This window comes from Pelobates fuscus, chromosome 5 (assembly GCF_036172605.1).
Source record: "Pelobates fuscus isolate aPelFus1 chromosome 5, aPelFus1.pri, whole genome shotgun sequence".
Lineage (NCBI taxonomy): Eukaryota > Metazoa > Chordata > Amphibia > Anura > Pelobatidae > Pelobates > Pelobates fuscus.
In genome coordinates this window covers 334,088,679-334,160,767 of record NC_086321.1, presented here as the reverse complement: position 1 = coordinate 334,160,767, position 72,089 = coordinate 334,088,679, and positions in this window count along the sequence as shown.

Genomic DNA, 72,089 nt, shown 5'->3' with positions numbered 1-72,089 from the left:
TGAGGACAGTTGTCAATCCATATCTGCCAAGTGACCCTATGTAGGGGGAACAGTCCCTATTCTGCTCTGTGCCAGTGTGTATCAGGGATCCTTAGGATAGGTGTCAATCCATATCTGCCAAGTGACCCTATGTAGGGGGAACAGTCCCTATTCTGCTCTGTGTCAGTGTGTATCAGGGATCCTTAGGATAGGTGTCAATCCATATCTGCCAAGTGACCCTATGTAGGGGGAACAGTCCCTATTCTGCTCTGTGTCAGTGTGTATCAGGGTCCCTGAGGACAGGTGTCAATCCATATCTGCCAAGTGACCCTATGTAGAGGGAACAGTCCCTATTCTGCTCTGTGTCAGTGTGTATCAGGGTCCCTGAGGACAGGTGTCAATCCATATCTGCCAAGTGACCCTATGTAGGGGGAACAGTCCCTATTCTGCTCTGTGTCAGTGTGTATCAGGGTCCCTGAGGACAGGTGTCAATCCATATCTGCCAAGTGACCCTATGTAGGAGGAACAGTTCCTATTCTGCTCTGTGTCAATGTGTATCAGGGTCCCTGAGGACAGTTGTCAATCCATATCTGCCAAGTGACCATATGTAGGGGGAACAGTCCCTATTCTGCTCTGTGTCAGTGTGTATCAGGGTCTCTGAAGACAGGTGTCAATCCATATCTGCCAAGTGACCCTATGTAGGAGGAACAGTTTCTATTCTGCTCTGTGTCAGTGTGTATCAGGGTCTAAACGTTTAGATTGAGCTTTAGCTTAGAACACCCTTGAAGGTGTTTAAGGAGATTAGGGCTAGTTTAGAGGATTCTTCTTAGACCTCTCTGAGTCTTTATAGCCCTTCTACCTATTCAGCATTTCTGGAAACTAGCTAAGAGAAAGGGTGGTTGTGTGTCTGTGATACATTTAACTTTATATCACCTTATTGACACTTTTTATGACAGCATCACTCCGGTCTCCATACTCTCTGCCTATACCCATCTATTTTAGAGGGAATTTCCTTGCCCCTGGCAATATTATAAAATAGGTAATAGTATTACCATTATTACACAATTAGCCACTATAGGGGAATGAGTATAGTATCCCTTTGTTATTTATAAATGATACAATAAAGACTTTTGTCCATTACTCAATTTACTTTAACAAAGGGTACTAACCACGGTATTAGGAAGCATTACTCTGCTTTCCCTTTCTCCCTCAATTATACACCTATGCTCACTAGGATTTGTAGGTATCACTTTATTATAGTTGTCTAACCTTTTCCTATGCTAGTTTTAGATCTCCTTCTTGGGAGATTTTTTTCTTTTTTCAGTTTATTAGCATACCTGGGTACAAGCCCTTGGTGGGGCTGGCACCACTACCTGACCACATTTCCTCGTGTCTTCCACTCATACCGCTTTTTCCATCTTTGAAGGGGTTTGGCGAAACAAGGAAATAGTCCTCTACTCGTAACAGGGATTAAACTGATAAGAATAGTACTACTTAACACACCTTATAATAACGCAGAGAGAGGCAACGCAGAGAGAGGAGTCTGAAGAAGAGGAGTCAGAGGAGGAAGGTTGCTTTGAGGAGGTGGAAGACCAAGCACAGCAGGCGTCCCAGGGGGCTTGTTGTCACCTTTCGGGGACCCTTGGTGTTGTACGTGGCTGGGTGGAGGAAGAGACCTTCAATGACATCAGTGAGATCAAGGAACGGACATGGCTAGCTTGATATCCAACCTTGTGCAAATGGGGAGTTTGCGGTTGTGCAAATGGACTGTTTGCGGTTGTTTGCGGTGCATTAAACGGGGAGTTTGGTCTGTCACTGTGAAGCGGGCGTAACCCTTACACTACCTGATTGACACAACATCATACAGTAGGTCCTCCCCTCATTATTTTTATGGCCCCCACCCACCGCTCACGGGTGGGGGCAGGCGGTTGGTCAGTAGGTCCCCCCACATTGTGATTTATGGCCCCCACCCACCGCGCAGGGGTGGGGGCCGGGGGGGGGAGGACAGTAGGTCCACCCCCCCTTATCCTTATTTACTCTGTATTCCCCTGTATTTTTGGCATTTAGTTAATATTCCCTATTCTGCTCTGTGTCAGTGTGTATCAGGTTCTTTGAGGACAGGTGTCAATCCATATCTGCCAAGTGACCCTATGTAGGGGGAACAGTCCCTATTCTGCTCTGTGTCAGTGTGTATCAGGGTCTCTGAGGACAGGTGTCAATCCATATTTGCCATGTGACCCTATGTAGGAGGAACAGTCCCTATTCTGCTCTGTGTCAGTGTGTATCAGGGTCGCTGAGGACAGGTGTCAATCCATATCTGCCAAGTGACCCTATGTAGGAGGAACAGTCCCTATTCTGCTCTGTGCCAGTGTGTATCAGGGATCCTTAGGATAGGTGTTAATCTATATCTGCCAAGTGACCCTATGTAGGGGGAACAGTCCCTATTCTGCTCTGTGTCAGTGTGTATCAGGGTCCCTGAGGACAGGTGTCAATCCATATCTGCCAAGTGACCCTTTGCAGGGGGAACAGTCCCTATTCTGCTCTGTGTCAGTGTGTATCAGGGTCTCTGAGGACAAGTGTCAATCTATATCTGCCAAGTGACCCTATGTAGGGGGAACAGTCCATATTATGCTCTGTGCCAGTGTGTATCAGGGATCCTTAGGATAGGTGTCAATCTATATCTGCCAAGTGACCCTATGTAGGGGGAATAGTCCCTATTCTGCTCTGTGTCAGTGTGTATCAGGGTCCCTGAGGACAGTTGTCAATCCATATCTGCCAAGTGACCCTATGTAGGGGGAACAGTCCCTATTCTGCTCTGTGTCAGTGTGTATCAGGGTCTCAATCCATATCTCAATCCATATCTGCCAAGTGACCCTATGTAGGAGGAACAGTCCCTATTCTGCTCTGTGTCAGTGTGTATCAGGGTCGCTGAGGACAGGTGTCAATCCATATCTGCCAAGTGACCCTATGTAGGAGGAACAGTCCCTATTCTGCTCTGTGTCAGTGTGTATCAGGGTCCCTGAGGACAGGTGTCAATCCATATCTGCCAAGTGACCCTATGTAGGGGGAACAGTCTCTTTTCTGCTCTGTGTCAGTGTGTATCAGGGATCCTTAGGATAGGTGTCAATCCATATCTGCCAAGTGACCCTATGTAGGGGGAACAGTCCCTATTCTGCTCTGTGTCAGTGTGTATCAGGGTCCCTGAGGACAGGTGTCAATCCATATCTGCCAAGTGACCCTATGTAGGGGGAACAGTCCCTATTCTGCTCTGTGTCAGTGTGTATCAGGGTCCCTGAGGACAGGTGTCAATCCATATCTGCCAAGTGACCCTATGTAGAGGGAACAGTCCCTATTCTGCTCTGTGCCAGTGTGTATCAGGGATCCTTAGGATAGGTGTCAATCCATATCTGCCAAGTGACCCTATGTAGGGGGGACAGTCCCTATTCTGCTCTGTGTCAGTGTGTGTCAGGGATCCTTAGGATAGGTGTCAATCCATATCTGCCAAGTGACCCTATATAGGGGGGACAGTCCCTATTCTGCTCTGTGTCAGTGTGTATCAGGGTCCCTGAGGACAGGTGTCAATCCATATCTGCCAAGTGACCCTATGTAGGGGGAACAGTCCATATTCTGCTCTCTGTCAGTGTGTATCAGGGTCTCTGAGGACAGGTGTCAATCCATATCTGCCAAGTGACCCTTTGTAGGGGGAACAGTCCCTATTCTGCTCTGTGTCAGTGTGTATCAGGGTCTCTGAGGACAAGTGTCAATCCATATCTGCCAAGTGACCCTATGTAGGGGAAACAGTCCCTATTCTGCTCTGTGCCAGTGTGTATCAGGGTCCCTGAGGACAGTTGTCAATCCATATCTGCCAAGTGACCCTATGTAGGGGGAACAGTCCCTATTCTGCTCTGTGTCAGTGTGTATCAGGGTCTCAATCCATATCTCAATCCATATCTGCCAAGTGACCCTATGTAGGGGGAACAGTCCCTATTCTGCTCTGTGTCAGTGTGTATCAGGGTCCCTGAGGACAGGTGTCAATCCATATCTGCCAAGTGACCCTGTGTAGGGGGAACAGTCCCTATTCTGCTCTGTGTCAGTGTGTATCAGGGTCCCTGATGACAGGTGTCAATCCATATCTGCCAAGTGACCCTATGTAGGGGGAACAGTCCCTATTCTGCTCTGTGTCAGTGTGTATCAGGGTCCCTGAGGACAGGTGTCAATCCATATCTGCCAAGTGACCCTTTGTAGGGGGAACAGTCCCTATTCTGCTCTGTGCCAGTGTGTATCAGGGATCCTTAGGATAGGTGTCAATCTATATCTGCCAAGTGACCCTATGTAGGGGGAACAGTCCCTATTCTGCTTTGTGTCAGTGTGTATCAGGGTCCCTGAGGACAGGTGTCAATCCATATCTGCCAAGTGACCCTATGTAGGGGGAACAGTCCCTATTCTGCTCTGTGTCAGTGTGTATCAGGGTCTCAATCCATATCTCAATCCATATCTGCCAAGTGACCCTATGTAGGGGGAACAGTTCCTATTCTGCTCTGTGTCAGTGTATATCAGGGTCCCTGAGGACAGTTGTCAATCCATATCTGCCAAGTGACCCTATGTAGGGGGAACAGTCCCTATTCTGCTCTGTGCCAGTGTGTATCAGGGATCCTTAGGATAGGTGTCAATCCATATCTGCCAAGTGACCCTATGTAGGGGGAACAGTCCCTATTCTGCTCTGTGTCAGTGTGTATCAGGGTCCCTGAGGACAGGTGTCAATCCATATCTGCCAAGTGACCCTATGTAGGGGGAACAGTCCCTATTCTGCTTTGTGTCAGTGTGTATCAGGGTCCCTGAGGACAGGTGTCAATCCATATCTGCCAAGTGACCCTATGTAGGGGGAACAGTCCCTATTCTGCTCTGTGTCAGTGTGTATCAGGGTCCCTGAGGACAGGTGTCAATCCATATCTGCCAAGTGACCCTATGTAGGAGGAACAGTTCCTATTCTGCTCTGTGTCAATGTGTATCAGGGTCCCTGAGGACAGGTGTCAATCCATATCTGCCAAGTGACCATTTGTAGGGGGAACAGTCCCTATTCTGCTCTGTGCCAGTGTGTATCAGGGATCCTTAGGATAGGTGTCAATCCATATCTGCCAAGTGACCCTATGTAGGGGGAACAGTCCCTATTCTGCTCTGTGTCAGTGTGTATCAGGGTCCCTGAGGACAGGTGTCAATCCATATCTGCCAAGTGACCCTATGTAGGAGGAACAGTTCCTATTCTGCTCTGTGTCAATGTGTATCAGGGTCCCTGAGGACAGGTGTCAATCCATATCTGCCAAGTGACCCTATGTAGGAGGAACAGTTCCTATTCTGCTCTGTGTCAATGTGTATCAGGGTCCCTGAGGACAGTTGTCAATCCATATCTGCCAAGTGACCCTATGTAGGGGGAACAGTCCCTATTCTGCTCTGTGTCAGTGTGTATCAGGGTCTCTGAAGACAGGTGTCAATCCATATCTGCCAAGTGACCCTATGTAGGAGGAACAGTTTCTATTCTGCTCTGTGTCAGTGTGTATCAGGGTCTAAACGTTTAGATTGAGCTTTAGCTTAGAACACCCTTGAAGGTGTTTAAGGAGATTAGGGCTAGTTTAGAGGATTCTTCTTAGACCTCTCTGAGTCTTTATAGCCCTTCTACCTATTCAGCATTTCTGGAAACTAGCTAAGAGAAAGGGTGGTTGTGTGTCTGTGATACATTTAACTTTATATCACCTTATTGACACTTTTTATGACAGCATCACTCCGGTCTCCATACTCTCTGCCTATACCCATCTATTTTAGAGGGAATTTCCTTGCCCCTGGCAATATTATAAAATAGGTAATAGTATTACCATTATTACACAATTAGCCACCATAGGGGAATGAGTATAGTATCCCTTTGTTATTTATAAATGATACAATAAAGACTTTTGTCCATTACTCAATTTACTTTAACAAAGGGTACTAACCACGGTATTAGGAAGCATTACTCTGCTTTCCCTTTCTCCCTCAATTATACACCTATGCTCACTAGGATTTGTAGGTATCACTTTATTATAGTTGTCTAACCTTTTCCTATGCTAGTTTTAGATCTCCTTCTTGGGAGATTTTTTTCTTTTTTCAGTTTATTAGCATACCTGGGTACAAGCCCTTGGTGGGGCTGGCACCACTACCTGACCACATTTCCTCGTTTCTTCCACTCATACCGCTTTTTCCATCTTTGAAGGGGTTTGGCGAAACAAGGAAATAGTCCTCTACTCGTAACAGGGATTAAACTGATAAGAATAGTACTACTTAACACACCTTATAATAACGCAGAGAGAGGCAACGCAGAGAGAGGAGTCTGAAGAAGAGGAGTCAGAGGAGGAAGGTTGCTTTGAGGAGGTGGAAGACCAAACACAGCAGGCGTCCCAGGGGGCTTGTTGTCACCTTTCGGGGACCCTTGGTGTTGTACGTGGCTGGGTGGAGGAAGAGACCTTCAATGACATCAGTGAAATCAAGGAACGGACATGGCTAGCTTGATATCCAACCTTGTGCAAATGGGGAGTTTGCGGTTGTGCAAATGGACTGTTTGCGGTTGTTTGCGGTGCGTTAAACGGGGAGTTTGGTCTGTCACTGTGAAGCGGGCGTAACCCTTACACTACCTGATTGACACAACATCATACAGTAGGTCCTCCCCTCATTATTTTTATGGCCCCCACCCACCGCTCACGGGTAGGGTCAGGCGGGAGGTCAGTAGGTCCCCCCACATTGTGATTTATGGCCCCCACCCACCGCGCAGGGGTGGGGGCCGGGGGGGGGGGAGGACAGTAGGTCCACCGCCCCTTATCCTTATTTACTCTGTATTCCCCTGTATGTTTGGCATTTAGTTAATATTCCCTATTCTGCTCTGTGTCAGTGTGTATCAGGTTCTTTGAGGACAGGTGTCAATCCATATCTGCCAAGTGACCCTATGTAGGGGGAACAGTCCCTATTCTGCTCTGTGTCAGTGTGTATCAGGGTCTCTGAGAACAGGTGTCAATACATATCTGCCAAGTGACCCTATGTAGGGGGAACAGTCCCTATTCTGCTCTGTGTCAGTGTGTATCAGGGTCTCTGAGGACAGGTGTCAATCCATATTTGCCATGTGACCCTATGTAGGAGGAACAGTCCCTATTCTGCTCTGTGTCAGTGTGTATCAGGTTCTTTGAGGACAGGTGTCAATCCATATCTGCCAAGTGACCCTTTGTAGGGGGAACAGTCCATATTCTGCTCTGTGCCAGTGTGTATCAGGGATCCTTAGGATAGGTGTTAATCTATATCTGCCAAGTGACCCTATGTAGGGGGAACAGTCCCTATTCTGCTCTGTGTCAGTGTGTATCAGGGTCCCTGAGGACAGGTGTCAATCCATATCTGCCAAGTGACCCTTTGCAGGGGGGACAGTCCCTATTCTGCTCTGTGTCAGTGTGTATCAGGGTCTCTGAGGACAAGTGTCAATCCATATCTGCCTAGTGACCCTATGTAGGGGGAACAGTCCATATTCTGCTCTGTGCCAGTGTGTATCAGGGATCCTTAGGATAGGTGTCAATCTATATCTGCCAAGTGACCCTATGTAGGGGGAACAGTCCCTATTCTGCTCTGTGTCAGTGTGTATCAGGGTCCCTGAGGACAGTTGTCAATCCATATCTGCCAAGTGACCCTATGTAGGGGGAACAGTCCCTATTCTGCTCTGTGTCAGTGTGTATCAGGGTCTCAATCCATATCTCAATCCATATCTGCCAAGTGACCCTATGTAGGAGGAACAGTCCCTATTCTGCTCTGTTTCAGTGTGTATCAGGGTCGCTGAGGACAGGTGTCAATCCATATCTGCCAAGTGACCCTATGTAGGAGGAACAGTCCCTATTCTGCTCTGTGTCAGTGTGTATCAGGGTCCCTGAGGACAGGTGTCAATCCATATCTGCCAAGTGACCCTATGTAGGGGGCAGGGCCGGCGCGTCCATAAGGCGGCACAGGCGGCCGCCTTAGGGCGCACGGGCTCTGGGGGCGCAAAATTTCAGTGACCGGCAGGAGGGAAGCTCTCCCTCCTGCCAGCCACCATCTCGGCCCCCGGCGCGGCTGTGCTGTGCGGAGATCAGACGCGGCGAGGGAGCTCTAATCTCACCGCTCTGCTCCCTCGCGCGCTGTCTGCTGATACCGCGGGAGCCGGAATATGACGTCATATTCCGGCTCCCGCGGTATCAGCAGACAGCGTGCAAGGGAGCAGAGCGGTGAGATTAGAGCTCCCTCGCCGCGTCTGATCTCCGCACAGCACAGCCGCACGCCGCTCAGCAGGACCCCAGGGAAGGATGCATCATCCACACCAGCTCTCCAGGTAAGGAGGCTGGGTGGGAAATGTATATTTATTAAAATAATTAGTGAATGTATGTGATGTGTGTCTGTGAGTGTCTGTGTGTGTGTCTGTGATTGACAGTGTGTGTGTCTGTGAGTGTCTGTGTGTGTCTGTGAGTGTCTGTGTGTGTGTCTGTGAGTGACAGTGTGTGTGTCTGTGAGTGTCTGTGTGTCTGTGAGTGTATGTGTGTGTGTCTGTGAGTGACAGTGTGTGTGTCTGTGAGTGACAGTGTGTGTGTCTGTGAGTGTATTTGTGTGTGTCTGTGTGTGTGTCTGTGAGTGTCTGTGTCTGTGAGTGACAGTGTGTGTGTGTCTGTGAGTGTCTGTGTGTGTGTATGTGAGTGACCGTGTGTGTGTCTGTGAGTGTCTGTGTGTGTGTGTGTGTGTGTGTGTCTGTGAGTGACAGTGTGTGTGTCTGTGAGTGACAGTGTGTGTGTCTGTGAGTGTCTGTGTGTGTGTCTGTGAGTGACAGCGTGTGTGTCTGTGAGTGTCTGTGTGTGTGTCTGTGAGTGACAGCGTGTGCGTCTGTGAGTGACAGCGTGTGCGTCTGTGAGTGACAGCGTGTACGTCTGTGAGTGACAGCGTGTGCGTCTGTGAGTGACAGCGTGTGCGTCTGTGAGTGACAGCGTGTGCGTCTGTGAGTGACAGCGTGTGCGTCTGTGAGTGACAGTGTGTGCGTCTGTGAGTGACAGAGTGTGCGTCTGTGAGTGACAGCGTGCGTCTATGAGTGACAGCGTGTGTGAGTGAGTGCGTCTGTGTGTGTGCATGTGAGTTTAGGAGTGTGTCTGTCAGTGTATGATGAGTGTGTTTGTCAGTGTATGAGTGTGTGTCTGTCAAGTCAGTGAGAGTATGTTTGTCATTGAGTATGTGTGTGACTATCCGTGTGTCTGTCAATGAGTGTCAATGAGTCTGTGTCTGTCAGTGACGTCTGTGTGTTTGTCATTGAGCGTGTGACTGTCAGTGTGTACAGAGTGTAGCGGAGCAGAGCGCAGTACAGGAGCTTCTGTTTCCTGTACCTGGCCAGACTGACAGGAGGTGCTCACAGAGAGAGCACTCCCTGTCAGTTCGGCCGGGTACAGAAAACTGAAGCTCCTTTAGGGGATCTGCTCCGCTAGGCAATGCAACAATAGAGGTAGAAGGCACACCAGGAAGGGGAGTGTAACCACTAATGGGGTGTGGGGTGCACCAAGGGACAGGGAGGGAATGGGAGAGAAACACCAAGAGACAGGGAAAAGAGGGGGGAGGGGAGAAGAACACTAAGGGGCAGGAAGGGACCACTATTGGTCGGGGAGGGGAGCGGGGCTGGTTAAGATGCACATAGGTGAAGATGTTTTTTTTGGGGGGGCGGAAAAATGCATCTTCGCCTATGTACCTAAAAATCCAAGCACCGGCCCTGGTAGGGGGAACAGTCTCTTTTCTGCTCTGTGTCAGTGTGTATCAGGGATCCTTAGGATAGGTGTCAATCCATATCTGCCAAGTGACCCTATGTAGGGGGAACAGTCCCTATTCTGCTCTGTGTCAGTGTGTATCAGGGTCCCTGAGGACAGGTGTCAATCCATATCTGCCAAGTGACCCTATGTAGGGGGAACAGTCCCTATTCTGCTCTGTGTCAGTGTGTATCAGGGTCCCTGAGGACAGGTGTCAATCCATATCTGCCAAGTGACCCTATGTAGAGGGAACAGTCCCTATTCTGCTCTGTGCCAGTGTGTATCAGGGATCCTTAGGATAGGTGTCAATCCATATCTGCCAAGTGACCCTATGTAGGGGGGACAGTCCCTATTCTGCTCTGTGTCAGTGTGTATCAGGGTCCCTGAGGACAGGTGTCAATCCATATCTGCCAAGTGACCCTATGTAGGGGGAACAGTCCATATTCTGCTCTCTGTCAGTGTGTATCAGGGTCTCTGAGGACAGGTGTCAATCCATATCTGCCAAGTGACCCTTTGTAGGGAGAACAGTCCCTATTCTGCTCTGTGTCAGTGTGTATCAGGGTCTCTGAGGACAAGTGTCAATCCATATCTGCCAAGTGACCCTATGTAGGGGAAACAGTCCCTATTCTGCTCTGTGCCAGTGTGTATCAGGGTCCCTGAGGACAGTTGTCAATCCATATCTGCCAAGTGACCCTATGTAGGGGGAACAGTCCCTATTCTGCTCTGTGTCAGTGTGTATCAGGGTCTCAATCCATATCTCAATCCATATCTGCCAAGTGACCCTATGTAGGGGGAACAGTTCCTATTCTGCTCTGTGTCAGTGTGTATCAGGGTCCCTGAGGACAGTTGTCAATCCATATCTGCCAAGTGACCCTATGTAGGGGGAACAGTCCATATTCTGCTCTGTGCCAGTGTGTATCAGGGATCCCTAGGATAGGTGTCAATCCATATCTGCCAAGTGACCCTATGTAGGGGGAACAGTCCCTATTCTGCTCTGTGTCAGTGTGTATCAGGGTCCCTGAGGACAGGTGTCAATCCATATCTGCCAAGTGACCCTGTGTAGGGGGAACAGTCCCTATTCTGCTCTGTGTCAGTGTGTATCAGGGTCCCTGAGGACAGGTGTCAATCCATATCTGCCATGTGACCCTATGTAGGGGGAACAGTCCCTATTCTGCTCTGTGTCAGTGTGTATCAGGGTCCCTGAGGACCGGTGTCAATCCATATCTGCCAAGTGACCCTTTGTAGGGGGAACAGTCCCTATTCTGCTCTGTGCCAGTGTGTATCAGGGATCCTTAGGATAGGTGTCAATCCATATCTGCCAAGTAACCCTATGTAGGGGGAACAGTCCCTATTCTGCTCTGTGTCAGTGTGTATCAGGGTCCCTGAGGACAGGTGTCAATCCATATCTGCCAAGTGACCCTATGTAGGAGGAACAGTTTGTATTCTGCTCTGTGTCAATGTGTATCAGTGTCCCTGAGGACAGTTGTCAATCCATATCTGCCAAGTGACCCTATGTAGGGGGAACAGTCCCTATTCTGCTCTGTGTCAGTGTGTATCAGGGTCCATGAGGACAGGTGTCAATCCATATCTGCCAAGTGACCCTTTGTAGGGGGAACAGTCCCTATTCTGCTCTGTGCCAGTGTGTATCAGGGATCCTTAGGATAGGTGTCAATCCATATCTGCCAAGTGACCCTATGTAGGGGGAACAGTCCCTATTCTGCTCTGTGTCAGTGTGTATCAGGGTCCCTGAGGACAGGTGTCAATCCATATCTGCCAAGTGACCCTATGTAGGGGGAACAGTCCATATTCTGCTCTGTGCCAGTGTGTATCAGGGATCCTTAGGATAGGTGTCAATCTATGTGGTGGAACCAACCTCGCCACTGAGAACTGGAGAAGCCTGGTTGCTAGCCTCCTGCCCAGTGATTATGGTCCCTGGGAGATATTGCCCTTTAAGGGACTGAATTGGGGCTTATGGACTGCTACCATAATGTACTGACCCTTTAAGAACTACTTTTGGGCAGGTGGATTGTATTATACTGTCCCTAGCTCTTTAAATACTTTGGGGACAGATTGGTACTTTTGTATATGACACTTTGGACACATTCGAAGCTGTCGAAGCTGTCGAAGCTGTCGAAGCTGTCGAAGCGGTCGAAGCTGTCGAAGTTACCGAAGTTGTCGAAGTCGTCGAAGTGGCCGGTATCGGACAAAGGACCACGTGGCGACGGCCATTTTAACTTCGAACACTGCCGACCCTTAACATCAACTCCACTTTGACACTTCGACTAAAGTCGAAGTACAGGCACACTTCGAATGGGACTTAGCCGTTTTTATGCCAGGAATTGACCGACCGCACAGCCCAAATCTATGGAACTGTTTTGGGCAAGAAAATGTGCTTGCGGTCGGTCATAAAAGGACTTCCGTGTAACTTTTGATCCACTGGAGGGATTTGCCTGAATTTTGGAAGTGTTTATGTTTAAAGTATGCTGAGTCTGAATATGTGATTTGTATGTGAATGTGATGTTTTTGAAGTTATAGATATTGTGTAAAAGTTATGTTTTAAACTGTATAATAAGTGGATTATCTCTCAGGCTAAGGGGAGGGGATGTGTGGGTTGTACCATATCTCGGATTGGTTAGTTTATGCCTCCCCTGGGTGTGGCCTGTATGTGTGAGATGGAAATAAAAGCCAGGCTGGATGAGCCAGTCCAGAGTTCCTGTTTTACCCTCAAAGTGATGTGTCGTCTCATTATTGGGGGAAGGATTTATTGCATGCTGTTCCAGTTGACTGCTAGGAGTACAAGCCTATTCGTATGGTTCCTATTCAATGGTCTACAGCATTCATATGCTTGGGAGAATTTAAAGGTTTCTCGGATTCGGTGATTGTGGTGCCTGCCAGAGTGCTTGGAGTCCTCAGGAAGCACTAGGAGCATCCATTAACGGAGGTACTCAGTCGGGGTGCCAGGTGATCCGTTACATTGGTGGCAAGCGGTGGGATGGCGTCCTAGTGCGAGGTAAAGCAGCTCAGAGACACTGTTTGGATTTACAATTGAGGGCAACGCTAGCACTCGTGCAGCGCCCCTGGGAGCAGACCAGTATGGAAGGTTTTGGCTCTGGAGATGATTGGCTGGCCGAGGTGAGGCAGCGAGTGGCCGAGTATGGGGATGATATACCCATGGAGACACGCCGGGTGATCTGGAACCAGGTCATGGCCGAGCGAAACACAAGGTTGGACCGAGAATTCCGGTTGGCGAAAGAGAGGAAGTATGCTCAGCAGCAGGAGCGTTACAGCAGCCGAGTAGAGGCTGCATCCGAGGAGGTTAGCCGTCTTTCCCTGAGGCGGCGGGAGGAACCCGAAGTGGGGGTCCTCATAGACTGGTCCTGTGAGGAACCACAACAGGCAGGTAGAGATGGGACCAAGGTCTCTCCACCGGGCCCACTGGGATGCTGGGCAGCCGGCCCAGATCCCCAGCAGCAGCCAGAGTTGCCAGGTGGGGAAGCAGGTGGCCCTTACTCACAAATGTTGAGGGGCCTCACAGATTGGTCCTGGGAAGACCCACAGATGGCAGGTGGAGATGGGACTGCGGTCTCTCTACCGGCCCTACAGGGATGCTGGGCAGTCGGCCCAGATCCCCAGCGGCAGTGTGCGTTACAGGGAGCTGAAGGTGCCGTTCTTGCTCCCCAGCGGCTGAAAGTGTGTAAGGGAGAGGAGTTTGTTATCCCCTCTCCCCAGCGGCAGCTTAGCACACCAAGGGGAGACAGTAAGCCCCACACCAGCGCAGATGGGACCGTGGTCTCTGCGCCCAAGTTACAGGGAGCTGAAGGGGCCGTCCTCCCTCCCCAGCGGCAGTGTGATTTGTTGGGAATTGGGAGCCCAGTCTCCATTCCCCAGCGGCAGAGTATCCAGCAGGGAATGGAGAGCCCAGCCCCCTTTTCCCGACAGCAGGACTCTGTGCTGGGAGGAGAGACAGTCGGTCTCCCTCCGCAGATATGGGAAGTATGTATGGGAGAGGAGATTGTTACCACCTCTCCCCAGCGGCGGATCATTAATGTACAGGGAATAGAGAGCCCAGTCTCCATTCCCCAGCGGCAGAGTGTTCTAATGGGAGAGGAGCTGGTTACCACCTCTCCCCAGCGGCAGCTTAATGTACCAGGGGGAGACTGTAAGCCCCACAACAGGGCTAAACAGCCCCCCCACAACAGGGCTGTTTAGCCAAAGGGGAGACAGTCGGTCTCCAGCAGCAGAGCGGTGTATCTAAAGGGGAGAAAGTTGGTCTCCAGCAACCAGGCTTCAACCCGACTACTCCCGTGGTAGTGCTGGCATCCGGGCAGAGTACCGCTGGTCTCTGCCCACTTAGCAACCCACCAAGGCAGCCTACCAGTCCCCCACACAGCCATGGTGAGGCACCTGGACATGGACCAATTTCTACTCTACCCAGGTGTAGTAACCAGTTATTGTGGGTGGGCTGTACTGCTGTTTCTGTTTTGTGGGTGGGTTGCTGGACTAACCAGGGCACTGACCGGCAGGAGGTCAGATACCCTGTTAGTCTATTTGGTAAAGGGGAGAAATGTGGCGGAACCAACCTCGCCACTGAGAACTGGAGAAGCCTGGTTGCTAGCCTCCTGCCCAGTGATTATGGTCCCTGGGAGATATTGCCCTTTAAGGGACTGAATTGGGGCTTATGGACTGCTACCATAATGTACTGACCCTTTAAGAACTACTTTTGGGCAGGTGGATTGTATTATACTGTCCCTAGCTCTTTAAATACTTTGGGGACAGATTGATACTTTTGTATATGACACTTTGGACACATTCGAAGCTGTCGAAGCTGTCGAAGCTGTCGAAGCTGTCGAAGCTGTCGAAGCGGTCGAAGCGGTCGAAGCTGTCGAAGTTACCGAAGTTGTCGAAGTCGTCGAAGTGGCCGGTATCGGACAAAGGACCACGTGGCGGCGGCCATTTTAACTTCGAACACTGCCGACCCTTAACATCAACTCCACTTCGACACTTCGACTAAAGTCGAAGTACAGGCACACTTCGAATGGGACTTAGCCGTTTTTATGCCAGGAATTGACCGACCGCACAGCCCAAATCTATGGAACTGTTTTGGGCAAGAAAATGTGCTTGCGGTCGGTCATAAAAGGACTTCCGTGTAACTTTTGATCCACTGGAGGGATTTGCCTGAATTTTGGAAGTGTTTATGTTTAAAGTATGCTGAGTCTGAATATGTGATTTGTATGTGAATGTGATGTATGGTTTTGAAGTTATAGATATTGTGTAAAAGTTATGTTTTAAACTGTATAATAAGTGGATTATCTCTCAGGCTAAGGGGAGGGGATGTGTGGGTTGTACCATATCTCGGATTGGTTAGTTTATGCCTCCCCTGGGTGTGGCCTGTATGTGTGAGATGGAAATAAAAGCCAGGCTGGATGAGCCAGTCCAGAGTTCCTGTTTTACCCTCAAAGTGATGTGTCGTCTCATTATTGGGGGAAGGATTTATTGCATGCTGTTCCAGTTGACTGCTAGGAGTACAAGCCTATTCGTATGGTTCCTATTCAATGGTCTACAGCATTCATATGCTTGGGAGAATTTAAAGGTTTCTCGGATTCGGTGATTGTGGTGCCAGAGTGCTTGGAGTCCTCAGGAAGCACTAGGAGCATCCATTAACGGAGGTACTCAGTCGGGGTGCCAGGTGATCCGTTACAATCTATATCTGCCAAGTGACCCTATGTAGGGGGAACAGTCCCTATTCTGCTCTGTTTCAGTGTGTATCAGGGTCCCTGAGGACAGTTGTCAATCCATATCTGCCAAGTGACCCTATGTAGGGGGAACAGTCCCTATTCTGCTCTGTGTCAGTGTGTATCAGGGTCCCTGAGGACAGGTGTCAATCCATATCTGCCAAGTGATCCTATGTAGGGGGAACAGTCCTTATTATGCTCTGTGTCAGTGTGTGTCAGGGTCTCTGAGGACAGGTGTCAATCCATATGTCAAGGTGTCAATATGTCATATGTCAGGTGTCAATCCATATCCATTGTGATTTAGGAATGTTAGGTGATTTATGCCCTTTATGGATTAAAACCAGACTCTGCATCAACTGTGTAATTTTCCATGGGAGTTTTGCCATGGATCCCCCTCTGGCATGTCACAGTCCAGGTGTTAGTCCCCTTGAAACAACTTTTCCATCACTATTGTGGCCAGAAAGAGTCCCTATGGGTTTTAAAATTCGCCTGCCCATTGAAGTCTATGGCGGTTCGCCCGGTTTGCCGGTTCGCGAACATTTGCGGAAGTTCGCGTTCGCTGTCCGCGAACCGAACATTTTATGTTCGCGATATCACTAGTTAAAACGGTATAAAAACACCGTAATAAATTCTACATCCTACGAAAAAACAACAAAAAACTGTTTGCAGATATTGACATCTTTTTCTCTATAAAGAACATCTATTTCTCTCGTAGAGGAGGTGGAATGTCCATGTTTTTTTTTTCAGTGCGTTTCAGTTCTTTAGGTATATATTTATGAAAGGTGACATACAAAAAAAAAAAAAAAAACACTGGCTGAGAGCTTCTACAGGACATTTTTTATACTTTCATATGAATATATAAATATACGATAGCTAGTCACTGCTGAGCACCAATCACTTGTGATGGTGCTTCAACTGTGGCCAGCTACCCAAAGTACCAAGAAGAGACTCCAGGGATCTCAAGGGGCCTAACCCCAGAGCTTATATAGAGAAGAACCAAATGTGCTTGTCACAAAGTCTAAAACATTTGTGACTCGCTGTGTTTCCTGGAAATATAAAGTGGTCTAGTAAGATGAATATTAACTATATACCCATAAATTCTGAAATATCCCTAATATCCCATAAGTGAGGGTTTAAAAATAAAGTCAATACCAACTTGCTCCAATATGAATAGATATTATATAAATATTATGGAAATATTGTTAGATATCCACTCTGAGCTTTATTGTATCTGGCTCATTAGATATCCACAACACTAACCAAATTAATTCTAATATACTAGCAAAAAACGAAAATAAAATACTCTTAATTACTATCCCTGATATTACAAAAGACACTCCATATTGAAAATGCCTATCCCAACTTATCAAATTGTTAAAAAGATCCTCAATTTAAGAGGATATTTAGCTAACCCAAGGTTTTAAATTGGAAGAGTTATCATCCACTTCCTCTTAAAAGAGGAATACCGGTAGGCCAGTATTTACGTTTACATCGTAACTGCTCTAAAAAGTAAGGGATACCCAAATAGATGTTTAAAAAATGCATATAAACGAGCATTAATGACGGACAGGAAAGACCTCCTGACAGACGATCAGATGAAGGATACCACACAGATGATAAGATGCATTGGAAACTTTGATGCCTGCTGGCATCCAATACTAAAAAATATTGGTAGATTTTGGCCACTTTTACTCCAGGATCCACATGTACAGAAAGTTATAACACCATATGCTTCTGTAACAGCAAGGAGAGGAAGAAATATTAAAGACATGTTGGTACCAAGTCATCTGAAAACCCCCTACAATAAATCTACATGGCTTAAATCTCCGGTATCTGGCACATATCAATGTGGCAGATGCAAGGCTTGTAAATGTATTCTCCGTCCCTCAAAAAAACTTTCTGACTCTACGAACACATATGACTTTAATGTCAAAACTTTTTTTAATTGTCAATCTAAAGGTCTTATCTACTTACTAACATGCTCGTGCAAAAAAACTATATGTGGGCAAAACCATTCGAACCTTCAAATGTAGGATTCGTGAGCATGTGACCTCAGTCAACCCGAGGAGATTAGTAGACAGGGGGCTCCGCAGAAGGTATACGCTTCTGCGGCATAGAAAGAGTCACACTTGGACCCAGAGGAGGCGACCTTGATAAAAAACTGCTATAAAGAGAGAGTTTTTGGATATACAAATTAAAAACTCTCTCACTTCTGGGTCTCAACGAGGGCTTTTCATATACACCATTTATCTCTGAGTTTATTTGATATTATTTTCTCTCTTTCACCATTTATGTATATACCTTTTTGATATTTTGACCAGATACACCTGTATATAATGCAAATTAGTAGTTCTAGTTGTCTATTTTTACTGTTCTGTAAGATATTGATTTTTTTGAGATTTCCCTTTAAGTTGTGTTTTATACTATATACCTTATATAGATTCATACACAATATTTAATGTCACTATAGACAATATCCATATATATTTCTGATTCATCCCTCCATTCTTCTTTTCCTATCCCCTATGTGTCATTTGTTTAGATAGTGAAATATTATAGCTACAATTAGCGTTGAGGTAAAAGTAAATGAGGATTCTGATGATCCCTCCTCTCCTACCTTTCTGCATTGCTTAAAAAAATTATTTTTTTCACCAATATGTGTACACTAAACTAAATATGAATATTATAAATTCTGAGTTCCTTTTCCTCTGATTTAGTATCAGTATAATTTTTATGATCCTATCATAATCAATATATGAAGGGACCATTTATTTACACATATTTTTAACTTATGGCACGATAATGTATCAAATCCTTTTACAAGAGAGATACACTTTATATCAAACTGCTAAGTGTATCCATTTGTTTTATTTGTATGTACATGATACGATCAGGGTACATACTGACACCCTTATGTTTGCCACTATACAAGGAGGTGGAGCTAGCTCCCACGTGTCAGGATCGGGACAGGGATCCAACACGCAGAGTACAAACAGTAGCCAGATACGTATACCGGACCTTAGAATGGCCGGACTAACGTAAGTAGTACCGTATAGAATGGTCAAAGACAAGCCGAGGTCGAGGGTAACAGAAGACAGGTAAGCGAGAGACAAGCCGAATCAAGGGTAACAGAGATAAGCAGAGTAAGGTAAACAAGCCGGGTCAAAACCAAAAGGGATAATAGAATACACAAGCACTGAGTGACTAGAACAAGCTAGAACCACGACAGGGCAATGAGCTAATGAAGGAAGCTCTGTTAAATACCCTGTTCAGAGCAGTAACCACACCTCCGAGACGTCCTGATTGGTCCTGCAGCAATTGACTGACAGGTCGATCCGGAGGAGTGTCCTGATGATCCTTCCTGCCTAGATGGTGTAAAAGGCAGTCACTCCCTCGCGGCCAGCCTTGCATGACCGGATAGACCGCGGGGAAGGGAGTCATCAGACCGTCTGGATGGTGGAACAGCTAAGTCTCTACCTCTTTTGGAGGTAGAGACCACAGGTACCCTGACAGTACCCCCCCTCTCAGATACGCCCACCGGGCGGAATGAACCGGGACGAGATGGGAAGCGAGAGTGATACGCCCTGCGGAGACGGGGAGCATGAACATCCTCCTGAGGTACCCAACTCCTCTCCTCAGGACCATATCCCTTCCAATCAACCAGATATTGTACTCTCCCCCGGGAGATTCGAGAATCAATAATAGAGTTGACCTCATACTCCTCCTGACCCTCCACCTGAACGGAGCGAGGAGGGGCTATTGTGGAGGAAAATCTGTTACATATGAGTGGTTTCAGCAATGAAACGTGAAACGAGTTCGGAATGCGTAAGGTATTAGGAAGAGCTAAACGATACGCAACCGGATTGATACGGGTCAGCACCCTGTAGGGTCCAATATACCGAGGAGCGAACTTCATGGAGGGCACTTTTAAACGGATGTTCCTCGTGCTCAGCCATACCCTATCACCTGGAACAAAGACCGGAACCGCCCTTCTACGTTTATCAGCGTGTTTCTTGACCAACATAGAGTTGTGCACAAGGATTTGTCGAGTTTGATCCCACAACTTCCTCAAATTGGCAACATGAACATCAACCGACGGCACCCCCTGGGAAGGAGAATCCGAAGGAAGAATAGACGGATGAAAACCATAATTCATGAAGAAGGGGCTTGAATGAGTAGAATCGCAAACGAGATTGTTGTGTGCAAACTCCGCCCAAGGAATCAAACCGACCCAATCATCCTGGTGTTCAGAAACAAAGCATCGTAAATATTGTTCAATTTTCTGGTTGGTACGTTCAGCAGCTCCGTTAGACTGAGGATGATAGGCAGAAGAAAAGTTTAATTTAATACCAAGTTGAGAGCAGAAGGACCTCCAAAAGCGGGAAACAAATTGGGAGCCTCTGTCCGATACAATTTGAGAGGGTATCCCATGTAGGCGAAAAATCTCCTTGGCGAATATCTCTGCCAATTCGGGAGAAGACGGAAGTTTAGGCAGGGGAATGAAGTGTGCCATCCTAGTAAACCTGTCAACCACGGTGAGGATAACAGTCTGTCTTTTAGAGATAGGTAGATCGACAATAAAGTCCATGGCCAAACAGGACCATGGTTTCTCTGGAACCTCCAAGGGTTGCAGGAGTCCACATGGAAGCGTATGGGGTTGTTTGGTTTTAGTACAAACTTCACATGCAGCGATGAACTCCTCAACATCCCTCCGTAAAGTAGACCACCAGAAGTCCTTAGAGATCAAGGCGTAAGTTTTGCGAATACCAGGATGTCCCGCCATCTTGCTATTATGTAAACACTGTAAAAGTTCCAGTTGAAAAGCAGGAGGAACGAAATGACGACCCGCAGGGGTCTGTTTAGGTGCGAGATGTTGCAACTTAATGATCTCGGCCAGTAATGGAGAATGAATCCTGAGATTCGTATTAGCAATGATATTGCACTTCGGAACTATAGAAGAAAGAACTGGTTCAGGTACAGTAGAAGGTTCATATTGGCGAGATAATGCATCGGCTTTAGAGTTTTTAGAACCAGGTCTGTAAGTCAGTACATAATTGAAGTGAGTCAGGAATAAGGACCAACGAGCTTGTCTAGAGGATAAGCGCTTAGCCTCCCCAATATATGACAAGTTTTTGTGGTCTGTCAAAATCGTAATAGGGTGTAGGGTCCCCTCCAACAAATGTCTCCACTCCTTTAAGGCTTTAATGACTGCTAACAGTTCCCTGTCTCCGATGTCATATCTGCTCTCAGCCCCAGAAAGTTTCCTGGAAAAAAAACCACACGGGTGTAATGGTTTATCTACCGCTAATCTTTGTGACAGAACCGCACCTACTCCTGTCTCAGAGGCATCGACCTCGAGTAGAAACGGCAAAGTCGTATCAGGATGGACTAATATTGGAGCAGAAGCAAAAAGTTCTTTGAGCCTCTTGAAAGCAGCGAGAGCTTCAGGAGACCACGTCTTAGTTTCTGCCCCCTGTTTGGTCATATTGGTAATGGGCGCAATAATAGACGAGTAACCCTTAATGAAGCGCCTATAATAATTGGAGAAACCAATAAACCTCTGAATAGCCTTGAGTCCCTTAGGTAATGGCCAATCTAAAATAGACTGGAGTTTGTCAGGGTCCATCTTAAAACCTTCCCCAGAAATCACGTAACCAAGAAAATCTATCTGAGACTGATCAAAGCTGCATTTTTCCAATTTACAGTATAGACCATGTTGCAGAAGTTTCTGTAATACCGCTCTGACCTGTCTATGGTGAGTTTCAATCTCCCTAGAGTGTATCAGTATGTCGTCTAGGTAGACAATGACACAATCATGTTGAAACTCCCTAAGTACCTCATTAATCAGATCCTGAAATACTGCAGGAGCATTGCAAAGTCCAAACGGCATAACTGTGTATTCATAGTGACCGTACCGAGTATTGAACACCGTCATCCACTCGTGTCCCTGCTGGACTCTCACCAAATTATATGCCCCTCTGAGATCTAACTTGGTGAAGATTTTGGAGCCCTTAAGACGATCAAATAACTCGGTAATAAGTGGAATAGGATAGGCATTTCTGACAGTTATTTTATTCAAGCCTCGGTAATCGATACAAGGTCTCAGCGTGCCATCCTTTTTCTTAACGAAAAAGAACCCAGCCCCGGCCGGGGAAGAAGACCTCCTAATGAATCCCTTTTCTAAGTTCTCCCGAATATACTCCTCTAGAACCAAGTTTTCCTGAACAGACAAAGGATATACATGGCCCCTCGGAGGCATAGTCCCAGGTAGGAGCTTTATTTTACAATCAAATGGCCTGTGTGGCAGCAAAGAACCGGCATTCTTCTTGTCAAATACTGCCTTTAAGTCTAGGTAAAGGTCTGGTTCTCCTGTCTCAGGCGCAACAGTAATCTGGCTGCATTAACCTTTCTACCTGGAGGATCAAATGTTCTTCTAAAAGCAGCTACAAATGCGTTATAGTTATACACTAATGGGTTATCGTTCTCCCATAGTGGGTTGGCCCATCTCAGAGCTTTCTCAATAAGTAGGGTGATAATAAATCCTACCTTTGCCCTATCTGTAGGATAAGAGCGGGGTTGCAATTCAAAGTGGATACTAATTTGGTTTAAAAAACCACGACACTTCTCAGGAGCCCCACCATAGCGTACTGGGGGGGTAATGCGAGAAGAAGCACCCACTGTGGCTACCTCTAGACCTAAACTGACAGGAGAAACAGGGGTATTACGTATCTCCTCTGGTGGTTTATTGGCATGAGATAATAGAGCCTGTAGCGCAAGCGCCATCTGATCCATTCTGTGATCCATGGCTTCAAACCTAGGATCAGGAGAAGCCAGCTGACTGTTTGTACTTGCAGGATCCATTGGCCCTGTCGTAATGTCAGGATCGGGACAGGGATCCAACACGCAGAGTACAAACAGTAGCCAGATACGTATACCGGACCTTAGAATGGCCGGACTAACGTAAGTAGTACCGTATAGAATGGTCAAAGACAAGCCGAGGTCGAGGGTAACAGAAGACAGGTAAGCGAGAGACAAGCCGAATCAAGGGTAACAGAGATAAGCAGAGTAAGGTAAACAAGCCGGGTCAAAACCAAAAGGGATAATAGAATACACAAGCACTGAGTGACTAGAACAAGCTAGAACCACAACAGGGCAATGAGCTAATGAAGGAAGCTCTGTTAAATACCCTGTTCAGAGCAGTAACCACACCTCTGAGACGTCCTGATTGGTCCTGCAGCAATTGACTGACAGGTCGATCCGGAGGAGTGTCCTGATGATGACTTCCTGCCTAGATGGTGTAAAAGGCAGTCACTCCCTCGCGGCCGGCCTTGCATGACCGGATAGACCGCGGGGAAGGGAGTCATCAGACCGTCTGGATGGTGGAACAGCTAAGTCTCTACCTCTTTTGGAGGTAGAGACCACAGGTACCCTGACACCACGTCACCTAGTGTCTATTCCATCGTGTGGGAGGATTTGGATATTTTGATTGACATTTACCCTATTACCGCCCATCTACAACACGTAAGCATGCTAGCCCCGCTCATCGGAGGATTTGGCGCAAGATTTAATAACAAAGTGACCGAGGAGAAACTAATACCGGACACACCTCTGTGAATACACAAGTTGATTGGAGGGTTGATGACTCCGATACTGGGGATTAAGGTATATAAGACCTCTCCTTTTAGCAGTTTGTTTGCCTCTGACGAAGCACCGAAACGCGCGTCAGGAGTTCTTTTTTTCCCACTTTCATTCCCACTTAACACTTGGCATGGCATGGTATTAGACCTGCCTTACATGTTTTTTTTTTTTTCGTTATTTATTATAATTTATTTAGTTTGCTCCATTACTGTCTAGATGGACATAGGAAGTGAGGTATTGATAACTATTTTCACTGCAAGATTTATATGCAGTATATTTCTCTAACTATACCCTTTATCTTCCTTCATCTCTACTCTCTGACAACTCTATACTCTAATAATCTGTCCATAGATATACCATTGAGTGCTCTAAGCATCATGGTTTCTGTGAGGAATATTTATTAATTTACTTCCAGTTGCACCTCTAGATCTACTATACTATATATAGACTGTATTTTTATTGTCTATTATTATATTTTTTCATTTTTTTCTGAGGTGACTTACTGGATGAAAGATAATTAACCTATCCACAACTAATTGGGATTATATGTAGCAAATTAATAGACCTCTTAAATTGAGGATCTTTTTGACAATTTGATAAGTTGGGATAGGCATTTTCAATATGGAGTGTCTTTTGTAATATCAGGGATAGTAATTAAGAGTATTTTATTTTAATTTTTTGCTAGTATATTAGAATTAATTTGGTTAGTGTTGTGGATATCTAATGAGCCAGATACAATAAAGCTCAGAGTGAATATTTAACAATATTTCCATAATATTTATATAATATCTATGCATATTGGATTAATTTGGTATTGACTTTATTTTTAAACCCTCACTTATAGGGATATTTCAGAATTTATGGGTATATAGTTTATATTCATCTTACTAGACCACTTTATATTTCCAGGAAACATAGCGAGTCACAAATGTTTTAGACTTTGTGACAAGCACATTTTGTTCTTCTCTATACTTTCATATGCTCTGGTCTTCTATAAAGACTGTTCTCTCAAGAGTTCAATATAAAAGTCCACTGGGTCATCATTACTTTCCCATATTATGTCACTGGTTGGTTTATATTTGCTGCATTGCACACTTGTGGTGGTAGTCACCATCACCAGGAGCTTCAGACAGATTATTTATGTAGGTCCCTGGACTATTATCATGTTTTAGTCACCCTGTGCCCATTATAAGTGCAGGGTGTGTGTAAAAGAGTATTAAAGGCTTTGTCTGCTCTCCTGTCCTGCTGAGGAATGCAACCAAATAGGTGGATATGGCTAGGGAGCCTGCATAGCACCCTTTGTTGGTAGCAACAACAATATGCACTACCTGTATAGCAAGGCTTGTTAATTTGCATATTCAGGTAGATTTATATATTGTTAATTCTGCAGGCAGGAGATATATTTTGTGTTAAATATTGTCCTACCCACCCCTTTATAAACATGTTATCCGGTTACTATAATTCCCTGCATGTTTTCTGACATGTTTTGGTTATTTGCATTTTATTAAGTTTCACAGGAAGTTTGATGTAAGGAACATATGGGCTAGTCCCGAGTAAAAAAAAAAAAAGTTTTGTATGTGTGTTCCTTTTGGAGCTTGATTCCTGTGTATCCCAGTAACAGAGTCGGACCTGTTGGCTGGCTGCATGATCCCTCTAGCCCTGGGATAAATCAAAAGAGCTAGGCTTGAGAGCCGCAAGTGCCTTTGTACAGGCAATAGTAATAACATTGCAGGCAGAGGTGTATACCTGCCTGGAAGAAGGGGTGCAGCAGAATAGGCAGAGTGGATGATATCTACCTGGAAGAAGGGCTACAGCGGAATAGGCAGAGGGGACGTTACCTGCTTGGAGGAAGGGTTTGAACAGAATAGGCATAGGTGACGATACTTGCCTGGAAGGAGAGTTGCAGCCTGGTCAGGGGGAAGAGCTTTGATGACTAGGGCTGAAGCATTCCAGGGTCCCTGCAAGCGGCTAGGTAGCGGACTGGGCGGAGGTACTCGGTTGCAGTACAGGAGCTCAGTCACAACTTATTTAAACCCAGTCATGGCCAATAAAAAAAGGCTCTGAGTATTATGATTTGTCCTCAAAGAACAGTTTGACCTGCTATTGAACTGTATATAATTTCATATACAGTAATGTCACACACACATAAAGTCCTACCTGGACACTAAGGTCAAGGATTTCAAACTGTTGCCATATTTTAGCCACAGATTTAGATATCTTTAAGAAGACATAAAATAGCACAAAATCCATAAAATTCAGGTTAGCTAAATATATTGCTATTTTGACTTAAGTAATTATTTACATGTCAACTGCATTTTTCTGCTGGATTTTAATTAAGAAAGGCAAAAGAAGGTGACGCATGCTTTAAGATGTAAAAAGCATTTTCATGTCTGAATCTCGATGACACGACAAAACACTTTGATCTAAACCACAGATTCCCCTCTGGGGATGTGCACTTCTCTTTCTCACATCAAATAGGGAAGCATCAGGAGGGCATGGTAATTGGATAGACCATCCACAAGTGATCTATTTTACATGAGGGGCAGCCAAAACTCATTGTTTACGAAATCAAGGTCATCGGCAGTGGAAGGGTTGAAATTACAGCTCTGGATACAGTTTTTGCCACTAGCTATATTATTTTACCTTTTTTTGCATGCTATAAACTTCTTTTAAAAGCAAAGGAATGGATGAGGATCAAATGGAAAAGGGCCTGTTAATGTACCATTTGTATTACATGCATCATAAATAGCCAAGGAATGTAAATGCTTCTTCACTTTCTGTAACATAATATAAGATACATAAGATTGCGGTTCAGATATAAATGATTCATTTTAATGGCTAGATGTCTAGGATTATTCCATAGTTGATGATCAAGGTCTACGTTTTTATTATGCTACTATGACTATGCTAGCATAGGCTGTGTGTATATAAAGAGTTTTTAATGTTCTTTAGTTCTTGGATTACCATCCTCCTTTTGTAGAACTTCCTTACCTTCTGCTGAGGATAGGAAACCAGTTGGGGAGGTCAGTGTTCAAACAGAGGACCAAAGATTCAAGGCGATGGACGGGCAAAAGAAGACTGAGAAACTTGTCTTAATTAACAGGCAGGTTCTATGTAAAAATTAAATATCAACAGCTTAAAAGAAGTCTCATTGATCATTACACTTTCTATTATTCTGCCTGGATACAGGAATTTACCAGTGTCCAGAACATGGGATTAGATAATAAAAGAGAACCAGGTTCTGTCTTATAAACAGTTAGCTTTGAAAAGGAGATTAATGGCCTTTGAGTCCCTGGACATCGGAGAGCCATAAATAAAAAATGTGAGAGAAGTAGTGCAGTAAATAATTTTAAAAAGATTTTCTTTAAACATGACAAACAGGGCTGCTGCCTATATATACATAAGAAAAAAAATACATCGATATCAGATCTTGGCCTGATTCTGCCTGGTTAACGCTGACCCAGACCAAAGACTACAAGATAGCTTAACTATCTCCACTTCTTCTGTGTCAGTGTCTGTATGTCTGGTTTCTGGCCAGGACATGGGACACTCGTGAGATTAAAAAGTCATTTCTTTTACACAATTACATGAATATTAGATGCAAAATAAACAAACAAAATAAAAACAGCAAATATAGAACTAGACGAACAGAAACATATAAAAGATCATCTTTAAGAACTGTTTCACTGAAGAGTCTATAAATGAAGTTTAAAAGTGGCAAAACTTTTTAGCAGCTTATTTACGAAGAACTGAAGGGGTTACATGACAAACGACAAATACGAATGAGGACGATATTCATGCCTAAAGCCACCACACTAAAAGGTCACATCCCAGTCATAGATTCCCTTGAAGGGACGAACGTGCACTTAGAAGCAGCTGATTTTCTGTCCTGCAGATTGGACATACACAGCCGGCTCTGTCTGAGACTAGTGTCCTCGCTGTTCCAGTAAACATAACCATTTATATCCTTCCTAAGCCAAACAGGCAGCAAACGCTTTAGGACACTCTCAGGAATCAGCTGGTGAGGTGCGAGCAAGCGTCTGTCACTTGTATTTTTGGTTGTTTACTTGTTCTGTTTAGTTGCAAACAGCAGCAGAAGACATATACAGAGCATCTACTATGGATTTTAAAGGTTCTGTTTTCAGAAAGCAATTGGCACACACACACGCACAAACACACATTTTTTATTTTTTTTAAATTTATTTTAAATTGTAGCAAGGCTCGGAATTCATTGAGTCAAATATGAGTTAATCTAGAAGTAATATAATTTATTAGCTGGGAGCCTATTTACAAAATGACAACACTATATCATAGATACTTATTAAATCTGTTGACCTATAACATGAAAACAACTCCAATCAACCTTAGCCAGTATACATTTTTCAGTAACCCAAGGGTGCAGGTTTCGGTACAGAAAGAAATTAATTATCAAGAGCCTTTTAATTTATTTGTAATCTCAATCCAATAGCCGTGAATGCTACTATGCATGTGATAACATACATTATATATAGAGACAGAGGGAGCTTTATAAAAGTGTTGGTGCTGTAAAAGTAGGATGTGCTGGCAGGGCCATCTTTAATATTGATTGGACCCTGGGCAAGCATTTGCTTGGGGCCTCTGGTCTCTGCTCCCCTCACCATTCCCTGGCATGCAATCACGCCCTCTACCCCAACGCAGTGGCGGAACTAAAGTGATGCAAGAAATATTTGAGCCCACCAATCTCAAGCTTGGCCAAAAGGTAGATCCCTATCTGTCGTGCAACTTTTGCATGGATTATGTTTGTGTGAATGGGGTGTGTTTGTATGTGGTGTTGTACAAGTAATTTGGTTTTGATTTTAGTGTGTCCAATAAATCTTTGTATTCAATTTCCTGCATCCTGGAATATTTGAATTCAACAAGGGACCACGGAGAGTAAGCAGCTTGTATCTTGGAAGCCACAAGCAGATACCTTTCTACACCTGTAGTCTGAGCCAGCTTAAGGAAAGTGGCTCAAGATCATGTGAGTGAGACCTTTTATATTTCCAGTGAAATTAAGGCTCAACTTTATTACCCTGTTTGCGTTTTTCTTTTATGTCAATTGCAGGAGAAATTTAAGCATTGACCAATTAATTGAACAAAGAGTGCAAATAAGGGTAATGTGTGATTTAATGTAGTGTGCTCTCACCTTTTCTATTGTTTTTATGTATTCACTTGTATGTGTTTGAGTGGCTCACATAGGTGATCGCAGAACCTTTTTCACTTTGTCTATTTTTTTTAACCTTTTATCTTTTTCTTTGTTAATTTATGTGTAGTGTTGATTTTTGAATGTAGTGGTGAGTTTATATATACTTTTGGTGTTTAACACAGAGGTGTGTTTGTATGTATTTGTGACGTTTCGCTGCAGGAGTGTGTTTGTATGTAGTGTTGAAGTTTGTATGCAGTGTTGGTGTTGAATGCTGAGATATATGCACATATAAAAATGCACTGATACACACACACTGTGAAGCACAAGCACACAGATACACAAACACACATTGAAACACATGCAGATATACAGACACATATACACTGCTGAGACTTCCAGGACCACTTAGCTTCCCGCACATTCATATGAACGAGGCGGCATTCGGTAAAAGTATTACATGAACGAGGCGGCACACGACATTAAAGGCACGAACACTAATGATTGTTCTGTATTTTATAAGAAATGGGACTTCCATCTGATGTAGAATTATTAAAAAATCTTTATTGTACTTGTATTGAATTATTGCACTAACTCCATTTTAACCTGATGCTGTGACAAATCCTCCATTTTGTCCTCATAACCTGACTTCTCCATAGGAAAACTACATTACATGACAGAATTGCTCAGCACATCTAACACAATAGACAAAGACTGTATTTTTCCATAAAGATATGACTAACCCAGGAACTGCTGAATTTCCCCTAACTCGCAACATAGTATAAATTGAAGGCCATGAGAACACTGTAGTAATGAAATGTTCTATTCATAAGAGACCTTGCACCTGACCACGAGATCTGACATCACCGACCGTGTAAAATGACGCTCAAGACCCCCTTGTCCCCACCCGTGTCCAAAATAATACCACCTCTTGGTGGGTGGACACGAAGCTAACCACTTAGTTTTTGATCCAATTAATAATATTGATGGGTGGACACTGATATAGTCACATAACATTTAATCCAATTAATGATGTTTATTTGTTATTATCTGATATTCAATGATGATGTCATTTTGCCTTTAAAAAGGTCTGCATAACTGTTTTCCAGCTAGATGGCATTACATTTTCTGAAGTGCTTTTAACCTGAACTCCATGTGTCAGTGTGAGCTTACTTCTGCGTATACGCAATTTAATCATCTCAGATTTGGACAGGAACAGATAGACATTTAAACATATTTGTTTATTTCTAAATTAATCTACATCAATTTGGCGCTTTCCAACGTGGGGCATCGGGCTATGTCTGGCCGGTGAGCCATCCTAAGGAAGATGCTGTTGGACGGGGGAATCCTGGGGGTAGGAAAGGAGACTGATCACCTCCAAGAACACGGTAGAGACTTCTGCAGAGCCACCGGTATGTTCCGGCCCCTTTGATTGACCCGTCCACGTGTCTGTGACTGCTTCCCGGGAGGACATCAAAGACAGGTAATATCTTGCCCGGTGTCTCGTTACTCACTTGTTTACCTGCATTTAGTCTATCTGTTGCCTGGGTGTGTTTGTATTGGCCTATTTTAGCTTAAGTGCCTGGGTCTTCTGTTTGTCTGTTTGTCTTTTTACCCCTTTTGGGATAAAGGGGGGTGGACCTGAGGGGACTTGCCTGGGTCTTCTGTTTGTCTGTTTGTCTTTTTACCCCTTTTGGGATAAAGGGGGGTGGACCTGAGGGGACTTGCCTGGGTCTTCTGTTTGTCTGTTTGTCTTTTTACCCCTTTTGGGATAAAGGGGGGTGGACCTGAGGGGATTTGCCTGGGTCTTCTGTTGCCTGTTTACTCCTTTTAGGAGCCACGTGGCTGTGGCTGTAGGGAAAGGGGGGGGTTGACCTGTGGAAGTGTTCCTGGGGGTCTTCTTTGCCTGTTTAACTCTTTTAGGAGCCTCGTGGCTGTGGCTGTATGGAAAAAGAGGTGTGTTGGATCTGTGGAGATTGTGTAGACTCATAGTTTCCTGGGGATCCTTCTGGTGTTACTTTGATAGCCTAGCTAGCTTCATTGTGCACATAACTCTGCTTGCAGAGAGGTGGTACCCTCCAGCTTTGAGCGCTAGGCTGGAGTCATTCCAATTGTTATTTGTGGTGCGTGAATTCGGGCAGGCATTGCTGTCTTCATCACCACGGAGTAGTGAGACTTATGAGTGGGTCTCATAGGGGCACTACAAGGGTGAGGGTAGCGCAGACACTATTAGTGGACTGCTGTGACGAGGGAGGCATATGGATTTCGGACCGGTGTTAGCTGTTATCCTTGGCCGCTGGTAGTGAGACACTACGAGATTGAGGGAGGTGACTTTGGAGTAAGCACACGAGTAAAGGAAAGGGATTACTGTTGATTTTATTTGAACTGTGATGCATGCACTGTATTTCAATTGTATTGTTGTCTTGTTTGTTTAATTAGGAGTCATCCAAACTCCTGTGTCTGTCTCTAAGGATTTTCCTTACCTTTTTTTACCTTTTCTACACTTCCTGTACTATTATACTATCCACTCCCATTCCTCTTAACAGAGAAGTGATTGGTCACACACTTCTCACCTCGCTCCAATCCGTGTCTACCACCCCGGGTAGGCGGATTCAGTGACTAGTCTACGTTTTGGGAAGACGCACTTGAGTAGGACCCACCTACATTTAAAGTGGCAGTCGAGCATTGTAGACATTCCTGTTCAATTTTCCTTATCTTTCCCTATATCTAGGACGCTGGTGTAGGGGAAAGGGGATTATGGGGCAGGATTTGAGTAAGCCCAGTAAGGGCTGGTTAGCATGTGATTTAGTTGATGACAGAGAGGGTGAGGAGATGGTTAAAGGTGTTGAAAAGATTGCAAAAGTATGTAAAATTGCTGTGCCTACATATGTAAGATTGCAACCAGAAAGCTGGCGTAGGTTACTGACAGAGAAGAAAGGCAAGCTTGCAAATAATGATTTATTAAAGACAGCTGAAGCATGGTACAGAGTAGCGAAGGCTATTCAGCAAGAAGGTTGGGTTGAGGAAGAACTAAATCACAAAGGGTTAGGAATATATGTATATTATAATAATTGTTTTTGTGTTTTGTGTTAGCCATTACCCTGGTAGAGGGTGGGGATTTTGTATTGAGTTTCACTGAGTCTCTTTGCTTTTGCAATAATTGTGACGTAACTGTCTTTCCAGCACTGACATGGTTAAAATGTCATGCTTGCAGTCCCCCCTCTCCTACCCCTCCCTTTTTGCCTTCTGTGAGACAGGGGAGGGAGGAGGAGGGGGGGCGTGTTTGGGACTCAGTGCGATTCAGATTTGTGTTCCGTAGAGTTATTACTGATAAGACTTAGCAATGGAATTTTTGCTAGAAAATATTCTAATTGTGTATTTTGCTACTTACATAGGAGTGATGTGTCGTATAGGAGGTTTCTAGGGTTTGTGTGTTGTTGCTGCTGCCATTCGTGCGACGCCAGCAGGTTCCGTGGCGGTGTATATGTATTTGGACGTGTTGAGTGATTAATAGCTGGTGAATGATGGGGGAGGTTGGTTGCATCCCGTGAGTTTATTTTTTGCACCATGTTATTCCAAAGCTTCACGGGCTGTTAAATGTATAATGCTTTCATTTGTCAGCTGAAATGCCCTAAAAGAAAATGGCCCCTAGAACAAAAGAAGGTTGTCCTTAAAGAGACACGTCAGCCCAGGCTCCTGCCCTCACTCTGCCCTTAGTGAGGTCATATATACGCCCATATATAGTGTCACTTCGAGATCTACTTCTACCACGCTCATCCTATCCTAAGACATGCTGTCTTCCTTAATTCCCACATATTATGAACAAAAAGTTACAATTACTAAAATTATCCTACTATTAGTTTCCCTATATCAGGAAAGTGTCTGTGAACAAGTGTGTTTGAACTTTGTATAAAAAAAAAAAAATTGATAACATGCTGGAAGAGGGGTTATCTTAAAGAACATTTACTAAAAGAAGTTTATAATAAACAAAGATTTCTTGAACAAATGGTAATACAATTAAGGACTGGTTTTAAAATGTTTTGATCTAATTGAAAAGGAACCAGTTAACATTATAAGCATAACTATTAACAAATGAATAAGCCAAGTTTAAAGACTGACTAACATAATTTTTGTTGTAAGCCCAGATATTTTATTATTACATGTGCATAGGAATTGAGACTTTGGGCATTATAGTGTATTAATTCTAGATCTGTTACTAGCAGCAAGTGCTTAGCCTTATGCCTATCCCACGCATGCTTAAACTCTTCTACTGAGTTAACCTCTACCACTACAGTTGGAAGACCATTCCATGCATCCACTACCCTCTCAGTAATGTAATGCTTCCTGATATTATTTTTAAACCTTGGTCCCTCTATTTTTGAGACTATGTCCTCTTGTTATGGTAGTTTTCCTTCTTTTAAATATAGTCTCCACTTTTACTGTGTTGTTTCCCTTTATGTATTTAAAATGCTTTTATCATATTTCCCCTGTCTCGTCTTTTCACCAAGCTATACCTGTCAAGATCCTTTAACCTTTCCTGGTGAATTTTATCCGGCAATCCATGAACCAGTTTAGTAGCCCTTCTTTGAACTCTCTCTAAGGTATCCATATCCTTCTGAAGATATGGTCTCCAGTACTGTATCCAGTACTCTAAGTGAGGTCTCACCAGTGTTCTGTACAATGGCACGAGCATTTCCCTCTTCCTACTGCTAATACCTCTCCCTATGCAACCAAGCATTCTGCTAGCATTTTCCGCTGCTCTATTACATTGTACATTGTCATTAACAGCCAGAAACTGGAGAACAAGAAATGTGAATTAATGTATAGCTGTTTAACAATGCTTAACAAAATCTCCATTATCTTTTTCATTTATTTTGCAGAAGACATTGTTATTTGTCTATTTTGTATGTTTCAAAAATACATTATCAGTGAAGAGTAGAATAAATTTTATCCCATTTACGAGACATAAAATTGTGATAATGTATATTTGTGATATAAGTAGGAATTACATTTTGAGATGTTAGATATAAATTATTAAATAAAGAACGAGAGTCAGGGATAGCGTCTGTCTCCACGGGCACAAGTCTGGTGTGGGAGATGTGGTGGGCTAGCCGCTGCGGGACACCCACGGAGTGAAACGTTCGAGGCTTGTGGAGACAAGATGAGCATGTTAGCCTTTTATTATTTTTCTCTAGGGAAAGCATAGGGCCAGTTAATAGTTGTTGTACATGGGCTATTTGCAGCCTCCATTGCATTTCTACCTAGTCTTGATTTCTGATGTATCCTCCATTGCTATATCACCTGTCTGCTCCCTTACCTGCCCACCCCCGCTTACTCCTCCCACCGATCCCTCCCCTTCATCTACAGTCCCCCACTTTCTCCTACTACCCCTCCCTCTACTCCACCTTCTCCTCTTCCTACTCCTCCCTCTACTCCACCTTCTCCTCTCTCCTCCTACTTCTCCTCTACTCCTCCTCCTATTCCTCCCTCTACTCCACCTTCTCCTCTTTCCTCCTACTTCTCCTCTACTCCTCCTACTCCTTCCTCCTGCTCTTACTCCTCCCTCCTCTTCCTACTCCTCCCTCTATTTCTCCTTCTCCTCCTCCTACTCCTCCCTCTACTCCACTTTCTCCTTCTACTCCACCTTCTCCTCTCTCCTCCTACTTCTCCTCTATTCCTCCTTCTCCTCCTCCTACTCCTCCCTCTACTCCACCTTCTCCTCCTCCTACTCCACCTTCTTCCCTCTCACTCTATCCACTACTCATTCTTCCATCTCCCCACCACCATATCTATATCCTTTATATGCTTCCTCCCTTCTTATTCCTTACCAATTTCCTCCACCCATAGACAACTCTGCCTCTACCTGACAACATTATATTTTGAAGGAAAGTTGCTCTGGCCACTCTTCCGCCACTTCCCAGGGGGGAATACCACACTAACGAAAAATTATTCAGACATGAAAGAACTGTTTTGGGCACTCTCAAGGAAATAGTGCGGTCCTGACCCAGATTCCCATGGAAGTAAGACACCTGTAAGGGAGGTGGCTGTCCCTCATGTTTTTTCTTCACTAAGTCCCCAGAAATCTCATGAAAGGAACCTGACTCATTAGAACAAAACATGAACAATCAATTCACAACTCTCTACAGAGGGGGGTCAGCAAGAGAACTGTAAATAGAAAGACAAATACCCCCCAATCTCACACAGAAATAGGTGAGGAAACCTCTTCTACTGCTCCTCATGGTTGCTTTGAACAGATGAAAGAAGAAACAAGACACCTTTCAACAGAGCATGCAGTAGCTTTACCAGATCCTGACTCCACTCTGTTTGCGGATAAAGAGGAAAGGTACCATACTGGATTTGCTGTTGCTACAGAAGATCAGGTACGTCAAGCATCTTCACTTTCCTCACCCACATCTGCTCAAGACGCTGAATTGACAGCCTTCTCAGTGGCATACAAAATGCCTGAAGGAAGACATGCCAATACCTACACTGACTCAAGATATGCCCTGGGTGCAGCACATTATTTTGGATCAATCTGGAAGATAAGAAGCACCACTCAGCTGACTAAAAGCTGCCAACCAAGCCACAAGTGCACCAAGGGAAGTGGACAGAATGGTGTCCGCTAAAGAAACTTCTATACTCACCATGTAGATCCTACCTACAGATCTCAAGCTTCTGAAAGAATGACAAGCAGCTGCTGACCCTGAAGAAATACAAAGCTGGAAAAACAGAAAGGGGCAACCCTTGAAGACGGGCTGTACTCCAACACTCTCAAGCTCTGTTTACCCAAAAACATGTACTGGGCAGTGAGCCCATGGAACTTTATACCTATCCAAGACTCTCATGAACTCTTTGATCTCTAAATACTCTAAAGCACCTAGAATTACTCCTCTAATCATCAGTTACTGCCGATCCTGTATTATTTGTGCCAAGGACAGCTCAGGCAGAAGAGGAGGAGAATCCTTAGCACCTAAGCTAACTCTCAAATATCCCTTTCAAGAATCCAGGTGACAAAGAGCTGCTGGGTCAAATATGCACTAGTTATAATAGACATTTTGTCAGGATGGCCAGAAGCCTAGCCGGTCATCAATGTGACAACCAAGACCATATACCCAATAGTGCATTGTGAAAGTTGCAGAGATCACTCAGTGGATTCATTGTTCCAGATTCAAGACTCTCTCTCTCTCTGCAACATGAGAAGTAACATTTGTTGATTTTGACACACTTTTGACTCTAAAGAAAAAATGACTTGTTAAAAAAAAAAAAAAAAAAATAATAAAAAAAGATACCAACAAGTAGGTGTTTGATGGCCATAATAATGCCTGACCACCTGCCATCGATGGAAAGCCGAGGACCCCAAAAGGAGACCTCGTGAAGCTAAAGAGATCCAAACGCCAAGCTCCCTCAGGATTATTTGCCCATCCTGAGTTTGTGGTGATATTAATATTGACTAAATGATCCGAATCCACCTACGCTGATGTAGCGTGGGACAGGTTTAATACTACAATGCATAGGCAAATGCGCCCTAGCCAAGGTTATTATGTCCATACACATAATACATGACAAGGTACTCTTGACACACCACATTCATGCTTCAGAACATAAAGAGGAGCACCCCTCTAAAGGGAAAGTTTGTCACATATATATATATATTGATGCCATAGGTGTGCCAAGGGGGGTACCAGATGATTTTGCAGTAAAAGGAAAGTTTGAGTCCATTTTCCCAACCGTCACTGCTAATAATAATAATATTTTGATTTGCATTTATTATATCTATTGCAACCAACAACGTTTACCTGTCACCATGGACCGACAATCCCCAGCTATGACTTGTTGTGCCTATATTCCAGATAACACAGGTCCATATGGTAATGTAAGCTTGTCTATTTATGATGTCCCTCTGAAGAACTAAGAAGACTTTAAGAACCGTTACTTCATAGGGTTTTGTGCCTTTGGGCTAACCTGTCTTCTGAAACTAACCAATAAAGTTCATCTTTTAGAATTTAACATTTCATAGGGGGGACTGATGTAGAATTATTAAAAAAATCTTTATTGTACTTGTATTGAATTATTGCACTAACTCCATTTTAACCTGATGCTGTGACAAATCCTCCATTTTGTCCTCATAACCTGACTTCTCCATATGAAAACTACATTACATGACAGAATTGCTCAGCACATCTAACACAATAGACAAAGACTATATTTTTTCCATAAAGATATGACTAACCCAGGAACTGCTGAATTTCCCCTAACTCGCAACATAGTATAAATTGAAGGCCATGAGAACACTGTAGTAATGAAATGTTCTATTCATAAGAGACCTTGCACCTGACCACGAGATCTGACATCACCGACCGTGTAAAATGACGCTCAAGACCCCCTTGTCCCCACCCGTGTCCAAAATAATACCACCTCTTGGTGGGTGGACATGAAGCTAACCACTTAGTTTTTGATCCAATTAATAATATTGATGGGTGGACACTGATATAGTCACATAACATTTAATCCAATTAATGATGTTTATTTGTTATTATCTGATATTCAATGATGATGTCATTTTGCCTTTAAAAAGGTCTGCATAACTGTTTTCCAGCTAGATGGCATTAAATTTTCTGAAGTGCTTTTAACCTGAACTCCATGTGTCAGTGTGAGCTTTCTTCTGCGTATACGCAATTTAATCATCTCAGATTTGGACAGGAACAGATAGACATTTAAACATATTTGTTTATTTCTAAATTAATCTACATCACATCTATCTCCCGAACCGCTGAACGGATTCGTAACCGGGCCCGGGGCAGCTGGCCCACGTTAAAGAAGGCCCTGTGTGATGGTACAACAAATCCGATCCATGTATACAAGAGAGGTCAAAAGTCTGATGCTTAATGTCAAATAATCATGTGATTATCTATTATTAAAAGGGAACCTTAAGGGGGGCGTGGCTAGCCGAGCAAAGAACAAGACATGCAGATGCAGAGCTCCTGTAAACCAGGAGAAAAATAAGACTAAAATCGCCACAAAGCAATATTTAAATCGACCCAAAACATATATAGGGGTACCTCAGAACCCCCCCAGAGAGAGATGGGACACAGGAGCTGCAAATTGACCCACTCAGGGAGCTCAAAACAGCCAGACATTCGCACGTCCTTTGATAGGCCGCACAGCCCAAGATGGCACCTGTGAGGCCTAGAGACTCCAGCTACTCGGAGGAGTCCCTGGAGGAGGACGACATCGCAATACTGAGAGCCAAGAGCACGGTGTACGGGAGTGAAGACTCCGATTCCGACACCTCACCCTCCACCAAAGGGGACATCAAAAAATTACTCATAGACTTGCGGGAGGTATGGAAGGCTGACTTAGCTGGAGTGCGCAACGAGGTAGACGGCCTCACCACACGGAACAGCGTGGCTGAATTAAGGGAAGGGGAAAGAGAGCAAGAACTTATGGAAACGAAGGCCTGATTGGAGACTATGTCCCGGAAGCTCCAGGGGCTCACCAAGGCACCGCAAAAGGAATGTAAGGATCTGCGGGGCACCGGAAAGAGTGGGCTTGGGGTGAAATCCTCAGCAGGAGCTCTGCCCATCACATCTGCGTTCCGGGTACGGAAGGCCCCTACTGCCCCGGCGGATGCCCCTAGGGACATCATCGCCGTTACCAGGGATGCTTCCATAAAATCAGCAATATTGACGCGCTCACGCAGCACCCCTACCATCATGGTGGACGGCTGCTCCGTCCGAATATATGACGACCTACCTTTCAACATCCTTCTAGAGAGACGGAGGTTCATGCCAGTGACAAGGGAACTCCATGAAAAAGTAATCCGATATAGATGGGGAGCATCGGGCACTCTAGTAGTGCAACAAGGGGACTCTATCTTAACCCTATCAGCACAAGAAGATCCAACAGAATTCCTGAAGGCACTCCACTTACCAGGGCCGGCAGACACGAACCCAGTTACTGATGGGGCCAACCCGACGCAAAAACTAACCACCAAGATGAGAGCGCCACATAAGAAGACGAGACTGCTGAACCCACCATAGCCTGGTGTGGCGGACGGAGCACGAGTATCACTCACGCCGCTAACACCCCACGGGACCAAGACACGTAACTTACTTTAACTTACTGCTGGTCTTATATTACCCACAAAGTTTAATGTCAATTTTGACCCATTTTCTTTTTAATTATATATAATTTCTTTTTTTTTTTTTTTTACACTTTTGTTATGCCTGAGAGTATGCCAGGCTATAAGAGAGAACGGAGGGCTAGTATGGCACGAGACTTGTATGATCTGAGACCCTCTACACAAAAAGAGGAACTTTCCTAGAGCATGATACCTAAAGACAAGGATAATTGCTTGTTTATTTGGTTCTCTTTTCTTTGTTTGTATTTTCATGTACACTTGACCTGTTAGCATTTACGTTGCATGCTTTGCACTGTTTATTAATGGGTTCCTATGAGGAACTGTATCGCTGCAGGTAAGCGGACAGGGGAGAGTAGAGGGGAAGGGCACAGCACACGTCCCTTTACCATACCCACTGAGTTAAGCATATCAACAGAGGACTAACCCAGAGAGCATAATAATACATGGAAGGCACTCACTCCCTTGTTGGCCTGGTGGGGGGGGATACCACCGCTTAAAGCGGACATACTCAACTAGAAGACTATCTACCATAACAACGGTCCCAACCTCTAACCAAAGGAACGCATGAACCGACCGGGCGGTGCCCTGACTTAACTTAACTGACATAGAGCATTGTCCAGGCTGATACGGCGTGGAGAGCCCACCAGACTCTCCCAAGCAAAACACGAACATACCCTAGCTAACAGACTCGCTATCCTTGCTCGACACACATACCTAGACTGAACAACACTGATCAGTGTTGATCACTCCACATACACTCACAGCCTCCTCCACATCTGGAATTAACCACACTGTAATGTACAGTCTATCCTGGGGGCACATACAGTTCTTCTTGAAGCATCGCTCACTGTTAATACCCAACTTAAAATGAGTCATGCTAACCTATTTGCTAGATAAAATGTGCAGCCCTAACTTACGAACATGAACATGAATATTGTTATTGATGCTGTATCTGAACTGTGTTATTACCTGTCAAGACACTGTTGTATTATTATGTCCACTTAGGCCTGATTTTGCTGTTGGGGCAATACAGGTCAGCTGGTACCAATTTGCACGAACATAAAATAAAAATAAAGAATAAAAAAAAAAAAAAAAAAGTGCTGTGTTCCAAAGAGTGGTGCAAAGATACAATAGGTGAAAAATCACCAATGGAACGTGCCAGCTGGTTAAACTGGTTTGTTATGGTGAATATCTACTGTAGCTTAAATTGCTGAAAAAGTTAATGCCATGATAGAAAGGTGTCAGAACACACAGTGCATTGCAGATTGCTGCGTATAGACCTGTGTAGCTGCAGACCAGTCAGTGTGCTCATGATGACCCCTGTCTACTGCCAAAATCATGGAGCAATGTGTATATATATATATATATATATATATATATATATGTATATATATATATATATATATACATACACATACACACATACATACATACATACAGTATACACTGATCACACTGACACAACATAAACAAAGTAATCTAGCTAATATCCTGTAGGTCCTCCTTGTGCTGCCAAAACAGCTCTGATGTGTTGCGGCAAGAACTCCACAATACCTCTGAACATGTCCTGGCACCAAGACATTGGCAGCAAATCCCTCCTGGTCTTTTAAGTTCTTCAAGCTGCAAGGTGGAGTCTCTGTGATTCACATTTGTTGTTCCAGCACAAGCCACAGAGTCGCAGGCCGGTCAATATCAAACAATATATATATCGTTGTGTAAAAGCAAGGACTGTCTATCTTGCATCCTGGACAGAAACCAGACATGCATATATACATACAGGTGATACTCGAAAAATTAGAATATCGTGCAAAAGTTCATTTATTTCATTAATGCAACGTAAAAGGGGAAACTAATATATGAGATACACGCATCACATGCAAAGCAATATAGCTCAAGCTGTGATTTGTCATAAGTGCAATGATTATGGCTTACAGCTCATGAAAACCCCAAATCCACAATCTCAGTAAATTAGAATATTGTGAAAAGGTGCAATATTCTAGGCTCACAGTGTCCCCCTCTAATCAGCTAAGTAAGCCATAACACCTGCAAAGTTTTTCTGAGCCTTTAAATGGTCTCTGTCTGGTTCAGTAGGAATCAAAAGGACATTAATAGAAAGTTATGTGGAAGGGAAAAGTGTGGAAGAAAAAGGTGCACAAGCAGCAGGAATGACCGCAGCCTGGAGAGGATTGTCAGGAAAAGGCCATTCAAAAGGGTTGGGGACTTTCACAAGGAGTGGAGTGAGGCTGGAGTCAGTGCATCAAAAGCCACCACACACAGACGGATCCTGGACATGGGCTTCAGATTTCGTATTCCTCTTCTCAAGCCGCTCCTAAACAACAAACAACGTTCGGAAGCGTCTTACCTGGGCTAAAAAAAAGCAGACCCGGTCTGTTGCTCAGTGGTCCAAAGTCCTCTTTTCTGATGAGAGCAACTTTTGCATCTCATTTGGAAACCAAGGACCCAGAGTCTAGAGGAAGAACGGAGAGGCACACACTGCAAGATGCTTGAAGTCCAGTGTGAAGTTTCCACAGTCGGTGTTGATTCACTGTGCTTCATTAAGTGCAGGGTCAATGCAGCCGTCTACCAGGAGATTTTGGAGCACTTCAGGCTTCCTTCCACAGACAAGCTTTATGGGGATGCTGACTTCATTTTCCAGCAGGACTTGGCACCTGCCCACACTGCCTAAAGCACCAAAGCCTGGTTCAATGACTGTGGGATTACTGTGCTTGATTGGCCAGCAAACTCGCCTGACCTGAACCCTATAGAGAATCTATGGGGCATTATGGGGCAGAAAGATGAGACATAAGAGCGAACAATGCAGAAGAGCTAAAGGCCGCTATTGACGCATCCTGGTCTTCCATAACACCTCAGCAGTGCCACAGGCTGATAGCTTCCATGCCATGCCGCATTGAGGCAGTAATTGTTGCAAAAGGGGCCCAAACCAAGTACTGAGTCCATATGCATGCTTATACTTTTCAGAGGTCCGATATTGTTCTATGTACACTCCTTGTTTTATTGATTGCATGTAATATTCTAATTTACTGAGATTGTGGATTTGGGGTTTTCATGAGCTGTAAGCCATAATCATCGCACTTATGACAAATCATGGGCTTGAACTATTTTGCTTTGCATGTAATGAGTGTATCTCATATATTAGTTTCCCCGTTTACGTTGCATTACTGAAATAAATGAACTTTTGCACGATATTCTAATTTTTCGAGTATCACCTTTATATGTAAGAAGTTTTTATCTTGACAAATACTCTATTATGTTGAAACATTGTTGGGTTCATCAAAATTAATTAAAAATGAAGCATTTGGTATTTCTGAGAAACACTGTGATGACATACCTGCTCTGTGAAGAGCAAAACTGAAAAGATGAAATAACATTTTATTCTTTTAACGGAGCTCAGCCTGAGTATCTCCGTTTATAACCCTCCTTTTCCAGCAGGTCTCCTTCAGTAATTATAGCAGGTCACCCAAACATCAGTTCAGACTTGATGAAGGGTGAAAAAAGAGTGTCTTTATTAAAAAAAAACTCACACATATTTTTACCAGTTACATCTGCATGGGGGTGATTAAAAGAACAATTTCAGTTCCCTCCCAAGCACCACCATGTCTGTGTATGAACTTTTAATTAAATCAACCTGAGATAATTGAGTTATGTTAATACTTTCCTTCCCAGACAGTGGCAATAAAAGATTATATTGACATTTTTGAATATGTTGCAACACAGGGTCCATAGCATGTGGGGAGGAGGCTGGCCTCCAAGTCCCTCCACCAGCCCCAGAAATGAGACATCCCTTACAGTTCTTCTCCCCAAAGGGTAGACAAACCAGATACCGGACCTCAAAACGGTCTGAGCCTGAGTTAGTTGGGAAACAGGTTTTCTCCATCCTCCCAGTAAGTAGAACACAGCTCCACTTTAAAGTTCCACTCACTACAATCGCAGTTCCTTGTGCAGGTGACAAAGGGTGCCAGTATCAACAGCATATCCCAGAAGTGAGTGCATATTCTCAAAGATTCTAGATTGAGGAGGGGCACCATCTGCACCCACTCCCAGCTAGTGGAGAGGTGCTACCTGTATTCTCTCCCTGCCGCTGGGGAGCAAAGATGATTACCGTCTCTCCCTGGAACTCCTTCTGCCATACGGAGGAATGCCATCTGCACCATCTCCCTGGATCCAGTTCTTCTGCTTGGGAGAGTTGCCGACCACATTCTCTTCCTGATGTTCAAACTGCTGCTGTACCCTCTGCCTGGATCCCAATATGATACTGGGGAGAGAGGCTGACTACTGTCTCTTCCTTGATCTCCTTCTGCTGCTATGGAGAGAGACATACAACTTCTCTCCCTGGTGTTTGAACTGCCGATGGGGAGGAATGTCACCTGCATCCGTTCCCTGAATCTTTCACTGCCACTGGAGAGATAGGCTGAATACCGTCACTCCCTAGAGCTCCTTCTGCTACTTGGGAGAGACGATGACTGCCTCCTCTCCCTGGCCCTGGCTCTGCCACTGGTGAGAGAGGCCAATTACCATCTCTTACTGGAGTTCTTTCTACCACTGGGGAGGGAGACTGACAACCTTCTCCACCTGGCACTTGAATTGCAGCTAGGGAAAGATGCCCCCTGCATTCTCTCCCTGAATCCCAATTGGCCACTGGGGGAGAGGCCAACTACTGTTTCTCCCTAGAGCTCCATCTGCATACTACTTGTACCCCCTCCCTGGATCCCAGTCTGCCGCTGGAGAGATATACCACCTGCATTATCTCACTCTGCTGTTGGTGACCGAGGTCGACAACATCCTCTACTTGGGTCCTTCTCTGCCACTGGGAAGGGAACCAGCTTACAAACTCTCCCAGGATCTAACTCTACATTATCTCCATGAGTCTGCCACTGGGGACAGAGGCCAACAAACTCCTCTCCTAGGCTCTGCTTCTGAGAAGGGAAACCAACTACCTCCTCTCTCTGGCTCTGCTGCTCGGGAGAGGTGCTGAAAACCAACTCTTGACAGAGCCCACAACCCTAATCTCGCCTCAACCATAAGGATCTAGTAATCCTGCTGCATTGCTTTCACCTTGGACATGTCACAAAAAACAATCTTCAGATATGTGGACCCAGTAAGGCCAGCCACCATTGCCCTCGCTCAGGAACTCCGATTCCTTAAACCCTTCCCGATGAGGAATGGTTGGTCTGATGACTCTCTTTTAGGTCTCCCAAAGTGTTCCAGAGGACTCCTGCAAGGAGGAAGTTGCTCACATGGCTGCCACCAGATATAACAGAGTTTGCTACTCAGCCCAATTATCTCCATTAATATCCCTCCTTTTCCAGCAGGACACCTTAAGTGAATATAGCAGCTCACCCAAACATCAGCCCAGACTTGATAAAGGGTGAAAACAGAGTGTCTTTATTCAACCAACTCACACATATTCATACAGAGTACATCTGCAGGCAGTGATCAAAAGTACAATAGAAATTCCCTCCCGGCACCACCAAGCCTGAGTACTTAGATAATTGATTTATGTTAAAGGGAAACTCCAGTGCCAGGAAAACAATCAGTTTTCCTGGCACTGCAGGTCCCCTCTCCCTCCCACCCCCCAATCCCCGATTGCTGAAGGAGTGAAAACCCCTTCAGTAACTTACCAGAGGCAGCGACATATCCCACGTCGCTGCTTCTTTTTCTGCCACCGCTCCTCCCAGTGATTGCGTCGGCGGTGGGCGAGACTGATCCACCGGCCGGGGAGACATAATGCGCATGCGCGTTGGAGCTCCCCATAGGAAAGCATTGACAATGCTTTTCAATGCTTTCCTATGGGGAAATGAGTGACGCTGGAGGTCCTCACAGCGTGAGGACGTCCAGCGACGCTCTAGCACAGGTTTTCTGTGCTATGATGCAGGAAGTGCCCTCTAGTGGTCTCTAGTGGCTGTCTAGTAGACAGCCACTAGAGGAGGAGTTAACCCTGCAAGGTAATTATTGCAGTTTATAAAAAAATGCAATAAGTACACTTGCAGGGTTAAGAGTAGTGGGATATGGCACCCTGACCACTCCAATGGGCATAAGTGGTCTGGGTGCCTGGAGTGTCCCTTTAAGTCTTTCCCTCCCAGACAGGGGCAGTAAAAGAGTTTATTGACATTTTTGAATATGTTGCAACACACAGTCCATAGTCTGGGGGGAGAAAGGTAGCCTCCAAGCCCCACCAAGAGCCCCATAAATGGAGACATCCGTTACAATTCTAGTTCATTCGCTATGAAGAATTGATTGATGGGAATGTCACATTCATAAAACTCACAACAACATGGAATAGTCCATTATGGCCACTCCATTTTAGGTGGTACTAATGCAAAAATTAAAACAGAAGAACTGCATCAATCTACACATTTAACAGTTCTACCCATCTATCAGTAAAGTAACTCATCTTCCATCTTAGTAGATGCAGAACTAATTATCTTTTCCAGACCAGGATGGAGATGTGGATGGAGAATGTTTTATTATGCAGTGTTATGATCCCCACCCCACAGTAATGGACTCTCTATTTTCAAAGATGTTTAATGAATTTTCCCCCGGGTCAGAGAATTGACTCGCAAGAAATCTTGCAAAGAAGAATATTTTTTCCATCAATACCTCTTGGTAACATGGGGAGAGAGGGATAAACTAGGGTGGATAGAAGAATGCTATAGATGACGCTGTATCTGTTTTTTTTATACAATGTATCTGGACATAGGTGAGGGTCTCATGGTGATGTTATTCTACTGCAGAACCAAGAAAATATCTAAATCAAAATAAATGTTAGAAAAGATATAAATAAAAAAAAGAATATAAGGTAATATAGCAGGTCATCAGGAGGGAAGAGTCAGCGCTAAATAACATAATAATAATAAGCAGCAACCCAAAAAAAGGGAATCCCTCAAGACCCTTTGTAAAACAAACTAGAAGTAGTGAAGGGGATAAGGGCTGCGCTAAGATCTTAAAGCAGTAGTCTATAACAATAGAAACCAGACCAAATAACCTAAATGGATTAACAACAACAAGTAGGCCTATATAGATGATACAAAGTCTCACTTAAAACAACAGAATAAAAATAACAGAATAAAAAATACAGGAAAGTCCGTCCAGATAATAAAATATTGAATGTAGAGGTTGATAAAAAATCATATAAAAGTCTCACTGGTGTAGCTGAAAAGGGTAGGGGTACAGTGCTCGGGAGTTGATCCGTCCGGATTGTTAAAATATCCGTATATGTGAAGACAAAGTAAAAACACGACAAGCAGCCGATAGTGTAATATAGTTAAATCCAATGGTAACATAAATAAAAGGGAGATAATACAGCTCTAGCCGGCTCTGGGACGCAAGGCGTGTAGCGGTATAATCCCCATTAAAGGATACACTGAAGATATGCGTCCGTCAATCCGGCCTGGTTTATTCAGTGCTCCAAGGTATATAAAAAAACAGCAATAGTCCTCTCAGTGTATAAAATATGAATAATGAATATAAATAAAATATACTCACAAGTATAGAGCAGGAGGTACTGCTCTACCAATACAGCGTTGGTGGAATAATCCCCACCTAGGATTTCTTGAGTCAGGATAGAATAAAAAATGGCAGGAAGAATAAAAATAAAAAGTGCATATAAAATCCAATAAAAATGAAAATTGGTCCTATAAAAAGGGTAACCAAAAGACTTTTACTGTTAAAATACACAATTTAAAACCATTAACGCGTTTCACCTTTAAGGCTTTTTCAAAATGGTAGTAGGGTCTCATGGTGATGTTATTCTACTGCAGAACCAAGAGAAAATCTAAATCAAAATAAATGTTACAAAAGATAAAAAAAAAAGAAGAATATAAGGTAATATAGCAGGTCATCAGTGGTCTGGTGCTTTACTGAGAAACAGGAAAAAAGGGTAAGATTTTTTCGTGATGAAGTGGTGCTGTCAAGCAGTTAATTATTAGAGAAGTCCTTTTAAAGGGCTCCTTGAGTAGGCGTAACAGAAAAACGATCCTAGCAAATTAAACTGCATCTGAACAGTTTGCTATCTGCAAAGAACTAACATTAGAAGAATTTCTTTCTTATCTGGACCAGAATCGTCAAATCAAATTAGTCCCACAAATCTCTATATTCAGCAAAATACAAAATATTTTCTTTTTAAATAGTTTTTATTTTTGAAAATTTTTCAAAATATAACAAAGTAAACATATTGGGAAGCATAAACTAGGGAAAAGGGTATAGAAGAAAAGAAGGGGAAATACAATTTATTTTTCCCCTCTACAAAAAAACCCAAAACAAAACAAAAACAAAAAAATTGTTTCATTCCTATTTTACCTTCTTTTCTTCTGTACCCCCTTCAGCCATGCTCTGGTTTGTCTAAACTTCCGTTGCATAACTAAAATTCGGGAAAAGCAATTCCGTTTTTAACCTCTCTCTCGTTACCAGTGAGTGGGGGGTTAAAATCAAAGTGATGGGTATTAATGGGTCTTTTTTAATGCCTATGGGGGTCAATTTAACCCTCACATTAGTACAAGGGAGGTTTTCTGCTTCCCCATGCCACCACTCACAATGTTGCGAGTGGGGACATGTCTGCTAAACAGTGAGCAGTTGCTTGATACTGACTGCAATAAACTCTCCCCCCGCCCTCCCCCCCATGTTATCCCCCTCTTCCCCACACGGTGGGGCTATTAATAATAAAAATAATGTGGGGGTGGGGGGACTTAGTGTGCCCTCGTGCCAGATCTGCACAAAAAAAAAATATGAAAATAGCAAATCATAAAAAATGATACGTAATGGCCACCAAATCTCAAATGCTTTATTACAGCAAGCAGCCACTGTCAATGTGTTTAGCAGACAATTGGGGGCATAGGGAGGTATAAAACCTCCCTAATACTAATGTGGGGGTTATGCAGACCCTCACATACAGTTTTTAACTATTTGCCTTCAGGCTGCCACTGCTTCCATTGGCTACTTTGGTTCTTGTGGTATTCGGGCATGTGGTGGCTCAAAATCCATTTTGTCAGCCGACTATGCCAAAACCAAATCTCCAAGTCTCATTATAAGCTCTGTACTTTGAAACTGGCAAACAGCAAAGAGAAAGTATACCGAAACAAAAACTGGAACTGCCTTCACAGATGTTTCTTATATCTAAGACATCAGTTATAACTGAAGAGTGTAGTACTGTTATTTGTTCAATGTCTTGTGTGCTCTCCTGTCCTGCTGGTGTTCTGGTCCAACTAGGTGGATTTTTTGCAGTGGAGTCTGTGCAGCGCCACATGTTGGTTATGAAAGACCTTGCAATAGTTGATAGTTGTGGACAAACAAGAGAATGGTCTGTTCTAGAAAAAAAAAAATCTACGTTTGATGGGTGTTGTGCTTGCTAAATATCTAGCAGGTTGGTGGTAGAGAGAAAGTGGGATGCTACAATTTTATTTCTACAAGGTTGTGAATTTGTTACTCCAGGTCCCTCCTATCCACTGTCTGGGGGATTGTGAATTTGTTTGTTTTAATCTTTATTATGAATTTATAAAATTTAAAAAGAGGATGATGAGAAGGAATTTAGGGGGAGAAGGAATTGGGACTACCGCTGTCCAGTTGCCTTTAGATTTGTATGTTTACCCTTTAGCTTTTATTTTCAGGGAGGCTAAATTAGCATGCACTGCTGGTGAGTGGTACATTAAGAGAGATTTAACAGGAGGCCTTGGAGACGTACGTATTCATTTGGGATTTAAGATGCATTTAGCTAACATCATTCTTTTTTTCTTTTTTTTAGCTGCTGTTAAAGGAAGTCTATTTTACTTTGCAAAATATGAGATCCTTATCATCTGCATGCCACCATCCCAGACAGAGACATAAGGAAGGAGGTTAATTCATATTTGTAATATGGGTACCTGATGAAAATCCCTAAATTGGGGACTGAAGAAAGATTGCGTATGGATTTTAAAGTACAAGGCTAAATAAAGCATAAAGCTTGATTTGCAATGCACAAATGCTGTACGTTTATTTTAGCAAGGGCTTTGCAAAGTGCCACAGTCATGAGAAAGCTTTCTTCCTATGTTTTTAGACTTTAGCCTCTAACTTAAAATTCACTTTGAATTTCCAGTAATTCACCCTTACGTGAACAACTACATCTTTCTACTTAATATTTGTTTGGAATACTGATTTAAATTGGTGCTGCCCAGCTGCCCATCTACCCCCTTTCTCCCCCCCAACACCCTCCAAAAATTGAGTATTTTATAATCTTTGGAAAATACTCACATTGACTGTGTTGGAATTTCAGTGAAATTCCAACGCAATCAAAATATAGCATAATACAAATTAGTAACTATTTTGTCTTGTTTATTTTTCCTATGCTTGACAAAATTTGTAAAAGGGCAGAGCTACCACCATCAAGTTTTGTCTATTCTGCCAGATTCTACTTGTGTTGGCTGTGGAAAAAGGGTATTGTCTTACTGATCAGGAGATAATGTGCTGCAGTCTCTAGGATCCTCCACGGACATCAGTGTTGTACTCTCGCACATGTGCGAGAATGCATCGTTGACGTTGGCTCCTGGGAGGTGAAGCACTAGGAGCTGAAGAAAGAAAATGGCGGTGCCATCAAGTAGATATATTTTACCTCCTCCATTCGCACACTAAGCGGCAATGTCATCATCAAGGGACTTTGCAAAATATACAAAGACTCCAGAAGGTGACAGAGCAGCTTTACCAAGATAAAAAATAAAAAATAGATGGTGGGGTGGAGCTTGGCTGTCAACCTGAATGGCCGCATCTTCCCTGAGCTTTGTGAAAGATACCCTGGCAAAGCTGTTAATCAGAGTGAAAAAAAAAACGCAAAACAGAAGGAAAAAAGTACTCACAGACTTGGGAAAACCGACATGGGTAGGAAAAATAAGAAACCCAGATTGGACAAGGGCCTGCCAGCCCGGGATATCAGCGAATTGTTCTGCAACTTCCAGAGGGCCACATTGGACAACATGGCGCACCTCGATGGGGGTTCCTCGTGCTCATCTGAAAACCTTCTGGACTTGGGAGAGGGGGGCACCCACAGCATGCAGACGGGACCCCGGCTGCCTCTGACGGAGGATTGAGACCCTGTTACCGCATCCCTACTAAAGAAGATGCTGGCGGAGCTCCGAGCTAACATAACTGGTGATATGGCCCAATTCCAGAAAGCAGTTGACGGTGCGCATGCAAAGATTGCCGACCTGGAGGCCTCCCACAGCAAACAGACACCAGGCTTTCCGAGATGGAAAAGCAACTGGAGGAGCTCCACCGGCAGCAGAAAGCAACCACGGACAGGGTGGATGCCCTGGAAGACCAGCGGAGGAGATATAACCTCAAGGTTAGAGGAGTCCCGGAGGCCCTGAGCCCCATAGACGTACCACACTTCATTAGAAGATTTCTGGCTGCTAACCTGCCGTCTTAACAGGCCAGGGCTGTAAAACTAGACGGTGTGTTTTGCATTCCTAAGCTGGCGACCGCAGCACCGATGACCACCGACGATATCATAATCCGATTTCAGTTTCTACAAGACCGGGCCTTACTTCTTAAAGAGAGTGTAGGAAACTGCACTCACTCCTATCAGTCTGAGCATGGGTGCTTTAACTGTACCGGAGCCAAACACAAGATTCCCAAAGTAGTAGAATAAAGGAAAAAAGGTCCAGGAACTCCTTTGTTCAAGATAGGCACTTTATTAGAACCACTGCAACGTTTCAAAAATCTAGGTCTTTATTCGGGCCTTACTTCTGTCAGCCGTCAGGGAGAAGAACTCACTGCAGTTTGAGGGAGCTACCCTACAATTGTTCCCGGACTTAACCAGGAATACCCTGATGTTGTTCTTTGCGCCCTCTCCTCCAGCTCATGCGAGCAAAGGACATTCCCTATTGCTGGGGCCTGCCAAGAGCCCTGCTATTTGCTGCCTAAGGAGAAACTCGCCGTGCAAGCACATTGCAGGATCTGGAAAACCACCTCCACGAGATGGGCCTTCTCACCCAGATCGCATCAGCTTCAGCGGCCCTATCGCGTCTAGATCCATCGACGATAAAATAATTCACCCCTCAATCCACACAGGCTCCATCATCTTCCAGTGCAGTGACCTGAATACCTGAAAAGGACTCGGAGCTGAAAGTTAGGTCCCCAACACCACAGAAACTTACTTTCTTTTACCACCAGTTATTTTGATCTTTTAGTTTACCTTATTATGCTTATGTTTTCACTCTCTCACAGCTGACAGCAGTTTTTTATTTCTTTAAACATTACCATGTTCTCAACGCCTTATGCGACAGACACATAAGAATCGTTTATTCCTATAACGCTTCAGACACCATTATGCACACAGGGGTTACGCCTGGCTGGGTCTCTCACTCCGCTAGACCATTGCTTTGTACCTCGCGCAAAGTTGATTTACCACTACGCCTCTCCCCCTTCCTTCCCCATCTCATATGCCACTACCTACTTGTCTACACACCGGAGCTCGGCTTAAGAGGGGGATTCCACACTGACACTACTACAGTTTGTTTAAACTAACAGGTTTTATGTGGACTCTACCTATATTATTGGGTTCTTCTTTGCTATCTTACTTTTACAAAACATAAAAAGGGGCAGAACATCTGTGTCATTGGTACTACATGCAAAGCACTTGTATGTCTTATTGTTAACTTTTCGTGTGTACTAAGCTCCACTTTCTAATTCTGTATTGCCGAAATCTTGGCTCAATAAAAGAAAGAATAAAAAAAAAAAAGTGACAATGCTATTTTGAATATTTACATAATTTTTGATAAGCATGACCAGTGAATTGTTCCTTTTACTGTTACGATCTTACATTACAGAAAAAGAAGGATAACAAGAACTGAAAAAGAAGAAAAAAAAATGACGCATTTGAAATAAAAACACCAACCAGAATACTGCTAGGATTGGATTCCAAGTCTGTGAACGGAAAATGTACAAATGAGAACAGACTGATGGCTGCCTCCTGACTGCTCTAAAATGCAGATTTTCTGGAGCAATAAAAGTAATTGAAACATCATATACATATTGAATGTCTCCAAATTTTGCTCATTGACGTGTAGCTGATTAAGCAGTTAATTATGACAGACTCAATATGTTTCTTTCTAACAAGCACATTTATCATTAGTCCTCACCACAACCATAGTTTTGTTATTTTTTTTCTTTTGCAACAAAAACGTGGATGAGGGGACACTTGCCTACCCACCCCTATGGATCTCCACGTGCATCAGGCCTATAGAATCACTTTGAAATCAGAAAGAGGGACTAATAATATTGTTTATTCACTACCAGAGAAGTGACAGTTCCACTTTAAGGTTGGCAGAGTATCATGGGGGTTGTAGGTTGTATCTACGTTTTAGCCATCATTGGCCTTAAAGGGACACTTCGGGTACCAATTCTACAATGTATTTAATAGGTTTTGGCCTCATTAATATGCTGTATTTTTATGCATCCTCAAATCGTTACAGTTTTTGCATATAATAAATACATGTTTGGGTGAATGCTGCAGCATAAGACTGCCTCTTTAGCCACACACCCTCATTCCAGGAAAAGACTTCCTTATCAAATCTATGTACACAGCTCAGGCGCTGAATGATCTGAACTACAAAGCAACCTGCATTAGAAGGAGAGGACATCCAAGGAGACATATAGTAAGGATATCACTACCTGTTTCTAGTTTCTCTGACTGTCTTCAACCACTTTGTGAATTTTAAAACTGCTCACTCAGTGCTGTTTTGGCTTAGACTGTGTGCATTGCATACTTTTGATAAGGAAGTATTTCTGGCATGAGGAGGTGTGGCTAAAGAGGCAGGCTTATGGTACAGAATTCTGCAAAACATTTAATTTTTTTGTGTGCAAAAACTGTAAAAATTTGAGCATGCAAAAAAAACCCACCATATTAATGAGGCCTAAATCTATCAAATGCATTAAAGTTGTATTGATGCTCAGACTGTCCCTTTAAGTATACAACTATAAATACAAATGTTGCAACATTTTTAATCTAGACGTTACCCCTTCCATCAATATACAAAATTTGCAGAAGAACAAGCTTTTAATGGAGTTTGTGCGGGTCGTATTTTTGCCACAGGGCAATTTCAGTTGTTTTTAGTTTTTAATATAATATCTAGGCTTTGTGCAGAAGAAAGTTAATGTAACTTTTGCTTTTAGGTGGTTTCTTCCTGTAGGGAGATATCGCACTGTCACCATGAGATAACAAATACAGAATCTTGTTTTCTTATTTTACCAAGAAAGACACCTTAAACGCCAACTAACTGCATTCTTTAACCTAGAAAATTGTACAGGATACAAACCCCCCCCAAAAAAAAAAAACAGATATCCATTTGATGTGCCGGCCAATGGTCTAACAAAGGGGTAGACAACCTTTGGCATTCCAGATGCGGTGGACTACATCTCCCATTATGCTCTTGTCTTGATTTTTCTGTGTCAACAGTACTTTACCCTTCTTTTAAATTATGGAATAAGAACTAATTATAGTCATAAACCTTTATTGAAGGGATACTTGATTGCTATAAATAAACAGCTGGAATACTGTGACATTATTAACACAGACATATACACATATTTATATGTGTGTTTATAACGTTATAGTATTCTAGCTACAGTTTAGGTGTTATTGGGCACCCCTAAAAAAAGCTAAGAAATAAAGTTTAAATCACTTTTTCTCCAGTGGCGTCCCAATCTCGGTGGCCACTGATGAGCTCCATTACATTAATGTGGGGATCATACTGACCCCTACAGATTTTTGAAACTATTTGCCCGTTGGCTGCTAGTGCTGCTGAGGGGCAAATAGTAAAAAAAAAGCATCCCCCGAAGATATTTTCAAGTTGATTTATTGAGGATTATGTCCTTGATAATTAACAATGAATCGCTGAATTTCAAGGCTAACCTGGGTATTCAGTAAAGTGAGAATTCAAAGTGAATTTCAAATTTAAGGCCAAAATAGCCAAACTAGATAATTATCCAAGTCAGCTTTTAGTTCAACTACCTATACCTTCAATTTGAAATTCACTTTGAATTCTCACTCTAACCCTTTAAGTATATGTAGCAGAATCATTGGTACTTGTAGATGATTGCAGGTCATCTTCTTTTTCAATGACTATCTGCCTGGCCTGGAATGAGGTTCTGTTTTAGAGAGACAGGTACACGGGGGCCATTCGGATTACTTTCCCCCCCTGGTTTGGGTTTGCCATTGTTGCAAGGTTGGGCTACCCTTATTTTAAAAGGAGATTTATATTTTCAGGTTTGTGATGACTCTCCATTGCCCTTTGTTGGTGAAACCGAAAAATGCATTGTTGGCATAATCAAAATATGCAAATTAGGATATTGTAATTCTGACAAGTTGCATCTATATTTCTGTTTTCCCATAATTTAGAAAGTTGTAATTATGTTATATATTTGAGTTATTATTATGTTGCTTGTTCTTCACATTATGTATGTTGTTTAAATTTGTATTGTTTTCACCATATGCTTAATTACTAGTCGGCAAAGACTAGTACTATTTCAAAAATACAGTATTGTATGGTAGTTCCTTTTGCAACTGTGTGTCCTGTGTTTAATTTGTTCAGTGATCCCGGTAACAGAATCACTGGACTTGTTGGCTCACTGCATGGTTTCTGCAGCATGGCACAAAACCAAAAGTGCTACGCCTGAGAGTCGCAAGTGTCTTTATAAAGGTAGGAGCTAATTCACAGTGCAGGCAGACGTGTTGATACCTGCCTGGAAGAAGAGAGTGTAGCAGAATGGAAGCTTACTAGACACTTTTTATTCCCCTTTTTCGGCTGTCAGTACCTTTTGTAGTAGAACTTCCACCTTTCGTGTGTTCCTATTTGGCCGTTCGGGAGACTTCATGCGAACAGAATCCCTTTGTCTCCCGAACAAGGACCACCCATATGCCCCATTAGAACGTTGACACCAACCACTTAAATGCGAAACCACAAGGGACACAATTAAAAAGTGCTGGGTGGCTGCCATTTCGTATAACCGAACACGTGGCAAAGAGAATAGCGCCATCTTGTCTTCCGAACGTGGGCAGCGGTACTTGGTCGTCGAGTGCCTGGAACTCTTTTCATCTAGGCTACATTCGTATCCTGAAATACACCCTGTTCCAAATTATTATGCAAATTCTATTTAAGTGTAACAAAGATTAAATATTTTGTTTTTCAGTTTAACTCATGGATGGCATTGTGTCTCAGGGCTCTTTTGATCACTGAAAACTATCTCGGACACCTGTGATAATTAGATTGCCAGGTGAGCCCAATTTAAGGAAAAACTACTAAAGGAGGGTGTTCCACATTATTAAGCAGAGCACCATTTTCATGCAATATGGGGAAGAAAAAGGATCTCTCTGCTGCCGAAAAGAGTGAAATAGTTCAATACCTTGGACAAGGTATGAAAACATAGATATTTCACAAAAACTTAAGCGTGATCATCGCACTATTAATAGATTTGTGACTGATTCAGAGCAAAGATGGGTTTGTGCAGATAAAGGCACATTGAGGAAGATTTCTGCCAGATCCATGCACCGGATCAAGAGTGCATCTGCTAAAATACCATTCCATAGCAGCAAACAGATATTTGTGTCTCTGGAGTCCCATGGACATCAAGGTGTAGAGTCCTCCAGAGTCTTGCAACTGTGCATAAACCTTCTATTCGGCCACCACTAACCAATGCTCACAAGCAGAAATGGCTGCGTTGTACAGAAAAATACATGAAAGCTAATTTTCAAACAGTCCTGTTCACTGATGAGTGCCGTGCAACCCTGGATGGTCGAGATGGATGGAGTAGTGGATGGTTGGTGTATGGCCACCCTGTTCCAACAAGGCTGCGACGTCAGCAAGGTGGTGGTGGAGTCATGTTTTGGGCCGGAATGATGGGAAGAGAGCTGGTCGGCCATTGTAGGGTTCCCGAAGGTGTAAAGATGACCTCTGCAAAGTATGTGGAGTTTCTGACTGACCACTTTCTTCCCTGGTACAGAAGGAAGAACTATACTTTCCGTAATAAAATCATCTTCATGCATGACAATGCACAATCTCATGCTGAAAAGAATACCTCTGCATCAATGGCTGCTATGGGGATGAAAGGAGAAAAAGTCATGGTGTGGCCTCCATCCTCCCCTGACCTCAATCCTATTGAGAAGCTTTGGAGCATCCTCAAGCAAAAGAGCAAAAGATCTACGAGGGTGGGAGGCAGTTTACATCCGAACAGCAGCTTTGGGAGGCTATTCTGACATTTTGCAAACAAATTCAAGCAGAAACCGTTCAAAAACTCACAAGTTCAATGGATGCAAGACTTGTGAAGCTGCGATTAAATAAAGGGTCCTATGTTAAAATGTAATGTGACCTGTTAAAATGTTTAAAAAGTTAAAATGTTGTTATAAGTTTGATTGAAATAGCTTCTGATTTCAGTAAATATGCTGCAAACACAACAAATGACAATTTTCAGTTCTTTACAACCTATAAAGTGTTTTGAAACTTACTGTGCATAATAATTTGGAACAGTGCATTGTAAGTTTTTTATATTTTAAAAAAATACTGTTATCATTAGGAGGTTTGTTCAATAAAATTTGAATTGTACTCTTAATAGTTGATAACATGAGAATTATGCTGACTGTTATTTACATCAATTATTTAGGTAAATGAGAAAAATATAATTTGCATAATAATTTGGAACAGGGTGTAAAGGGATTCACTTGTATGGTGTTCGCACAAGAACCTCACAAAGGGACACCGGCCAGGGCACCTATTTCCCTGGAACTGTCTTGGGCTCGCGCCCCGTATCTGGCTGATCCAAACTTTTCCATAATGACATTCCCGTTCTACTGAACCGTTCTGAATGATTCTTGGATATGTTGGACACTCAGATTAGGGACTGTACTCTTCGTGGGGTTCTTCGGTATGGTTGAGGTACTTTTGGGGTACAGGATATTTTGTTGGATTTTCAGTACCTGGTAGATAATTGAATTAGATGAATTTTCTCAGGCAATTATCCCCAAGGCACAGAGTATCCTGGGATTGAAACCCCTGCATTATTGTGTGTAAAACCCATCGCATGGGATTGGGCATAAAAGCCGTGTATGTGACAATAAACTTCAATTGTATTCCCAGAACTGTGTGTCTTCCAGTTGCTGGGGAGGAGGTGGGATATTTCCTTGGTGTTTTACTTGTTCCCTAGCATACTTTGGTGGATCCGGCGGAGAAGTGTCCTGTTAGGACTAGGGCTCCGCTACAGAGAGCTGCAGCCTGGTCAGGTGGAAAAATATAATTTGCATAATAATTTGGAACAGGGAGTAAAGGGATTAACTTGTATGGTGTTTGCACAAGAGTCAAGCTTCAGTGACTGGGTCTGAACTGTTCCGGAGTCCTGTGACAGCAAGGAAGCTATCTTGACGGAAGTATGGGAGCTCTGTCACAGTATAATTTCGATATTTCTGGAAAAACAATATTATTATAAGTGATATTTATCAGTTCCCAATAAGCCTTTAACAGCAGAAATTAAATTGTTTTGAACCAATAAAAGACTAATCGGGAGTGGATAAACTGTCAATACACGTTATTGGCTGGATTGTAATCAAGGCCTTTGTTGGTTAAAAAACAGTAATTTGTAGTTTTTTTTTCTACTAGACGTGTGTAATTAGTTGAATTTTTAATAGAATTATGTCCGAATTCAGCAATTTGGACGCAGCCAAATGTCTGAATTCTTTACAAACCAAAAAGAAATGAAACCAAATGAAATTGGAACTAATTAATATTAACAATGTTGGATCCATTCATTTTGATTCTACTAAGCAACGGAAAGAGCAAAGTTAAGAGTAAAATCTTTTTCTCAGTTTTACTATGTCAACTGTTTAGTATATGACTCCCTTATTTGGCATCCTTAAATTTGTTAATCCTATGTAAGGATACAAAAATAGGTAGCCAGCAATCTACTAAATTGCTGAAAGCATCCAGATATCCCTGACAGCGACCTATGTAAGAATTGAAAAATTATTTAGTGTACAACCCCATCTGTATTAAAGTAAATATATTTAACATGTTTATTCTGTTTCACTGATCTGACAGTAATCCTTGCGAAGAATGACTCATGCAGTCTATTATATTGGCCATACCTTTTTGACTTTCACTTTTGTCCTTTTTAATTGCTGGTTGGTAATAGATCTTTCATTGGCTCGGTTTCTGAGAGCAGGAGATCAATAAAATAAGGCACTCTGAAAAGCAATAGATATGTTGTTCTGTCACAGTCACCTATCATGTATAATAAAATGTCAAGTGAAACTCAAGTGAGATTTCAAGAAGGCTGGATCAGATAAAAAAAAAAAAAACTTCGGCACGTACAAAACATTATTGCAAAAATAAAAACCCCAATTTAACACTGAAAGTTGGTCAAAAGGCCCCTACAAACACCATACTCATTACAACTCATTGTAGAGGTTATAAAAAATACAAATTAAGGAACAGCACACACAAAAATACAGTTACATTTTAGAAGGCCACTTAAAATCACCTATCTCAGCAAACAAATATTGGAATTCAGTTCCACCATGGCCATATCGTGCAAAGCACACAACTATGCCACAGTGCTCCAATATCATTGGGTCCTAACTAATTCCAGCATGTCAGGCAAATTAAATAGTGCTATGGCCATATGGTGGAACCGAATCTCCATATTTGTTTGCTGAGATAGATGAATTTAAGTAGCCTTGTAAAATTTAAAACTGTATTTGTGTGTGGGCGCTGTTCTTTAATCTGTATTTTGTATACATTTTGGTCTCTACGACAGCACCGTTGCTTAGAAATGCATGTTACGGATGTCCCCCAATTACCTTTTTTTAAATTGTAGAAGTTATGGCACAAACACCCCTGGTTTGGGTCAAACAATTTCCGAGCAGATTGTCAAAACCAAGCTTGTCAAATAGGTCATTACCTCACCTGGCTGTCTGGCTACTGCCCCACTGAATATTTGCATTAGACCATCCAACTGTAGACAGTGATAGTCTGAGAGTGCATGTGAATGGGTAAGTCCAGAGCCCTATCATATAATTTCTCTCAATTGAGCTAGGGGTAAATAAGATTATAGAGTCTTTCAAAGTGGATTAGTCCGCTTTATAGTTGCTCATCTTACTAGGGACACTGTTCTTTGAATTAGTTTCAATGATCACCATCGAAAGATATCATGCAAAATGAAAACATCATACCATCATATGCTTTATGGGGAGGTCCCATTTTTGGCCTTTTTTTATACCACCACCCAACATGCACAGAGATAGCTATAAAAATTATTGTTCTCAACGTGATTATGATGAATGCCCCACTAACCATAACCCTAACAACCCTAAACTCTAACATACCCTGCTTACTTTAACACTTATATATTATAGTCTCTGTGGCGGAGGTACGGTTACAAGATGTATCAATTGTGATTCACCTAAGAAGCAAACCAATTATTTCTGTGCATGAAGATCAAGTCAAAAAGATTCCCATTAATTATCTTTTTTTTAGCATTTTCTCTTTATCGCTACCTCTATACCAGCTGCAGGACAATTATAAATTGTACATATTTACACAGTTATATGTTTTTTGATTTATCATCTGTGGGCCAGAATTCAAGTCATATCTGGCAAGCGTTCAAGTGAAATTCAGGCAATGCAGTATTTTGATTTAGCCTTCAGACAGTTTGGATACATTCCCTTGAAATGGCAGTTTTTCAAAGAGGTTTTATTTTTATTTATTTACTATTATAATTTGGGTAGAAAGATCTCACATGCATACATCATTGTGTCACATAGTAATTGCGGTGGCTTTTTGAATTTTTTATGTATAGTTCTTTTTCTTGAAAAACAAGATTAAATGTTTGTTCTGATCTCTTCATTTTTAATTTTATTACCCTATTGTAGTGAATTCAGCATTACAGAATAAAATAATAAACAAAAACAAACAAATGGTGATACAATGCTAATGTAGACCTGGGGAAACTGGTGGGAGAAGGTTTATGATCCCACCGTGCCACTGGTTGAAGGGGGAAGCTAACAGATGAACAGACCCACAGTCCGAGGCCGTTGATAAGTCCCGTAGACAAAAATGAGCTGCTCTATAGCCACTGCATTGTATCTTCCACTTGGATAGGAGGGCACTAAATAATGTACAAAGAGAGACATTAAAAAAACATGATTTTCTGAATGGTTTTTTGGGGGGGGGGGCATTGTTTTTTGGGGCATTGTTGCCATTGTCTAATTTTAACTTGACATTTCCTTTAAAGAGCAAATTATGGACTGAGAAGGACTGAGAAAGGATCCATAAGGAAAGGTCATATTTAGGAACTCTTCAGTGTTTTAAATTATCATGTTTACTTATAATAAGGGAGTGTTGTAAACACTAGTTAAATTCATACGTCTTTCTTTCTTGCAAGTAAAGAATCTACTGACTTATAACCCAACAGAGAGAAGGTCTTCTTGTATGTCTGACAGCCAGAAGTGAGCAAAATAGGAGCTTTATTAAAGTGCTGATTTCAGTTGAATTCAACACTTTTATAAAGTAAGAATAAGGGACACTGGTAATCCCTCAAGCACATTATCAAGTGCTTTCAAGTGTTCCTTTAAGAAGCTGTCAAGTTGAGCATACCCTATCACACAAACACAGGACAACAGTATAAATGAAAACGTATAACTGGTCCTTAGAGTGGCAAGGCTTAACGTATAAAGGCAAAAAGGGCAGTCGGCAAGCAACTAGAAATCAGAAACAAGCCAAGGTCTTGAGGTAAAGACATAGATAGAATCAGAGAACAGGTCCAAGATCAAGACTCAAAGAAGTCAGGGAATTCAGTAACAAAGGAAGTCATAAACAGAATAAACAAACAACAATCAGAAATGCACTCTCGGTTAGCTGCGATCAAGATATAATAATTAGCAAACTGAGGAGTCATCTGAATTCTCGTGTCCTGTTGGTCAGTGTCATTGTTTTTGGAGCCACAGCAGGCCAAGTCATTCCGACAATCGCTGTGGCTCCAAAAATGTACGCAATTAGTATAAAGTATAAAGAACTGCTGGGATTGTGTGGTTCATGTCTCACTGGATGCCAGAATGATGTACAGCATCATCAGTACATGTCCTGCAGTGTCACGAAGGGTCAGAAGCCATGATAAAAACTTGTAGTGGATTGGAAAGTGAGGAACATGGAGGGGTAATCAGTGTTATGCAAATAGTCAGGTGAGATGCAACATCCTGTCATATTTTATTAACAAACTGGATCAAAAACAGAAGTGCTAAAAACAGCATAGGTATATCATATAACACATTATGCCACATTGAGAGACAATGAGGTGAATGTGGGCTGGGGTAAGGAGGGCCACTTATACCAACCAATTCATAGGCAGTGAATTATCCTAGAAAAAGAGATAACACCATAAAATTGGGGTTGTCAACAAGAGTTAATGGGTAATTGTCAGTTATAAACGTATGTGCTGTGATTCACTACCTATGCTGTTGCTTTAAAAGTTGTCTGAATATGAGCCATTGAGGTCTCAGGTAAAGTGCTAAGTGCATGAAACGTGTAAGACAAAGGTATCATTTTCCTTGGTGCGGTAGCCCCGCTTTTGATCTCCAATTGATATAACAATAAAGAAATAATAGGTAGTGCAATATTATTTATCTTGAAGTGTGATACTGTGTCTACAAGGGGACTGACTAATATGCACATATGGATGTTTGAGTAGAGGTGGAACCTCATGCCACCAGCTTCCTCTTAAATTAGACTGTGGTGTTTATATATATATTTCTTATATTTGGACTTTGGCCTGAACTTTAACTGTGGTCAATTAACCAGCTTCATCCTTCTTTTTGTTAAAATGTCATCTTGGCAGACGGGCACACCAAGCTGACCATCATTTGTGCTGACCAACCCAGCTCATGGTAGCCCATATACCAATCACTATTTATGTGCTGATTACAATAGAACTATACATGTGTGTCCAATGATGGGATTGTGCTGTTCAAATTGGAGATGTTTTTCTGGTGTCCAGCTCCTGGGGATGGTGAGACAGTGACCCAAATGTAGGAACAGCTAGGAGGTATGCTTGAGATATTGCATTATTTTTATCGGTCAATGGCTACGCGGTGTGCTCTCTTTCAATAAAATGTTAATTGTACTGTGAAGTTGCCATTCTCGAATTTTGTATCATGCACCTAGATTTGTCTCAGAACATTTTAAAGAACATGTTCAGATTCTTGAAAAAAATATTTCAAAAAACCCCCAACAATATAACAAAAGGAAAAAAACAGTGCAATTGACTTGGAAGCAGAGCCTCGGGGAAACCATTGCGGAGAACTTATAATTGCAACAGTAAGGATAAATAACAGCAGCAGTGCACAAAGATAGGAAACATGCTAGAGACAGGGAAACAGCAAGCCACAATGTGAATATCACAGATAAATGTGAACTATTTGCTTTATTGTGCAATTTACTCTGTATCTGCCAGAGGGGACAGCTTAGTCCTGTGGGCACCAAAGGGTTAGCCATTCTGTTTTATTTTGGTTTTGCTGATTTTATGATTCTTGTTGTTTGCTAGGTTGTTGATCACTCCTTTACCGCTCAAGGGGTTAACAATTAAATGCCCTATGAAATGAACTGTGCCCATCAGAGCATCACTTGATGAGCTTTTATTGAAATTCGGCATGGTTTCCAGCTCTAAACCATCCATGGACACAGCAGGAAAACATAGAGTACATCTATCCACTGACCTGAAAGTTCTATTGTAAAGAAACAGTCAGATTTATTACGACAGCAAACTATATTGTACTGGAATAGTTATTGTCTCCCAATAATTCTTAATATTGCGCCATGTAACACTTCTTTAGAAAATCTCCAATTACTTTCAACATTTTTTCTATTAAGGAAGCAATGCAAAAGATAAATTTGTTGGAACCGTGCAATGAATTACATTACTATTAAATAGCTGAATGGCCTTCAGCAAAAGGTGTATATAATTTATTCCAACTGAGAGATATCAAAGATGTCAAGGCCCCAATAGTTAAATATGAAAACAAGAAAAACAAAAAGAGAAAAAGAAAAGGTAAAAATAAAAAAGTACAATAAAGCTGACAAAAAAACAGTATGCAAAAGGGTTATATTCAACCTTGACTTCTAGCTTAGAACATTTCGAGTAGTAGAGCAAGTATATTGTTTATTGTTTTAGTTATGTTGTTGACTGAATGTTTGTTGACGTAGGAGCACAGTTCAAAGAACCATTCCAACAGGCACAGGTGCTGCTCAGCCAAGTATGGCAAGTCACCAATGGAAGTCGGTACCGGGTCGAAGTGGACATCCACAAAATACAAACTGAACAGTTAAGAAAAGTTCTTCTCTATGAGATCTGCAATGCATTCGTGGGGCACAAAAGAAGCAAGATCCATGGAGGAAAAGCAGAAGCCATGATAATTGTACCATGAACATAACCATGGTTTGAATCCTAAATCGAGTAGCAATAGCAGGGTTATTCATTAAACATCGACTTTTGACCGCATGGACAAAATGTAGTAAAAATGATCGAATTCCGATTGCATTGGCAATTCACATATTTATTAAAGCGAAATATGGTCAGGATTTGGTCGATCCAACCGAATATTCATGATTTGTTCAGAAGTGTTTGGAAAACTATTCATATCCGTACAGGAATCAGAGATTTATCAATGACGGCATGGTGAATGGAGATAAATTGAATGCATCCAGCAGGATGCAGATTCGCTAATTATCATTTACTTGGTTTCTGTAAGTAAATGATAATTTGCAACAAAAGCAGAGAACATGATAACTCTGGTAACAGGCAGTAGCTTAGAGGAACTCCGTAACTTGTCCTTCGGTTAGTCCCCTCAGGTCTAAAAAAATTTTTTTCTCACTTGTACCATTACAAAGAGAACCTATACCATTTACATATCAGGCTTATCCCACCAATAAGGGCAGTCCAGAACCAATATGCCAGCAAGTTCTCTCTGCACGAGAGGTACCGCAACCCCGGATGATCGCTTCAGCCTTCTTTGGGCCTCGTTAGCAAGCTGTAGCTGATATCCCACTAAGCACAATGAGCACAGGGTCCCCATCTGTATTACCAGAAGGCCAAAACAATTGTCCAGGGTTGCTGTATCTCTCATGCACAGTGTACTTGAAGGCTTTTCAAGAAACATAGAAACATGGAATGTGAGATCAGATAAGAACCATTCAGCCCATCTAGTCTGCCCAATTTTCAAAATACTTTTAATTAGTCCCTGGCCTTATCTTAAGTCTATGAAAGCCGTATGCCTATCCAACCCATGCTTAAACTAGCTCACTGTGTTAACCTCTACCACTTCAGCTGGAAGGCTATTCCAGGCATCCACTACCCTCTCAGTAAAGTAATACTTCCTGAAATTATTTTTAAAACTTTGCCCCTCTAATGTAAGACTATGTCCTCTTGTTGTGGTAGTTTCTTCTTTTAAATATAGTCTCCTCCTTTACTGTGTTGATTCCCTTTATGTATTTAAATATTTCTATCATATCCCCCCTGTCTCGTCTTTCCTCCAAGCTATACATGTTAAGATCCTTTAACCTTTCCTTATAAGTTTTATCCTGCAATCCATGAACCAGTTCAGTAGCCCTTCTCTGAACTCTCTCTAAAGTATCAATATCCTTCTGACGATACGGTCTCCAGTACTGCGTACAATACTCCAAGTGAGGTCTCACCAGTGTTCTGTACAATGGCATGAGCACTTCTCTCTTTCTACTGCTAATACCTCTCCCTATGCAACCAAGCATTCTGCTAGCATTTCCTGTTGCTCTATTACATTATTTGCCTTGTGGGGATATTTATGGGATAATAATAGTAAACAGTTGAGAATTGCCCACTATTTTCAATTCTCAGATCCCAAAGAACGTTATCGTGTAAGTGAAATGTATTCCATATAAAGAAAATCTAAATTTGTTATAAAAATAGATACAATTTATTTTTATATTCAAATAATAATAATAAGTAACATGCGTGATAATAATCAATGGAAATTCAGTATAACATGAGTATGCAATACAATATGGTAATATAAAAACATCCCCCAATGGCTAACACAGTCTTAATTGTCAAGAAGATTTATGATGGGCTTCACAGAGACAAAGTGAAAGTTTCACACAGAGAACAGAATTCCTCAAAGTGCAGCATAAAGTCGTAAAAACTTAGCTGACAGTTAGAATAACCCTTTCAATGCTGGCTAGACCTCTTCTAGGCATTTAAGATCTATTCTTATGTAATTTTAAATAAAAAAACATTTAAACCAGTCATTAGTCATTTCCTGGATCCATCCAATGAGAAATCTACCAAATTCTACAAGCTGAATTTTAATTTTATTTTGCCTAAACAGATATTTAATCTTATTTTAGAGCAAATAAATACAGCTGGATAAATATCACGATATGCTAACATTTGATATGTCACATAAATACAGAATTATTGTTTTTATCTGCAGAATAAAAAGTTTAATAATGTATTTCTTATTAACTAAGATTTCTAAATATCGAAATCTGATCGTGATTTATCCAGTCATATATCATGCTATTAGAAAATTTTAATTAATTTCAATTAATTAAATGAAGCCAGTAGATTTACCAGTTAAATAGATATTCTCACCAGATGTTCTCAGGTAGCTAAGTGTCAAATAATGTTTCTCTGTCTTTTCTTTCTTAGCCTGCTTCAGACTATTTTGCCCCCGACTGCTTTCTCTCTCCTGATTTTCTTGATTACTGCATACCTCCTTGCATCTGCCTTGATTACCCCTCTCTTCCCTTTGTCTTAACTTTTTAAAGGGACAGATTCTCTGTTCGTCACTGGCTAATAAACCAATAGAAGCACTAGGGGTGTGGTTTATCTTCTAGATAGCAACTTAATATTTGGTCTATAGATGGCAGTCTCATCCCACTAAACATACCTATCCAGGAAAGAGTTAACTTTTCCTGTTAGCTATTTTGACGTCATTTTCGTTATCTTTATGGTTACTATAATTTAGGTTTACTCGTCAGATCCAACGTTTCTTTGGGATTTTTCCAGACATTGTGTCGGCATTTTCTGTAGTAATTTCTAATATGACAGTTCTTAAACTTAAAATCACCTTTCACTTACAATGCGATCTTGTTAGATATAGAAAGTAAAATTAAATTATTTAATCTTCTCTGTCACCTATGTCTGGGTTTAGAATTTATTCTATTCCATTAGCAATTTAGACAGTCTCTTATCACTTGGTTTGTTTATACTATACATTCCTTAGCTCTGGCAAAGCGGTCAGTTTTACAGAAGGGATTGAAATCTTGTGTCTTTTGTTAACTTGAAAATAACAAAATGGAGTCTGGTCTGTTCAGAGTGACTCAGAATATACACTTTTAATTTCTATCATAGCACAAAATGTCTGCCGATATAAATACCCTGACAGCCTACCTTTACATCATCTGAAATAATTACTCTTAAATCCCTTTCCTCAGATGTTTAGGTTCTTTTCTCTGCCCTTGGGTTTTTAAGCCCAAGATGCATTATCTTGCACTTATCCACATTAAATGTCAGCTGCCACAGCTTTTAGTATCATCAGCAAAAATACATACCTTACCATTAGGACCTTCTGCAATATCACTAATAAAAATATCCAAGATAATAGGTCCAAGTACAGATCCCTGAGGTATCCCACTGGTAACTATACCTTGCTTTGAACATTGACTACAACATTGACTACAACCCTCTGTTGCCTGTCATTCAGCCTAACCCATTCAACAATATTTGAAACGGGGGGGAGGAGGGGGGAAGGACGAGAAAAGAAGATTACAAATCATTTTTTTAAAAAAAAGCCTCAAATAGTATCTTGCTATTACCACAGTAAGAAAAGCCTATGTTAAGATATACAATGTTTCCAAAAGAGCTTTATTCTAGTATTCATGCTACAGGAATCATTATCACGCAATATAAAACGCAAGTGGAAAAAAATAGTCTGTAGTATGCAGCATCTAGATATCTTTATATTATGAAATGAAGTTCTTGGATGAAGTATTTAACAGAGAGATTAATGAAAGTGTACAAGACCAAGTATATTTAGATAAACCTCTTATTATCAGTGTCTTTGATTCGACTGAAGTCACTGTGACAGACCTAGTATAATTCTCTGAGGTTGCCCGAATCGAAATGTAGAGTTTTCCTAAAGCAACACATATCCCCCTGTTCATGGACTAAACAAACTCTGTGTAGATGGGCCGAATGGTTCTTATCTGCCGTCACATTCTATGTTTCTATGTTTGTCAACAGCTCATAATCACCTACCACTCCTGGCTGTTAACCCCAAAAGAGCACTTAGTTCAAATGCTTTCCCTGTGTGGCTGCCGTTCGTATAAACAAACACACGTGCTTCAAGAACTGGTGGCCATTTTGTCTCCTGATGGCAGGTAGCGGTACATGGTTGTTGGGCTTATGGAACTGTATGTCAGCTACGTGATCCCGCAAACACCTGGGAAACTTGTACCACTGCCCATTCAACTTCCCGACCAGTTAGAAAAAGGGCGTTCGGGAGAAAGGAACTACCGAACAGGGGGAGCATTTGTTCCCTAACAGCTAAGGGAAACATGTATCTGTGTTCATATGGGAACCCCCGAAAGAAGACCAGTCATTGCCTTGTTTCCTGTGGAACTGTTTTGGGACATCACCTCATGCCCGACCAGTCAAAACTTAATTCAAATGACGATTCCAATCTACCAAAAGGATCTGAGCACTATTTTGACAAAGTGGGTGCTCAGATTCAAGCTATTTGGGGATGTGACTTTGTGGGGGTTCCTCCAATATATTTTTCGAGGTATTTTGAATTATTTTGTATTGTTTCCTGTAACTGAGAGATAATTTAGTTATCCTGTTTGGAGCTCAATTATCTCTCAGACACAGAGACTCTTGTGAAAAAAACCTGTAGTGTTGCTGTAGAGACCCCATGCTAGGGGTCCATGCATAAAAAGCTGTGTGTGGCTGAATAAAAATCAGTTGACCCCCAGAACTATGTGTCATCTAGTTACTGGGGGAATGGGCTATAGTCACTGAACAGCGCTTTCTTCCAGCACCAGAGGATTTCAGTGGAGATTTTCAAGTTCATTATTGCAGCTCAGCTACAATGGCTTTATTATTCCATTAGATAGAAGCAACATTCAAGATATACTCCTCTTCTAGAACATTTAGACAACTAAGCAATACCTTTAGATCATGGGCTAATAAGTCTCAGTCTGCAAACTGTTTAGTGACCTCTGAGGGAATGCTAAAAAAATAAAAAATTTTGGTTGAATTTCATTAACAATGTCTAGATTTTACAGTCCGAATGCAACCAGATGCTTTTGCCCCATTCGGAACAAATCATTTGGACTTTACCAAATAACTCTGTGAATACTGGAAAAGTGGATCCAAATGCAATGAAAGAGGATATTTTAGGCATTAAAGGACCACTATAAGCAGCCAGACCACTTCAGCTCAATGAAGTGGTCTGGGTGCCAGGTCCATCTAGGGTTAACCCTGCCTGCTGTAAACATAGCAGTTTCAGAGAATGAGGGAGGAGAGAAAGGTAGGCCTTTAACCCCTTCCTCGCCCTAGAGCCTGGCGGGAGGGGAGCCATGAAGGTGGAGGGTGGGGGGGGGGGGGGACCTATTAACTCTATAGTGCCAGGAAATCAAGTCTGTTTTCCTGGCACTATAGTGGTCCTTTAAGGAGCTGCTAAATATTTGAGGCAAAAATCTGAGCTGTGTACACAGCCAAAGTATTTCCCAATTTAATGGAACCCTCCACTGCCCAAATAAAAACAGAACAATTATTGTTTAGTAGATATATCCCTAGTGAAAACACGCATACATTTAATTATGCATTTGCCATTGAGGGTATATCTAAAAACAGGTTGCAAAAGCTGCAGATTTCTTGTCTGCTGCCTTTGCAAGCCACTGCCCCCCACTCCCCCAACCCCACCCAAACTTTCTGTGGTTGTCCAATTACAGACTTCCAAATGCAGCTCAATAAGAAATCTTCTTATGCTCTGGGCAATTGACGCCTCTTAAGTTTAGCTCCACTGAGCTAAGCAGTCAGGAAGTAGCAGTATGATTGACAGCATGTGGGGGTGTAACAAGGTTGATTTCTAAAAGTGTCAATTTCTATTGAAATCTGTAATTTTTGTAAAATGGGAAAAAGAGCACAAACTCTTCTCACATAAAGCACTTCAGCACACCAAAGTGCTTTGGTGTCCCCTTCAATATAGAATATTAGCATCTGCAAGTCACTGTCAATGCACAGATAGCAAAATATAACATTGAGGCCCAATTAAAACTAAGAAGGACCCTGTTAGAAGTCCTTCCTGGAAACATTTCATTCATACATCTTCTCCCCTCTATATTCCCTCCAATTTTTTTCTTTTTTTATAAATTCTTTATTCATAGTTTTCAACATTTGGTTTAGTGAAAACAGGGTTTACAGAATAAAGAAAGAGAAGTGGGTACATGTTGAGGAAAATACAGTCTCATGGGTATCTATCACTTGAATGTACAGCAAATTACATAGGTGGGACTAGTTCAAACATCAAGATATACCAGAGGTACATTTGAAGCCAGGTACAAATAGGTAGATTGAGTGCACTAAGAGACAACGTAGCTGCGGTAATTCCCTTAACGTAAAGAAATACATTTATAAAAAAATATTTTTCTTGGCTATATTTATTGGATTGCTGTGGTAGTACAATCTTACTTCAGCCATTCCAGAGAGTTCCGCTTAATTTGCAAGTTTAGGGATTGGTGGTGTAATTTCATGAATGTACATTCTGCTGCATATTGGACTTTGTCATTTCAGCCCCAACAACAACTGGCATCTAAGGAGTACTTCAAACAGTATAGTTGGTATGTCCTACAATCAGTATAACTGAATACTACAAACTTCCGTTACTGACTTATGTTCTTATGGACTCTGAAAAGTTAGATGACATGAATCCCATTAAAGGGCTATCACCATTGACTCCATGATAATTCCTTAGCAAGGGATACCACAAGACTAGACAGCATGAATAGGCAAATTGACATACAGTAGAGATCTTGGAAATCAATTCATTACAAGCAATTAGTTAGCTGGAAAGCAGTCACCATGGTAGGTCTGCGAGAGGGACTCTTTGATTTCCATTTTGAGGGTACACCTAGCAAGCTAGTAGCTATTCCATATAACCCCATAACTTATGTTATTGTTCTCCTACTGGTCAGAAGAAATACTCCCAGTGCTGGATTAGGCAAGATATGTGTACCTCTCTGGCCACATGCAGTGAGTATTGTACACATTAGACTTGTGCATTTGGTTTCAAACAAAATGCAATTCGTACATATTTTTGGCAAACAGCAATTCGCACCAATTCTGCAACTCTGAATGCTCCATGGATGTATCACAAAATAAACAAAACAGGGTAATGGGTAAGTCATTTAGCTTGTTTCACGATTTGAAGGTCCGCCCAAAAAAGATGATAAATTGAAAAACTAGATGATTGATGGTTAGGGGGCAGACTCTAAACGTTTATTTTACTCACAGATCAACAGTGATCAATAGAAATATATTTATATAAGATATATCAATATATTTTGCAGTACACAATCAGGCACATTTTTGCTCCATTCGGGTTAGTCCGGATCATTTTTTTTCCAGAAATTATCTCATAGAAACATATTTTTGGACAAACTAATTGTTTTTCCCACAAATCTACCTAGCATTTCAGGGCATCAGCAGGTCACAAAAAAAGATGTAAACCCATAAAAAAACATCAGGTAGATTTGGCCTATTGCAATGCATGGCCCTGGTGTATCAGTTCCAAAATACAATACATTGGCCTTGGATACTCTGTATAACTTTTCCTGTATAAACATATGATCCTATTTTTCAAGGCCTGAATGGTTCTTTAGTAAGTCTCAGTGAGTTATTATATTATCATCTTCTTTGTGTTTATATATGGCATCTATTTTAGATATTAAAACCATATTCGTTCCTGTTTGCTGTCTGCAAAGACAAATATTAGGTAAAGTACCTCTCCGAAGAGCCAAGATTTACCATTTCCTTCTATGCTCCCAACTTTTCGTGAGGACAGCTGAGAGGACAATTGTCAAATCGAGTTCTTGGAGCAAAGTACTGACTTAATTGGCTTGTTTTTCTTTTAATTGCAGAGTTCTTGGGTTAATGAAAGATTGGGCAGAATTTGCAGCTGTGTTTTAGTCTCTGTTGCCAGGAGAACACTTCGGAAAATGAAATAGTTTAATCTAGCCCATCTCCGAATATGCAGCTGAGATATTATTTACATAAAATTGAATGTAAATCTTGCATGTGTAGAAAGAGAGAAAGCAATAATACCCAATCTGCCTTCTCTCGTATAATAATATCCACAGCTTCATTGCCTGAACTCAGATATCATCACTATACCCATTAACCTCAAGCTGGGTTCTCTACTCCAATAATAACTTGGTGGCAGAAGATGAAATGCCAGGCCATATTGGCTATTTTACATAACCTGTGCAAGTTTAGGTACAGAAAACCTGGAACTGCCATAGGTCCTCTAACAGGGGAGGGCTGGCAGCCTTAGGCCTGGGGGGCAAAACCAGTCAAGTGGCCCATTGCGCCACCAAATCAGTTCACCATCCATGCCCACCTTTTCCTGGTTTTATAACGGATATTGATGTTATGCTAATCAGTAGTTCTTTGTCATACCCGCTCCTTCACGGCTCTGACTTTCAATGTTGTCAGAGCGCAGGCTGAGAATCTCTGAGCCTGTGCTCTGACTCACTAACTGAGCGCCGGAACCACGAGGGAGAGGATATGATCTGACTGCACCTACTGCTGGTGTGCTCCAGTGGACCACCAGCGAATCGTTTAAATTAAATATGCTGGTGTCCCCAACTTGTGAGCTGTGTTGGCCGCCGGGTGCCTCTGTTGTCATGGCACCCTGCGTGACCGCCAGCTTGCCCACCCCAACGGCTGGCCCTGCTGACACACATATACGTTACTTCTTAGACATCCCTCAATATTAAAGGGACACTATAGTCACCTGAACAACTTTAGCTTAATGAAGCAGTTTTGGTGTATAGAACATGCCCCTGCAGTCTCACTGCTCAATCCTCTGCCATTTAGGAGTTAAATCCCTTTGTTTATGAACCCTAGTCACACCTCCCTGCATGTGACTTGCACAGCCTTCCATAAACACTTCCTGTAAAGAGAGCCCTATTTAGGCTTTCTTTATTTCAAGTTCTGTTTAATTAAGATTTGCTTATCCCCTGCTATGTTAATAGTTTGCTAGACCCTGCAAGAGCCTCCTGTATGTGATTAAAGTTCAATTTAGAGATTGAGATACAATTATTTAAGGTAAATTACATCTGTTTGTAAGTGAAACCAGTTTTTTTTTCATGCAGGCTCTGTCAATCATAGCCAGGGGAGGTGTGGCTAGGGCTGCATAAACAGAAACAAAGAGATTTAACTCCTAAATGACAGTGAATTGAGCAATGAAATTGCAGGGGAATGATCTATACACTATAACTGCGTTATGAAGCTAAAGTAATTTAGGTGACTATAGTGTTCCTTTAATACAGACATCAGAGTAAACACCAATA